This window comes from Dryas octopetala, chromosome 2, assembly GCF_963921425.1.
Source record: "Dryas octopetala chromosome 2, drDryOcto1.1, whole genome shotgun sequence".
NCBI lineage: Eukaryota > Viridiplantae > Streptophyta > Magnoliopsida > Rosales > Rosaceae > Dryas > Dryas octopetala.
The window spans coordinates 18,417,966-18,480,345 of record NC_141367.1 but is presented as its reverse complement, the minus strand read 5'-3'; the positions used below and the strand labels follow the sequence as shown (position 1 = coordinate 18,480,345).

The 62,380-nt window shown below is 35.7% G+C and overlaps 7 protein-coding genes and 1 pseudogene across 8 annotated transcripts in view; 6 read left to right on the top strand and 2 right to left on the bottom strand.

The window, feature by feature from the left end:
- LOC147293690 (Serinc-domain containing serine and sphingolipid biosynthesis protein) overlaps window positions 1-693 on the top strand; it is a 4,945-nt gene extending 4,252 nt beyond the window's left edge. The window contains exons 11-12 of the mRNA XM_086233120.1: window positions 1-72; window positions 602-693. The exon at window positions 1-72 is cut by the window's left edge and continues 2 nt beyond it. Coding sequence (XP_086089246.1) covers window positions 1-72; window positions 602-693 — 164 coding nt within the window. The remainder of the gene's footprint in view (window positions 73-601) is intronic.
- A 954-nt stretch (window positions 694-1,647) lies between these two features.
- On the top strand, window positions 1,648-2,400 carry LOC147293689 (dirigent protein 18-like). The gene has a single exon (XM_086234094.1). It carries the CDS (start codon window positions 1,648-1,650, stop codon window positions 2,398-2,400), a length of 753 nt encoding a protein of 250 aa, XP_086090220.1.
- Window positions 2,401-4,955: 2,555 nt separating this feature from the next.
- On the top strand, window positions 4,956-6,324 carry LOC147293688 (dirigent protein 18 pseudogene; annotated as a pseudogene).
- A 595-nt stretch (window positions 6,325-6,919) lies between these two features.
- LOC147293687 (hydroxyethylthiazole kinase family protein) lies at window positions 6,920-8,773 on the bottom strand. Its single transcript, XM_086231801.1, has 2 exons — window positions 8,239-8,773; window positions 6,920-7,785 (listed from the first exon to the last, which is right to left on the bottom strand). The coding sequence occupies exons 1-2, from the start codon at window positions 8,701-8,703 to the stop codon at window positions 7,393-7,395; spliced, it is 858 nt and encodes a 285-aa protein (XP_086087927.1). The 5' UTR covers window positions 8,704-8,773; the 3' UTR covers window positions 6,920-7,392.
- A 4,626-nt stretch (window positions 8,774-13,399) lies between these two features.
- On the top strand, window positions 13,400-17,117 carry LOC147293686 (Core-2/I-branching beta-1,6-N-acetylglucosaminyltransferase family protein). The gene is made up of 4 exons (XM_086231797.1): window positions 13,400-14,059; window positions 14,184-14,259; window positions 14,376-14,491; window positions 16,415-17,117. The coding sequence occupies exons 1-4, from the start codon at window positions 13,438-13,440 to the stop codon at window positions 16,969-16,971; spliced, it is 1,371 nt and encodes a 456-aa protein (XP_086087923.1). The 5' UTR covers window positions 13,400-13,437; the 3' UTR covers window positions 16,972-17,117.
- Window positions 17,118-17,526: 409 nt separating this feature from the next.
- On the bottom strand, window positions 17,527-24,555 carry LOC147293685 (protein PAM71-homolog, chloroplastic). 2 transcript variants are annotated; one of them, XM_086231799.1, is made up of 11 exons: window positions 24,242-24,555; window positions 23,386-23,539; window positions 22,480-22,663; window positions 21,519-21,566; window positions 19,884-19,980; window positions 19,029-19,192; window positions 18,742-18,807; window positions 18,311-18,361; window positions 18,113-18,217; window positions 17,939-18,022; window positions 17,530-17,902 (listed from the first exon to the last, which is right to left on the bottom strand). In XM_086231799.1, the coding sequence occupies exons 1-10, from the start codon at window positions 24,360-24,362 to the stop codon at window positions 17,957-17,959; spliced, it is 1,056 nt and encodes a 351-aa protein (XP_086087925.1). In that variant the 5' UTR covers window positions 24,363-24,555; the 3' UTR covers window positions 17,530-17,902; window positions 17,939-17,956. The 2 variants fall into 2 exon arrangements, with proteins under 2 accessions (XP_086087924.1, XP_086087925.1); XM_086231798.1 differs by having other exon boundaries at window positions 17,527-18,022.
- A 4,396-nt stretch (window positions 24,556-28,951) lies between these two features.
- GATA1 (GATA transcription factor 1) lies at window positions 28,952-31,291 on the top strand. The gene is made up of 3 exons (XM_086232631.1): window positions 28,952-29,292; window positions 29,971-30,514; window positions 31,067-31,291. The coding sequence occupies exons 1-3, from the start codon at window positions 29,194-29,196 to the stop codon at window positions 31,093-31,095; spliced, it is 672 nt and encodes a 223-aa protein (XP_086088757.1). The 5' UTR covers window positions 28,952-29,193; the 3' UTR covers window positions 31,096-31,291.
- An 8,293-nt stretch (window positions 31,292-39,584) lies between these two features.
- LOC147293683 (Leucine-rich repeat receptor-like protein kinase family protein) lies at window positions 39,585-45,085 on the top strand. Its single transcript, XM_086233079.1, has 3 exons — window positions 39,585-40,197; window positions 40,727-43,716; window positions 44,428-45,085. The coding sequence occupies exons 2-3, from the start codon at window positions 40,779-40,781 to the stop codon at window positions 44,829-44,831; spliced, it is 3,342 nt and encodes a 1,113-aa protein (XP_086089205.1). The 5' UTR covers window positions 39,585-40,197; window positions 40,727-40,778; the 3' UTR covers window positions 44,832-45,085.
- The last annotated feature ends 17,295 nt before the right edge of the window (window positions 45,086-62,380 follow it).

Here is a 62,380-nt window from a genome sequence, read left to right as displayed (position 1 = left end):
GGAGTATTGATGTTGGCTGGACTAGTACCTGGGTAAAAATTGTCAATGAGTGGTTTGCTGCTACAATATATTGTAAGTAAATAAATCTATGTATATGAATTCCTCCTTGGATTGCTTATATAAATGGATTGTTTTAATTGTAGGCTTTCATATGTTGAGGTTTATGTCTCTACAGGATGCATTATATTATGCTTGAAGCAGAGGAAAAGAATAAGTCCCATCAGCATATAATCATTTTTATTTTCTAATAAAAAATGCACTACCAACCGTGCTCAAAATTTGGCTGATCTACCAGGCTGAAATCTTAAAGAAGCTTTTTCAGATGTCTTGAAATATGGTGATATGATTTATATATAAAAGAATATTGTGTAAAGTAGCATTACCCGATAAATGAGCCATAAAGTCTACTTAAATTTTGGACTTTGGATCTTTTACTTGGAAAGAGATCTGATTTATATGGAAATGGGAGAAAGGATCACTTGCACCAAGTTGGTGCAGAGAGAAACAAAATTTCAGTAAGAAAACCTTGTGAAATGGTACTTATAACAACTTTGTTTTTTTTTTTTTTTTTTCTTGGCTTTTCTTCCAATCTATTATGCAGTATGGACACTGATTTCCCCGATTGTGAGGCAGTCGAAAGTCATGGATCATGAAGAGCCTGTTCAGGAGATTGATAACTCAGCTGTGCCGTAATTGATTATTGAAAATGTTGCATACCTCCATTGTTACATGGTCATTATTCTGTGTATCAATTATTCTTCAAGCCAGTCACCATAGAAACAGAGAAAAATAAGTATTTAATGTATTCCATTGTTGAGAAATCAAGAATAAAATGCCTGCATTTGAGTATTCCCACATTTTTCATCGATGACGTTCTAATAACTTACTCATGCACTTTGATATAATGGCTAAATAATTTTACTTATAGAAAAAACAATGCACTTTATTGTTACTATATTAACCCTCATTTACACATGAACACATGTGTCATCACATAAACTATAATGTCCTGGGTTGAAAATTAATGAGAAAATTAGGATGTACTCCTTGCGGAAAAACAATTAATGGGTGTGCAAGTTTATGAAACGCCACGTTTGAAGCACACTATAAATTAGTAGGGTATAGTTTTATGCTGTTGAATAAGGTGGATGTTGATATATAATTGATGAAAACAAATTTAATCAATTGGTTGTCAAGCAAATTGGTGCCTAAAAGATATGCCATCACTCATCAGGTGGTCAAGTGGATATAAAAAAAATCAGCACTTTCCGAGTCAATTTTTCTTTCATTAGTCTATGATGGTTGGTTACTTGGTTTGGTTGTACCCATTGCACTCTGGTGGCATGACCATCTCCTACTGCTATGATGCTATTTACCAAGAACGAAACTTTTTTTTTTTTTCCTGTTCTTTTTTATAATTTCCAGTCAAACCCATATACATCACCTCCCAAGCACTGATCATTGCATGCTTTTTAGCTTAAACAATTACTTTCATCAGTCATCACCTTCTAATGTTTAGAACAACTCCATCTCATTGATATTTCTACTATCTATATAAAAGCGAGAGCCATTGTCCAATTAATCAACACTCACTTAAAACACTTCCATTCTTTAAAATCCTCAAACCCCATCAAGAGATACTTCAAGATGTTCAAGCAATCATCATCAGCTTCCATTTTCCTTGCCATGCTAATTGCCTCAGTGCATGTAGTGGTGGTCAAGGCAGCAGTTGACCCTGTCAGGGCCAGTGGACATGAACCAGTTCTTGAGATGTACATGCATGACATTCTAGGGGGCAGCAACCCCACAGCTAGGCCCATCACTGGCTTGCTAGGCAACATCTATGGAGGCCAAGTGCCCTTTGCGAGGCCAATTGGGTTTCTTCCCCCGCAAGGTGGGGTTGCCATTCCCAATGCCAATGGTGCCATTCCAACTGTCAATGGCATCAATGGCATCCCACTGGGAACTGGCTTGTCTGGCACTACATTTTCAGGGAAACCCAATAATGGTCAGGCCCAGACCCAGTTGGGCCCTGATGGGCTGGGCCTGGGCTTTGGGACCATCACTGTCATTGATGACATTCTGACCACAGCACCTGAGTTGGGGTCCCAGACAATTGGGAAGGCACAAGGGGTTTATGTGGCAAGTTCAGCAGATGGGACTACACAGATGATGGCATTCACAGCCATGATTGAAGGAGGTGAATATGGGGATACCCTTAACTTTTATGGCATATTCAAGATTGGAAGCCCCATGTCACATTTGTCAGTGACAGGAGGGACTGGAAAATTCAAGAGTGCAAGTGGGTTTGCAGAGGTTAGATCACTCATACCTCCTGGTCAACATGTCACAGATGGTGCAGAGACATTGCTGAGGATCATTGTCCATTTGAGCTACTGACATGATGTGGAAATTTAACATAAAAAGTTTGATTTGTTTGCATGATATCCAAAGAATGTGGATGCAGTTTTCCTGTCAATTGCTGCAGTTTTTCAAATTCCAATTTGTTCCTCAGTTCTAATTTTGTCATAATATATAATGGTATTCTCTGTTTTTTCTAGTTGGATTTGGTAATGGCATACAAGATACTTTACTGCTTCCAAAGATGATGCAATCCTCATGGCTTCATCACTTCATGTAGTTTGTGTAGGCTTTCACATAACAACCACATTCAACTTGACAGTCTTGACTACACTCTCATTACATTTGACAAAAGTTTTGGATAGAAATATGAAAATTGAGACACATACCTGATACCTATGTTAACAATCACATCCTTTGTTTGTTGCAATATCTGACTAAGAAACTAGATAATCAATATTGTCTCGTGTTTGGTGTATGATGGAACAATCCTATTATTATTTCTACAATTTCAATAATAAAAAATCTTAATTATGGAAAAAAATTTATGTCATTTTGATGCTTAAAATAATTAATTTAAAGGTTAAAAAATGAATTCAAATTCTATAAATTAGTTTTCCAACGAGTTCGAATTGGCTTCTTCTTTTGTTTTTGGGGACTGGGTCTTGATTTGTCTTTGTAAGGTCCTTGTAGAAGGACAAAATGATGAGGCATTGAATTGGTAAATAAATAAAAGGCTTATTTAGTTATTTGTGCAAATACCCTGAAACTAACTTTCATTCTCATTTTATCCTAAACTTTCTGACATTGTGTAGATGGTCACTCGCTGGCCTGTTTGATACAATACAAAAAATTGAGAAGCTATTCTTAATTTGCTATATCTTATCAAACAGGTTGGAGAATGAGCATCTAAACAATGGCAGCGAGTTCAGGGAAGTGAAGACAGTTCCTCTACTATTCCGTGAGACAGATTCTGATGGAGAACGACAACCATTAAATCAGAGCCAATATCCATATTCTACTGACAAGGAAAACAGAGACAGACAACCATTAAAATGCATTAGCTCCCAGATTCCTAATGTTTGTTTTCACAAGAATAAGATTCTCTCAAAGAAAATTAAATTGTAGATTTTGAGCTTTGAGCTTTGAGCTTTGAGCTTTTGTATTTTCATGCTGATTTGATTTTCTTATTGGATCCCACAAGTGAAGAATTGTACATTCAAAAATGAAAAGCATTTTTCTTTTACGTTATATGAGGAACCAAACGAGACAACTGAAAATAAAGAGAACCCAGAAGGGATAAAAGGGATAAGATTGCAGAAGGAAGGTGGTGGAAAGTATGGAGCCTTGAAGCGATCGAGAGGGTTGAAACAAAGCTGTGCATACTGAGATTGCAGAGTAAGTGAGGGATGGTAGTGGGGCAGAGTAAGTGTTCAGTTTCTTTTAAATTTGAGAGGAACATGTCAAGTGATCAGTTATTACTTCATGTCTACTTTCCACTGGCCGAAAGCTCACATGAGTCACCTGAAAATCCAAAGTGAGCATTGAGCAAAACCCATTTCTAGCAAAAACGTACATAACTCTAAAGTAAAAAGCTCATTGAAATTTACATACAACCACCTATAAATCCCAATTGGGTTTGGTAGACAGCTAGAGCTAGAAGTACTGCCACTTCGAGTCTTCCTCTACTTTAATAATAACATAAGAATATTGAGGTGCCTTGCCTTGGTGGAGGGTGAATGCTTTTTTGGGCATAATACTTTTTCTTTACGTTTCGTCTCTCTTCTCTTGTTTGTTGGAGCTGGAACAGTTGGCGCCACCTTGTTTTGTTTGGTAAAGGAATAGACAATTAAGGTGATCTCTCCTAATTCCTATACTCCTAGTCAGTGACTCAGCAGGTGTGGTTCATGTTCAATGTCTTGTTTCATCTTTATCCAATGTTTGGCTATCTGCTAAAACATGCTTACTCGGAGACTAGTAGACTTATATTAATAGGGAGTGACCCAGTCTTGGCCTTGGTATACCATTAGTGGCTTTAAAAAGTGTGTTTGATACATTAGGTTTGGGTTGTTATAGAGGGTTTGTTGTATAGTTCTTTTAAATTTTTAATTAATATTTTTTTAAAAAAAAAAGGAAGGTAAAGATACAAGATTTGAGATGATTGCTGGTGCATACATGTTTGATATACTCATATACGCAATGGTAACTAAATTTCAGGAAAAAAAAAAAAAACATTCAACATTATATCATAAGCACAAAACTACTGCTGATATTAACCAAAAAGTAATTCAGCTGCATGCAGTCATCTGCTATGACGATCAGTTCATTTGATTACAGAAAATGTCTTGTGGAACCAATGATACAACAAACCCACTTCTGTATGATCTGTGATCAATAGCTAATTCACCTAAAACAAATTAAACTTCCTTTCAAATAATATAAATCCAACAACTTCACCTCCTGAGTTTTGAGTCCACCTAACCACTCCATGAGGCCATCTCCTCTATATTAAGAGCAGCATCAATTAACAACAGCGTACTTCAGCAAGAAAACTTCAGCATTCAATTCTTAAGCCTTGGATACCAAATTTCAGGATGTTCAAGCAGACATTTCCATCTATTTTCATTGTGCTGCTAATTGCAAGTATGCACACAGCAACAGTTGTGGCTGCAGTTGGTCCTGCAGCAGCTGGCGAAGAACCGGTTCTTGAAATATACATGCATGACATTCTTGGAGGCAGTAGCCCTACAGCTAGGCCAATCACTGGCTTGCTAGGTAACATCTACAACAGTCAAGTACCCTTTGCAAAGCCGATAGGGTTCCTTCCTCCAAGTGGTGGGGTGGCTGTCCCTAATGCCAATGGTGTCATCCCAACTGTAAATGGCGCCACCGGTCTCCCACTAGGAACTGGCTTATCTGGTACTGCTTTTGCAGGAAATCCTAATGGTCAAAATAATGGCAATACTGCGACCCAACTAGCAGCAGATGGATTGGGACTAGGCTTTGGGACAATCACTGTCATTGATGATATACTGACCTCTAGTCCTGATTTGGGGTCACAAAATATTGGGAAAGCTCAAGGAGTTTATGTGGCAAGCTCCGCAGATGGAACAAGTCAGCTGATGGCATTCACTGCTATGATTGAAGGAGGGGAGTACAATGATAACCTCAACTTCTTTGGAGTGTACAAGATTAAGAGTACCAAATCACAATTGTCAGTGACTGGTGGGACAGGAAAGTTTAAGAATGCCAAAGGAATTGCAGAGGTGCGACCACTGATTCCTCCAGGTCAACAAGCAACAGATGGTGCAGAAACATTGCTGAGGATTACAGTCCACTTAAAGTACTAAGAATGTCTGGTCCGTTTGTGTGAATGTCAATGTGATTTTTACAGCGTCTGACACTGTATTAGCTACAGTTCTGGAGTATCTCTCAGTTGTAATCCTGTCTTGTGTATTAAAAGTGTGTTTTGCTAAAATAAGGTAATGCCTAATGAAAGGGATATCTTGTCAACTGATCTCCCCACCACTAAAAGGGAAGGAACAAATTCAAATCAAATACTCCTAATCATAATCATAACAAATGTTATAGTACACCATTACTATATCAAGCAAGATGTATTACTACTAATCACAGCCACCATACTAGTAAAAATTGCACGAGAAGTCCTTTTTTTTTTTTTGCATGAAATGTCTCACATTAATTTAAACCTGTGATTTTTTCCCTATCATTAATTAGGTATAATCTTCCTACCAGGGTGTTTTAATGACTTCATACTCATGAGTTAATCTTAGGTTACATAACAGGCTGCAGTCACAACCTCAACTCTAGACTAAACTTTGGGCTTGGAAACACACCTTATTGTCCTCAGGGGTGATTGCAGAGAGATATGATGACACTGGTATGAAGAAACTGTATGATATAGGCAATTAGGCATCTGACCCCTTATTGTTCTACATTGACAAAAATGAGATTGATATTCAAACGAAGACCTAAGAAAGCTTGGCAAAAGTTATCCTCTCAATATTGATCTTACAAAACAAGAAAGGCACAACCCAATTCTGTACAGCCTAATAGACCAGACCATCTGTACAACCTAATGGACCAGACCAGGTTGCTAGAGTATTAAAGATATAAAAGAACAAGTTCTCTGCTCACATATGAGATAGGATATAAACAAATGTAAGAGCTACTTTTATTGCTGATGACCAGTAACTTATTAGTGAATAACAAAAACTATTTTCACCCAAAAAAAAAAAAACTATGCCAATGTGATATTTAAACAACAATGTTTTCTCTATAGCAACAAACTCATAAGAGTATTTAATGTAAGACAACGCAAGGTGGGTGGTACCTATGATTATGATACTGTATGAGTCAGAATTTTAGTAATCAAAACAACTCTAGAGAAGAGAAGAAGAAGGATTAGAGTTGCAGTAATTGCAGAGAAATTAGAAAGATCGAGAAAAATGATAAAAAGAAGAAACATGAGAAGTATTGATGGAAATATCAAAGCGTCCTTCAAGGCAGCAAGCTTTTCAACAACACTTACTTTCATTCATCAAAATCTGATTTGTATTTATTTACAAGCTTCAAACAGAATCCCAAAGGACTCGTTAAATAATAGAAGATTCATAAACATAAAAGGCACATTAGATCTTTCTAAGACTCATTCCAAATGGCTCACAACTTGAATGCATTACCAGATTTTTGCTTCCAAACTATCATTGAATATGTGGAGACTGTTTCTTTATATTACAAAGGAAAAGTTTAAAATGCAGGGGATAAAAAGTCACAAGCAAAACAAAGTTAAGTTTAAAATACTATACAAGGAAATGCTTCCCATTACTATTGTATTTTCCAGTAAACGATTCAGGGACTCTGCTTCCAAGAAAAAAGTACAGTATATGCTATTCATCATGCATGTAATTGCTCAATATATGAGAACTCTACACAAAAAGAGGTCCAATTGTAACTAACATACCACATATACATGGCCAAAAAAAACATACCACACATACACCTCATCTTTCACGACAAGCCGGTGATTTTAACATGAGAAAGCACACCTGCTTCATCAAGCCCATGGAGTGAATCTATCAAGTGCATCCGCAATGAAGCTGGACCATTTGCCATTTTCATTCCCATCTCGCCGGCAACCCCAAATATGGATAATGCCGAAGCTGTAGCTTCCAGTACATGGGATTGATCAACAGCAACAAAGGCAGCAATGAGGGCAGTGACTGAACATCCAGTTGCTGTAATCTTTGTCATCATGGCAACCCCATTATGAGCACCAACTACTCTCTTCCCATCTGTAACAATGTCAACAGCTCCAGAAACTGCAACTATGGCACCACTGGCTTGAGCCAATGTCTTTGCTGACTCCACTGCATCTCTTGATTCATGGGAACTGTCTACACCCTTAAAACCAAAATTAATTTATGAAATTAAAAACTCATGTATGATTACTTTGGTCTGCAAAAAGGACAAAACATTAAAATAAATAAAAAAACAAAGTCACCTTTTTGGATATTCAATGAAAATGAAACCATTATCTATGCCAACAATATAAAGCCAAAAGCTTGGCTTAAATTAACATTTGAAATACCTGATTTCATACCAATGAAACTTTTTAATATACCTAAAAACCTGACTCATTCAGTCTTTTTTTTAATTTAATTAATGGGTTATTTATTTTTTCTGCTTTTAATTGTAAGGCAACAAAAATAAATCGAATAATTTTAGAACAAAAAACAAAACTTTCTGCTTGCAAAACATAGTTCCATTAAAAAACAAACGTTCAGAGAACAGAACAACATCTTCATATCATGAAATCAAAAGCATACAATTTTGTAAGAATGCAAAGAGCTTTACCTTAGTGGGTCCCACAGAAGCATTGGCGAGCGCAATAATCTCAGACCCATTTCCCCTAATAACAGTCGGCTTAAGCTCCACAAGCTCCAAACAAGCCTTCAACCGGAAACCGGAAGCGCCTGCGGCAACTGGGTCGAGAACCCAAGGCTTACCGGACTTGCACGCCAGTTGGGCGGCGAGCTTCATAGCCGGTAGCCAGTCGGCGGAGAGTGTGCCGACGTTGATGCAGAGCGCGTGGACCTGGGGGGTGAAGTGCGGGAGTTCTTCTAAGGTGTGTAGCATGGCGGGTGATGCACCCGCGGCCAAGAGAGTGTTGGCCATCAGATCCATTGACACAAAGTTCGTGATGCATTGGATGAGTGGTGATTGGGCTCGGAGGGTGGATAGTAGGGCCCATGATCTCCGGCCCCACGTGGCTGCCTCTGCTTCTTCTTCTTCTTCATTGTAGTTGGACTTGGTTTCCATGCTCTCTTTGACTGACGAGTGCCGAGCGCTGGTTTGGATGTTAGGTATGGACGATGGAGAAAGAAATAAACTTTCTTATTCTTAATTAATAAACTTTCTGACCAAAAAAAAAAAAAAAACTTTCTTATTCTTAATCAATTTTGATCAATAAACTGACTTACTGAGTAAGACTGAGTAAGTGAGTATAAAACTAAAGAGCGGAAAATATAAGAAAGTTTAATTTTGAGCAAAATACGCTTAGGTACCTCAAGTTTACACTATATTTTAAATTGGTATCTAAAGTTTAAAAAGTTGCAAGTTGGTATCTCAACTTTCATTCTGTGACAACCACATACTTCCGTTAGTTTTTTCGTCTGAGAGCCCGTTAACCGCCTACGTGGCACTCTAACGTGACTTTAAAAAATGTCATGTAAATAAAAAATGAAATAAACTTTTAAAAATGAAATAATTGAAAAAAAACAAAAAAAAATTCTGCAAGTTCACCCCCAACCTGCAGCCCACCTCCCTCCCCACCATCTCCACCCTCACCTGCAAATAAAAAAACCAAACCCAGATTCAGCCCCAACCCACAACCCTCCCCTCCCTCCTAGCCACCCACCCCGCCGCCGAACCCACCACCGACGGCAACCCCTCACCTGCAAAAAAAAAAAAATCAACACAAATCAATAGTAAACCACCATTCCGCTGTCGAACTATACCCCAAAACCACCAGTCACCACCCGAGATCCACCCCAGACTGAGATCAACCCCAACATCACATGCATTATCGGACCCAATCTAAGCCCATCCCCCTTACGCCCCCCAGCCACCCATATTCCCTCCCTCAACCTCATTTTCTCATCTCCAATGGCATCGGATCTCCCAGCGCTGCGAGATGGGGAATGAGGAGGAGATGATGGAGCTGTCGCGATCTTGACAGAGCTGTTGGAGTCGATGGGGAAGGAGGAGAAGATGATGGACTGGGTCGTTGAGGTCGCTATGAGATTGGATCTCGGCAGAGGGGTGGGTGGCTGGGAGGGAGTGGAAGGTTGTGGGTTGGGGTGGCTGCGGAAGTCGGAGCTTCTCCGACGACTTCTTCGAGAAGATCAGACGACGATGAAGGGGAGCTGTTAGGCTGCTGGGTGGGGAGGAAGGGGTTGCTCGGGTTGGGGGGGCTGCGGGTTGCGGGCTTCAGGCTACGGGCTGCGGAAGGAAGGCTGTGTTGGATTTTTGTTTGTTTTTTTATTTTTTAATCTTTTTTGTTTTGTTTTTTCATTTTTAAAAGTTTATTGATTTTTTTATTATTTTTTTATTTACGTGGCATTTTTTAAAGCCACGTCAGCGTGCCACGTAGGCGGTTCACGGGCTCTCAGATGGAAAAACTAACGGAGGTATGTGGTTGTCACGAAATGAAAGTTGAGGTACCAAGTTGAAATATAGGGTAAACTTGAGGTATCTACGTGTAATTTGTTCTTTGATTTTAAGCATAAATTCAATTTAGACACATAACTATATATGCTCTTTCAACGGGGTCCACGAACTTTCAAATATTTCAAATATACACATGATTTATTATGTAAATTGAAAAATGAAATTCCGTCCATCAATTTATTGAGATCAGTTAAATGTCAGCTTGACTTTTGCTAACGGGGATTAATTGGCGACGTGGCACCAACTCAGCATACATTTCCCGCCAAATTAGCAACACATGTCCACTTGACACGGGCCCACACACCCATCACCTCTTTCTCGTTCGTCGAACGCTCTCCTGACCATTTAGTCTCCAAAAAACATCATGTTTTCCCCCAAATTCGAATATAAATCCCTCACTTGTGTTCAATGAGCAAAAAAGAGATGATGAGTTTGTGGCCGTATTAGGGGTTAGGTGGACTTGTGTCGCTCATTTGGCGGGCAATGAGCGACACGGGTCCACCTAACCCCTGACACGGGCCCACAAACTCTCTCTCTCTCTCTCTCTATTATTATTAAATTGTGAGCCTGTGTCGCTCATTTGGCAGGAAATATTTGCTGAGATAGCGCCACGTCGCCAAGTAATCTCGGTCAGCAAAAATCAAGCTGTCATTTAACTGATCTCTCAACGAATCAATGGACATAAATTCATTTTTCAATTTAGATAATAGATCAGGTGTATATTTGAAATATTTTAAAGTTCATGGACCCCGTTGAAATAGCTTATATAGTTATATGTCTAAATTGAATTTATGCCTTAATTTTAATGACAACCAATATGTGTGTAAAAGGAAAGTTTCATCATCTAATAAAAAATAAAAGGAATCTTCATCATTGTTCATATTATAAAAATATTTGGCTACTTATATAACAATGTAAACCAATACAAATCTTTACATTTATAGAAACATTACTATGGATTGTTGAGCAAGCAAATCTATTTTTATTTTCTCTTATAATTAGTTTCCTTTTACACTATATTCAATTTTGTACATTTTATTTCGGTTTGTATAATTTGCACATTGTATTTAGGTTGGACCTTGTACTTTTTTTCCTTCTTAATTTTAATGACAACCAATATGTGTGTAAAAGAAAATCTTCATCATATTAATTACCCAAAAAACTTGGCTACTTATCAGTAGTGCTAGATATACCACATTTTTATACCATAATTTCATACCACCTTATGTGGCAACTTACATGGCATTCATACATTGGATATTAAAAAATAAAAATAAAAACCCAAAAAGAAAAAGAAAAACTTTGTCCAATAAAGTAATGACACGTGAGATGGTATAAGAATGTGGTATAAGAAATGTGGTAAGAATATCAGTATTCGCTACTTATATGGCAATGTACACCATACAAATCTTTTATATTTTTAAAAATATTACTATGGAATGTTGAGCAAGCAAATCTATTCTTCATTTTCTCTTATAATTAACTTCCTTTTATTCCAAGAAAATTGTTATAACGCTCCACGAACCTCATTATTAGCCCATTGGAAACTTAGTATATAAGAGAACATGATGCACTCTAATGTTGTCCCACCTACCCTAGTGTTCTCATACCAAGGGAAACTTCAAACAAGAAATATGATTTTGTTCATTAGAAATGTACTATACTTCTATTGGTGCTGGTATTGTTTCTAACTATGTCTGATGCAGGAATTGTTCCACAGAAAGCGCATGTTAAAATCATTAATGATTTGGGTGCAAAACTTACACTTCATTGTAAATCTAAAGACGATGATCTCGGTGTCCAAGTGATCTCCATGTATCAATCCTTTGACTTTAAATTTCGACCTAACATTTGGAAGACTACACAATACTATTGCAGTTTCGGTTGAGGAGGTACATCTCACTATTTCGATATATACGTAGCAAAAAGAGACCAAAACAAGTGTAATGAGTGTTTTTGGAGTATAGCACCGAATGGTCCATGCACGTTCAACTCTGATACTAATAGATACGATATTTGCTATGAATGGAACAAAGAATAGTGTAATCACACACTTTTCAGTTTAAATTTCTTTATTATTATGTGAAATGAAAATGAAATCATATTATCGAATAAAAACAAGAATTTGATTTTACTTGATAGTGCATAATAAATTGATTGTCAGAACTAACTTTTTTTGTAATTTTAATATTGAGAATACATGCTCTATTCATCAAATCATATCTTCTTTTTTTAGTGAGTAATCAAGTTAAATTTCTAGGTTTGATAAATCATATCTCCAATTTATCTCCAATGTATGTGAAAATGGAATTTAAACTCATATCATGTTTTTGTTGTGGAATAAACAAGAGTTTTGGTGGTACTGGCAGACCATGATAAATTGGTTTTTTTTTTTTTCCTTCAGATTTCTACTGTATAAAAAATAAAATGAGTGGCAACGTGTTTGAATTCCCCTTTTTCCAGTTTCCATCCTCTTTGATCCCTTTTATAATTAAAGAAAAAAAATGGTCTTGTGTTACTCATGCGATCACTTTTGCTAAAATGTCTCACATAGATTAACTAACTCACTAGAGTTCTTAACTTTCTAAGGGTAAACATGGTTTGGAATTGTTCAATTTTTGTCAAACCCTCAAATCAAACCAATGTAATCGACTTGGATTTTTCTCAAATCAAAACTGACCAAATCATTTATTAGGTTGCAAAAACTAATTCTTTCATTTTCGGTTTGAGCAGATTGGGAAGAATGGGCAAAGAAAGATGATATGAAGAAACTAAAGAAGAAGATAGATAGAAGTTGGAAAGAGATAAAAGGAGAGGGATGCATTAACTAAAGGGAGATTGAGATTGAAAAGGAATAACGATGGGAGGATTAAGAGGAAAAGAACATGCAATGAGTACGGTGATACTAAAATGAACTTATTTGATTTAATTCGATTTAGACGGTTTACACATAGTTTAAATTGTTCATGAAACTACAAATAGTGGCTATAATTGGCGAATTTAGTTAGAAGGGTCGTAGAGTTTATTCCTTTGTATTTAAATTTGATTCTCATTCCTTTAAATCTAAAAAAATAAGAAAGAATATACAAATAACAGTTTGATTTGGATTTTGGACTAATAAATTCGCGTAAAAACTGAACCAAACCAATGATTTGATCAGTTAATGGGTGGAAAGATATTCTAAGTTTCTAACTCAAACGACAAGCAAAGCTTGACGTAGAAGAAAAACCAAACCCCAACGTCATCAAACCATCAACTACCACACTCACACCCACACACACACACACACGCTGAGTCACAGACTCACAGTCCAAGAAAGAAGCAATGCAAAACTCAAACCAGCCACCACCATCACCACCTTCATTTCTCTCCACACCCACCACCACTACCAGCAGAGACCCCAAGACCGTCCTCTCACTCATCCTCGTCTCTTCCCTTTTTGCCCTCATCCTCTTCCTCACCCTCTTCTCCTCCTCCTCCTCCTCCTCCTCCTCATCATTCTCCCCTTCCTCTCTCCATTTCCCACCCGACCCATATCTCTTCCCGACCCGCCAAACCCACCGCATCATCTACCACGACAACAACTCCTCAGATCCCACCCCTCCCTCCATAGCCTACCTCTTGTCCGGGTCAAAAGGCGACCTGGGTCGGATCCTCCGGCTCCTCTACGCCACTTACCACCCCAGAAACCACTACCTTCTCCACCTTGACCGCTTCGCTTCTCAGCATGACCGTGACCAGCTGGCCCTCACAGTCCAATCAGTGCCCATTTTCAGAGCTGCCCAGAACGTCCATGTCATTGGTAAGGCCGATTTTGTGTACCCAAAAGGGTCTTCTGCTATCTCCTTCACGCTTCATGGAGCTTCGATTCTGCTCCGGTTGTCGCAGAATTGGGACTGGTTCATTAGCCTCAGTGTTGATGATTACCCACTTTTGACACAAGATGGTATGGATGTTGTTGCATTTCAATTTGAATAATTGTTACTGATTTGTATTTTGTGTGTAATTTTGCGTTTATGATCGTTTTTTCATATGGTTTTTTTTTTTTTTTCTTTTTCTGGGTTCTGTAGATCTTCTTCACATTTTCTCATTCCTGCCCAAAGATCTAAACTTTGTGAACCATTCAAGTTATATTGGTTGGAGAGAGTACGGTCATTTGCTTTTCTGATTTATTGGTTTCAAGTTTATGTTATTGGTATTTGAATTTTGTGGTTGATGCTGTAAATGATTTTTTTAAGGTTTGAATGTGTTTGCTGCTACAGGTCTAAGAGACTGAGACCATTAATTGTTGATCCGGGGCTTTATCTTTCTGAGAAAAGTGAGATGTTCTATGTTACACAGAAAAGGGTCTTGCCTAATGCTTACCGGTTGTTCACAGGTGCAGTTTTGTGTTTTGTTTGTTGGTTAGTTTTGCTTAGTTTCAGTTCTTTATTTCAATTACGAAAGCGGAAATTGTACTATAAAAATTTGATTGCCTGTGAGTTAGTTTAAGCTACAACTGCTTATGTCACATTATAGTCATCTATCATACTTCCATTAATTAGTAGTATAATTCGGTCAATTTAAAGCACATCTAAATTTGGAATCCAAACGGTGTTACAAATGAAAAAACTGTAAAGTGGTGTGAGCTTGTTGAATTGTATGATTAGGCTAGAGCAGCAGTCGCACTGCTGGATCTTTATGTATCATTGATGTAGTGAGACATAAAAAGGACCCAAGAGCTTCGTGGCATATAATGTTGGTTGACTTAAGTACTTAACTACTGGTTCAAGAATACTTTCAATTTGGCCATGGGGCACTTCATGCGGCGATTGGATTGAAGTAATCTTTACCCTTGAGCTTCCGATGTGGTTATCAAACTGGTGCTTGCATTGCAAGAGCTGGAGACCAAGAAAAGAAAAGAAAACAATGTTTCCTTTTGCCTTTTTGTTGCACTTTGTTTTTGGAGCCAATAATGTTGAGGGGAGTTTGTTTGGTAGTTTAGGATCAAAAGTAATCTTGGTAACGAAAGAACCCAATTATGGAACACCGACCAAGTGGCCGTTTGTGATTGCTTAATGGTGGTGGATAATCTGGAGATGCTTTAAGGACCTAGTGTTTGTATAAACCTCTGCAATTTCCTGTCCAACTAAGTGATTTTGCCAACTCAAAGTTAGATAACTTGCTCGTTTAACTTTGAGTTCAGAACGAAAATTTGGATTTACTGATTACAACTTTCCCATCCATAGCGTCAGGGGCAGAGGATGCTAGGGATTATTCAGTTTGGCTGTTTAGTTGCCAACAAGTAGTGCACTATAAGGACAATGAGAATTCAAAACATTGAGTTGGTGATTCTCCTGCCTTCCCGATCAAATGCTCTACTATTCCTCTCCAATTAGAGACACCATGCATGCAGAGGCACAATCCAACCTGTATAAAATCACTCATATACACATATGCTTGTTTGCATTTACTACTTTTGCTAAGCCCTTTAAGTTTCATTCATTTATTATAAATTAAATTTCAAATTCATTGATCTAGATGTTCAAATTAGCATTAAGAGGTTCTAGATATTGTTAATTTTTCTTCTTTTTTTAGGTTGGAGGGGATATAAGGCATTGTCATTTTGCAATAAAGAGCATTGCTTGGCACCTTATGTCATTATGGGTGAAGTGCCTTTTAGCACATGTCTCTAACTATGGAGATGATTGGGAATTAGTATGACAAAATTACTCATTATGGGAATGATTTTCACAAACACACACACACACATGACTAACTTTATTTGTGCATCACAATAAAGAAGAATAGAGTGACCTAATTTTGGACCCTGATGAAGTTTTGAAGTGAACAACACCACACATGCAATATAACCAATGTGGTTGATGCAATATTTTCAAACTTAAATTTATAGTGCTGTCACAAGAGCTATATAAGTTACATATCAGTTTTTCACCTAATTTAGACTTGGATAGATTCGGAATTACTTGCCTATACTGCAATGGCTACAATGATTGCCATTTATTGACTAGTAACTCTGATAGCCTTTGGGACTGATACCATGGACTAATCGATATGTACCAGTTGTGGCTACCATGATGCCCTTAAACTATCCTGAAATTTACATGACTATTTTGTTGATAGAAACTGTAATGATAGCGCATGCCTAACTGTTGGTTGGTCATTGTTATGCAAAACTTGCTCAAATTTTGTCGTTTTCCTTATGTAATAAGCTTCATTTCAGAAACTTTTAGTAGTAGCACTGTCTTGGGACAAATCCAAAAATTGTCAAACTAACTTCCTATTATCATTTTTTGTGCAGGTTCTTCTTTTATGATTCTAAGTCGTAATTTTATTGAGTTTTGTGTTGTTGGTATTGACAACCTTCCAAGGACTCTATTGATGTATTTCTCAAACACACCTTCATCCCTTTCCAACTACTTCCCTACCGTTCTTTGCAACTCCCGTCAGTTCAATAAAACTGTCATAAACCACAACTTACTATATGCTAAAGTTGACACACCCCCTAAAGAGAAGCCCCAGCCACTCAGTTCCGATGATTTTGATGTTATGATTCAGCATGGAGCTGCCTTTGCCACAGGATTCCCAATAAATGATCCAATGCTTAACCGCATAGATGGAGAAATTTTAAAGCGTGGTAAGGGAGAAGTTGCGCCTGGTGGCTGGTGTTTAGGTGAGTTTGGAAATGGCACATGCTCAGTTTGGGGAGATGCTGATATTTTGAGGCCTAGTCCAAGAGCTAGAGGACTTGAGAAACTTATAGTTGGGTTGCTCAAAAATGGTACATTTAGGTCTCATCAATGTAGATATGAGTGGTCTGGATCCTCAGTCCAACAAGAGATTGAGAGAAAAGGATAATGTAAGTTTCCCTTTTACCATTGGAAAATTTTGGGAAAACATTACCTGCAATGGGCTGATTTTTTTAGCGACACTAGATTTGTTTAGCTCCATCAAATTGAGATTGTTGTAAAATGTTTTAGATATCATTGTTCTATTAGAGTTGACCAACGTGTGTACAAGTGATGTTTGCCAATTTAACCCCAAACCCCCCCCCCCCCCCCCCCAAAAAAGAAAAATGGTTACTTTTTTCTTCCATGATTACATTGTGTAATTTGTGTTAGTTGGGAAATCCATATTTTTTGAAGGTGCTTTGAATTTGTCTTGTACATGTCAAACTTGAAATGAATGCCATGCACCTTAAATGAATGCCATGCACCTTTTGAATTCAAACTTGAGCTCTGAGCATACAGGCTTGTTGGTGAAAATGGAAATGGCATATATCCTGAACCATTGTTTCATTTTTTTTTTTTATTATCCAAAAATTTGTATTTTGAACCATTGTTTTACCAGGGATTGTTCCAACAGATATCCTTGCATGTTAAATTGCATCCATAACGCCACTAACATTGGGACAACAGCTACAACTATTATAAGTGACACTGTTACGTCCAGACGGTTGATATTTGTCATTCCATTTCTAAGAATGGCGTTCATTGAAATTGGAGGAAGATCATAGTACAAAACATATACCACGGCCTGTGTCAAATACTTATACACTTAGACTACCTGTGAATATGAATAAGTGTCTTACAAACAATGCTCCACCGGCACATCCCAAGCTCTTCTCTATCTCTCCATTAACCATTTCCTCAGCAATCTCTATGTGCAGCAATGTTTTCTCATTATTGCACCCAGTTTGCACTTTTTCATCTTCTTCTCTGTAGTCTTGTTCTTCGGTTTGATGCACTGCGTCCCAACACTAATACACATATCTCTCTCTCTCTCTCTCTCTCTCTCTCTCTCTCTCTCTCTCTCTCTCTCTCTCATGAGGTTGCTATAATTTTCAGAAAACTCCAAGAAATGTGGCTACTGCAAAAACTAGGAACAAAGCACCGCCAACATAGCCAACCTGAGTGATACAGAGAGTTTGCAATATTATAATATCAAAAAGAAAGTTTCCAATATTAATAGTATCAAAGAAAAGTTGTGGTACTCTTACCAGTTTTTCAGAAATGTAGTTGGCAAGTAATGCACCCCCAAGAACAGCAAGAGATGTTGCAAGTAGGTGTCCGGCAATGGCTCCACTTGCCACACCCCATGGAGACTGGTCAGGAAATATTAGAGGAAACTATCACCAAGATATAGTGAAACATGGAAGAAAGATTTATGCTCTGACTGAAACTAAACAAGGTTGCACCTGTGCAGCACCAAGAGCGATTGTGGCAAGCATTGAGCGATCTCCCCATTCCTAGAAGCAAAGAGAATGTGGTAAAATTGAAATCTGTCCTTAAGGACATGATAATCCTTCACCTATCCAAATGAACTGCTGATAATAATTATTAAACACTTTCTATGAAAATAGAAAGCTGGGCATGCAACAATTGTTAGTTCAGCAATGGGTTTTCTACAATTTTAGGTGTACACTATAGAAGCCATGAGCTCCCTCCATCTTAATATGGTACAAAGGGATTGCTGCCTTTTTTATTGCAAATGAAGGCACTGATATGAGGTTAGAGGTCAGTAATCAAACTAATGTAGGAGAGCAAAGAAAATTTTCCTTGATGCCAAACATGACTGAATAAATATGCATGTCAAAATGTTGCTGCAGATAAGGACATATATGCTTACGGCAACGAATACAAGGCTGAATGATTTCCAGATAATTTCAAGTGGATTGGAGAGCCGCTTTGACACCTGAAAAAATATAAAATAAATAAGAATGCATAAGAACAGAATCCTCCATAATGCATTTTGGAAAATCTGCAACTGCACATGCAGACACACACACACACAAATGGAGCTGTCTTCCAAACCACTGAGAGAAACAACGCACATGCATTAAAAAATTGCAAAAAGACAGAATGTTGTATATGCACAAAGCCTGAGTAATGTAACCTTGTGAATTATTACACTACCTTCTCTTTCACAAGCTCCTCGGCTTCAGCATATTCATCAAGCTCAGGGCTGCTCTTATCCCCACTCTTAACAACATTTGATGGAAGGTCCCACGCATCTTTTATTGATTTGAGACCGAAGAATAATAGAAGAGTTACTGCTGCATATTCTCCAATGGGCAAGGCTGTTCACATGACCACAAATTGACAAAAAAGATCAGGGGAATGAAGTATGGAAGGCAATTTTTCATCAGGCAAACATAATCATTTTTGCACTTTCACGGGGTTTTGGATTTTCTAAACTCATTTGAACACATGCAATCCTGTCCCACGCATACCACGTAATACTGGGAAAAATACCCCTGGGAGAGGCCCCAAGAGATTGTGTTATTTAAGTCAAGACCATTGCTAAGTAAACCAAAAATTGAGTTGAGGCTAGCATATTCAGGAATATAATGTCTTTGTTTAAGATTATTTAGACATTATCTAGTAACATGATCCACTAAGCTGCCTGAGTAGAGAACAAGACAGTTTGCATGCAACATCAACAAACCAGCTTAAGGATGATATTCGAAAATAATCATAAAGATGAGAAAGGCCATTAATAACAATGATTAGGGACCTTAGGGCTGGGGGGAGGAGGAATTTATTTAGGCTAACCCTTTTTCGTTATAAAAAGATTTGTTGACTGGCAAGCTGATTAGAGTTAAAAGACTCTTTACTATTATCTAACTGATCTGCTGGATAGCAGCACATTAGCATGCTTTCACTGGCATACATTAAAGATAAATTTCCTATATTACTAATATTGGTCACCCTGTTTCCTAAACACATAAAATATAGTCAGGATGAGAAATGACAGGAACTAAAACTTACTTGTCTGGAATTGAGCAGGCACTGAATTAAATATTCGCCCAATAATGACAGACAGGACTGTCATAAGTGAAAGAGCACCGACCGATCCCAACAGGACCTGTTCAATTTGAGCAAGTAACACAGGTATTCTTCAATTAATACAGAATCCTTTTCAGTCTCGCATAGTGAAATAACATTTGCAATTTAATCAACATCATTCAACCAAGTAGTTGTTCCCGAAATGATACTTCCATTGTTTTGTATTAAGGGAGGGTGAAGATCCTCAACACAGATTTTATTCACCAATGACACTCCAAACTCATCAATATACAAGAAATCGACATGTCATTAAAAATTGAAAAGTAACAGAAGGATGTTGCAATAATTTTTCAAGTTTTGTTTTTGTTTCCTAACAATGTAGAGTAAATCATGATGCATGAGCCTCTTTGTATATCTACTTAAATAGGTTTTGGAATTACTTTCTTACTAGTTTATAAAGTTACATACTCTAGTCTCTTTTTGTAATATATAAATGGGGACAACTGTACACTTAATGTACTTAAGAAATTCAATATTTCAGGCTTCTTAAGATCCTAAGCTATGTGTAAACCCATAAGAGGACAAAAATACCATTGGCTTGACTAGAAACAAACTATAATGAAGAGAGACTTTACCCTTTGCAACACAAAGTCAAACTAATAAGGAAACTTTGTTTGTCTCCACTCCAAAGTAAAGGCTGAACCAAGTTGAAAACAGTTTAGATATGGATAGACGATTTCAAAGCTGGGCATCAATATTTAACTTGACCACATTTGACCAAGGTAATTATACAACCAATTCTATTACAAGACAATTGAAATTAACTCCTTGATAATGTTACCATATAACAAGGCACTCCTCCAATAAATCTTTTGGAAATTCGGGAAGATAAGAAACTTCAATTAATAATTAGGGATATATTATCACAAAAACCAACTAATCAAGTATCTTGTTTCTTAGTTTTTCTTTCTTCAAAAAAAAAAAGTGTGATTCTTCATCTTCAAATGATTTATCACAAATAATTCTTTCATAAACTTCACTAAGGGTTACCTGTTTTTTGGTTTTATGATGTCCCTCTTATGGTTCCTTATATATATATATATATATATATCCAATAACAGTGTTCTCTCTCTGTATCAGTTCATACATCAGGAGAAGAAAAGCAGAAAATAATAGATCTTTTGGTACTACTTGCTAGTAGAAATAGAAACCACAGTTTCTTTCTTTCTTTCTTTCTTTTTGGCCATAGAAGAAATCAAAAGTTTATTCATATATAAATATAAATTTACTAGTTATTACACATAAATTCATTCAATAATAATAAAATATATATATATATATACATGTATGTAAGGGTGTCTAGTAAGATGGGCAAAAAATAACTCAACAAAGAGAGAATAACATATGCCCAATGTGTCTATCTCTCTCATCACATGACTTGCCACACAATGAGAGAGATAGACACATAAACATATAGGGACCGTTCCATGAAAGTTTTTCTCCAACAAAGAACAGAATCAATCTTAACATGTTTATGTTCATATAACACAAGCATAAGCACATGTGCAGACAAGCACATGCAGAGAGAGAGAGAGGGAAGGTTAGAAGAATTCATACCAGTCCTTTCTGATATTGCATGGCCAAGAGTGCAGCAATGAAGAATGTCTGGTCAATAGACAGAAAATTGTAACTTTAGGTCCACTTTGAATTCTAGAAGCATACATATGATAAGAAGAAATCATGGAGAGTTTCATGTCTGGGAAACTAGCTTTATGACATAGTTTTCAGGCCCATAGTTTAAATGTGTAATCCATCATGATAGCTCACAGCAGTTATACGCAATCCCAGTCAATGTAATGACCAAAACTTATTGGCAGCCAACAATTAGTGAGACGTAAAGATGTACTTAACATTCCAAAAAGTGAAATCTTCAAAGTAGCAAAGTAGAAAATTATGATTATCTTAGCCCCAGAACCCAACTCGAGAAAAATTGTCATGTCTACTAGGTTTAGTTACATGGATCTTTTGCACCATACCACATTAGTTAAGGTCACCATTCTGCACTACTCAAGAAAAAATTGTCATCTCTTCTCTTTCTCCCTCTTCTGTTTCTCTGTATTGGTTCTGAATCAAGTTTCTTCTTATCTTCCTTTTAATGGTCCTAAAATTCTCTAAAACCTTAATGCATGCATTAATTTCTTTGTCAGGATAATAGCCAATAGATGATCCATCACCCCACATATATATGTCCCATTTCAGTACAATAGATTATTTGAACATCGAACATCTAATTCTAGTAACACTTTTCAAACCGTACGACAGACCCCTAAAAAGAATGGGTCAACAATTCAGTATTCTGAACTAGCCAATGACATTATTGAGATGGATAAACAATTGAATCAAGGGCACAAACAAATGTATTAGTTATGTTTGCATAAAAAGAAATGTATTAGTTGAATACAACAAGTCTACCACATAAAAGGAGAAAAGAATGCCACACAGCCTAACATAGAACTAGTTCCCAAATGACATGAATATGGAAAGAAAGAGAAGACAAACTTGTATAACATCTATTTACCTTGTCGCCAATTTCAGAAACAAATATTAAAGAGAATGCAGCTGTGAACCCTGATTTTGCAATTGCTGCTACAACTGTTGAAGGTCCTCCTTTTACAAAGGCAATCAGAGAAAACACTATGGCACACCCTAGTAGCACAAGAGCTACAGAGAGAGGATAAGGGATTCGAATTGGAGGCTTCTCACTGCCAGATCATGAAATTATTATACATGAGTACAGTTAAGGTAGATTGTTATGGATTATTAGCAGTTTTACATACGACAAGTCAAAGGAATCAAATTGATGATAAATAATAACACTCAACCAGATAGTAGCACTCCTACCAATAAGGATAATGAATATCAAAGCATCTTCTATGTTTCTATATGGTTGGGGAATCAAACACATAAAAGAGAAGAGGTATATGTTTGATTGTACTAATTAGGTTGACCTAGCTATCCCATTTAAGTATAGGTTTCTTAGCCATTATAGTTTTCAGAAAGATATAAATAGCTAGACCTTACGGAATAAAAAAAATTTTATACTGGAAAATAAAGAAACCAAAAATAAGAAAATAGAGAAACAGGAACAAGAAAACTCTTGGATCCTTTCTTTTAATTAAGAGTTAAAATATTGCATTTAGGTTAATCCTTATATGAGTTCTAGGATTCTCTAAACTTGTCTGACATCATAAGGGGCAACTATCATACATCAATGACAGATTCATAACTAGAAGTTCATTTTCTACTATACTAACCATTTCTGTGAACCTTTAAAAATTAAAGTAACATCCATGACGGTAACTATTTACATCAAGCACTGTTTCACTACCAAATTTCACTTTTCTGTCAAGTTATATTACATAATAACAGTAGCAGAAATGGCATCTCAAACTTTAAAACCACCATCTTCTTTCATATAACTCACCTTTCAGATGAAATGTCACTGGGTGCATCATTGGTAAAGATTTTCTGGTTCTTGTTTTCCTCCCTGCCTTCATAGCCTCCAGATCCAATACTAACATTAGATGCTTGGACTCGGACTTTGCTGCCCGCAAACCTTGATATCTCTCTATAACTTACTATAAATAAGTTAGGCAGTGTATTACTCAGAACATGCCATAAACACAAAAAAAAAAAAAAAAATAGTATAGCCTTTAAAAGTGCTACAAGAATTTGCACCTTGGAAACTAGAAAGACTGATTTCAAACAAGTCAACAATGTATTGCTTCAACCATTTGGAACTAGTCACAACAATTAAGTATACAATATTTTGTTACTGGGTATGCATCCGGACTGACTATTGTCATGCAAATGCAGCAACTTTAAAAGAACTATATGTGCCTGCCGTTTCATCTAAATTATAATTTATATATATTGCACCACAAACAATTCATGTCAACTAACGCCACCACTTAACTGAAGCAGCCAGCACCCTAAACTGAATTCGCAATCTCTAATTGTACAAAAGCAGTTAGATTTACTATAATTCCCCCAACCCAGATGGCACAATTTTCACAAAATCAATCAACATGTTCAAACCAATAATTGGTGTCTTATTGGGTACCTGGCTCTGAATTATCAAAAACATGGTAGCTCAACCTCCAACAAAAGTAACTAGCACCAAAATTGTATAGAGAGTCACAAAACAATGTAAATCCTAAAACTAACCAATATGCAAGACAGCAAGAACTCCCTCTTTGAATTACAGTTAGACTGTCAAAATTTCAACTTTAAAGTCAAAGTGATTTCAAGAAAAAAGAAACAATTGGTTAAGAACTTACATGAAGGTGAGATGGGGGTTCTAGAAACAGTGGCACAGCATGGTAGAGTGTCCACCAAAGCTAACAATGGAAGCTTCTTCCTTGAAATGAATGGTGTATGAAGAAGCACCAAGCCCTGCATTCTTTCTTTCGTTGATGACCCTGTTTACAGTTTTCTCATCTCCTATCACTGCGAAACCAAAAGCCTCGTTTTTTATATGTTGGGTTTTGGGTTTTGGCAAAGCAGAACTTGGGATTGAGCTGATAAACCGTTGCCCAGTTGAGCAAAACTCTGTTTTTAAAGTTTTCAGATGTTGAGTTTTGAGGGTGGGGATTTTGTAAGCTGCCACGTGTGTTATGGGAGAGATAAAATGGCCGGGAAGCTTTGCAATGGCCAATGGGACTATCAAACGACGATAGCTGGCTTGATCTTCTATCCAATTACGGCGTCGTTTATAACTTTACAGGATCATGGATCCTTAGAGGTAAGAATGAATTTAGATTTTAGAGGTCAAAATTTGAATAAATTAGCGTAGGCATGCATCCTAATTAACCTTTAGTATATTTATTGTTAAAATATAATAATAAGATAACATTTGTAATCTTTAACTCACTTAACTTATTTAGTTTAATTTCTCTAAATTTTTTGGCACAATAGCATTACTCGATCTCAATATCAATTTATAATGACTAACTCGTTATTGGTCTAATAGTATTTCATCTCCGATGTTAAAAGAATGTCATAAATTTAAATATTTTTCTTCAATTCTTTTAGAACTTAATGGATATGTTCTTTAGCCGAACAATTTCTAACTTTATTTTTCAACTTTGATTGGCAACTAACTCTGTATACGGTGCAACTAACTCTCTAGTACACATAGCATCGTAGATAGTCGTACCATATACATGTAGGCAATAAAGAAAAGTAACGAGTTAGTTAGACTTAAATAAGTGATCAAAGAAAAGTAATGACTATCTACGGTGCTATGTGTACTATTTACTTCAAAAAAATTGTAAAATTTGCTTGAAATAAATACACATGACAATATTTCATTGAAGGTTGCATCATACACGTGGCATGCCATGCTTCACTTTTTTTGTCTGGTAATAAAATATGAGCTACTCATGAGCTTTACCAGTTAGACATACCAAAGCTCAAGTTTAGCTTGATTTGTTTATTTTACGAAATGAGGTTAAATGAACCAAACTCAAACCAAATTTAATACAAACTCGAGATGTATCAGGTGGATTTATGGCCGTAATTTCTAGGGTGCTTTAATTAGAAACCCAAAATGAGAAATAAATTTAACTCAAACTCTAACTGGCCCAATACATCTGCATAATTTGAAAAGCTACATTTGCAACTTAAAATATACATCTACAACCTAGAACATGTTATCTGCAACCTAAAAAGATGCATGTGTAACCTAAAAAAGGCATCTACAACATAAAAATGAGAGCAAACTATCGAGCGCTCGGTAGTGTATTTTTTCAACTTCGCGCGCACTTACACGGACGGATTAGGCTGTAACTTAATTTCTAGGGTGTTTTAATTAGAAACCCAGAATGAGAAAGAAATTTAAGCCAAACCTCTACCTAAGGAGTAAAATTTCAGTTTTGAGGAAATTTTCGTGGAAATTTCGATTTCGACAAAATTAGATAAAAATGACGGAATTGCTATTAAAATACGAAAATTTTGAATGAAACTTGACCATATGCTTATTTAACATATTATCTACTATATTGATAAAAAACATTGAAGAAACCAAATTATATAGTAGGTTTTATGTGATATAAGATGAATATAATGTGCGCTGGTGGTAAATACTGTTAAAAAAATGGGTTACTAATTAATAATTATATAAATAACACCTCAAATTTATTTATATTACAATTTTAAATCATGAATTAAATAAGTATTCAATACCACATAGAGTTCCTAGCATGTTCAAAATTTTCGCTGTCTTCAGTATCATCATGTTCAGAGTAGGTGAATTGCGAAGAATAATCACCCCAAGATACATCTCCAGCATAACTTTGCATATAATTCCCAGCATAACTTTGCATATAATTCCCAACATGCCAACCGTATGGATTAGGAGATGGTATTTTTGGTGGGATTTGCCTATAGCCATACTCATTTGAAGAGCTACTGCCAGATTCACCTAAGTAATAAAATATGAGCTACTCATGAGCTTTACCAGTTAGACATACCAAAGCTCAAGTTTAGCTTGATTTGTTTATTTTACGAAATGAGCTTAAATGAACCAAACTCAAACCAAATTTAATACAAACTCAAGATGTATCAGGTGGATTTATAGCCGTAATTTCTAGGGTGCTTTAATTAGAAATCCAAAATGAGAAATAAATTTAACTCAAACTCTAACCGGCCCAATATATCTGCGTAATTTGAAAAGCTACATTTGCAACTTAAAATATACATATACAACCTAGAACATGTTATCTGCAACCTAAAAAGATGCATGTATAACTTAAAAAAGGCATCTACAACATAAAAATGCGAGCAAGCTATCGAGCGCTCGGTAGTGTATTTTTTTCAACTTCGCGCGCACTTACATGGACAGATTAGGCTGTAACTTAATTTCTAGGGTGCTTTAATTAGAAACCCAAAATGAGAAAGAAATTTAAGCCAAACCTTTACCAGCTCAAAAATTATGTAGAAACTCAAATTGTCCATCGATCGTTCGGCAATTCCTACCGAGCGCTCGGTTAGATTTGTCAAGCGCTTGACAGATGTATATGCATGGAACTACAATCTAAAATATGTATTTACAACCTAAAACAAGTCATCTGCAACTTTAAAAAATGCATCTGCAACTTAAAAAAGTCACCTGCAAACAAAAAAAAAAATTTGCAAGTTAAAAAAGATGCATCTGCAACCTAAAAAATGTGTAGATTCATCTGCATCCACTGAGCGCTCGACATGCCGAGCCTTTGGTACCCTGCTGAGCGCTCGATAGTGTATTATTTCATCCCCGGGCACGCATACACAGATATATTGGGCTAAAATTTACTTTTTTTAATTGGCTAGATTTGTAGTTAAAAATCTTTCAAAAACAGGATTTATGAATAATTTATTAAATTTTTTTATTTAGCTGTGTTTAGGATTAAAAATCTTTAAAAAATAAAACTTGGGAATAATTTATACTAATTTCTATTTATAAATTTATGGGAAAAATTTACAAACAAGACATATACTTTGATGGCTATTTCATTTCAGGACATTAATTTTGATTCGTGTTAATAAAGGACACATACTTTTATTTTGTGTCAATTAAGGACCCTGTTTTATCTCAACTTTGGCTCGACATTAGACCCATCAAAACTCTACCAAATTTAGCAAACTTATACTTGGTTTAAAGCTATGCATCTACTCTTTACAACTGTATAAAGATCACTTAAATTGAACATCTACAACTCCAGATAATTGGCCCAAAAGTAGGGTACCCGAAACTGTCCAATCGAACCTCTGGAAAAAAAATTTGGAAAATCAAACAATTTCGGGTACCTTACTTTTAGAGCCGATTATCTGGAGTTGTAGAGATCCGATTTGGGTAATCTTTATATGGTTGTAAAGAGGAGATGCATATCTTTAAACCCAGTATAATTTTTTTGAATTTGGTGGAGTTTTGATGAGTCCAACGTCGGGTCAAAGTTGAGATAAAAACTGAAAAAAACATGGTCCTTAATTAACACAAAATGAAAGTATGTGTCATTCATTAACACAAAGCAAAATTAATGTCCTGAAATAAAACAACCATCAAAGTATGTATCCTGTTTATAAATTTTTTCCTAAATTTATTTACAAAGTGTAGCCATTGTCCCACTACCCCAATCTGACATGTCACTGGCCAGCGGTAATGGGCCCACGCATTTCAAATGAGTGCTAACTACAAAACGGAGAGCCAAGTATCTACAAGATGGCCGCAGCCACGTAGTTGTGAGGAGTGGGTCAAACTGTCAAAGATATATCAAAATTAAAAAATAGAAAAAAAAAAACTGAAAATTCAACTATTCCACGTGTTCTATTCCCATTGGTTAAATGACGTGTCATTTGGATGGGAGCGATGGCCTTTGCAGCCCACACCCCTAAAATTCAATTTTTCTCCCCATAATGCCCTTGCCCATTCCCACTATTTACACAATTACATCTAATCATTTATCCATGTGTAGATTATTTTAGAGAATTTCTTTTTGATAAATGAGAAATAATAAATTTTTAAGTTTATCAAAATTGGTTTGTAAACTAACATGATAATTATTAGTGAAAAGAAAAAATGTAAGTTAACAAAGCTAGTGTAATTTCAAACAATTTTCTTTTCTAAGTCCAGTTAATCCAAATAGTAACAAAGAACGAAATGATATGCTAGAATTAAAATATAAAGTCAAAAGTTTGATTCTCTTTGATATAATAAAAAAAAAATGTTATTATAAGACACAAATTCCTTCCAATATGTATCTATTCCTCATGTGCTCATTACTTTAGTGTGCTTATTTGAAATCCATTATAAACACTAACATGTGATATGACTATACGAGTTATAATTCGAAGCATGTACAATTTTGTATATAATAGGCATATATCTTTATTTTTAATCTCACAATAAATATATTATGTACATAAATAATATGTAGAGAAAAAGTGTATACACCTGATTCCAAGCCAATTTTGGTCGGAGAGTATCATAAACGTACCACTAATTAGGCTAGCTTCCTTTTTTCCTCAATACGTTACCCAAAAATAAGAGATTGAATATTAAAAAGTTAGAGAGAGAAAATTTAACAACCCCTCATTCCCACCTAAAAACGCTCATCAAACTTCAAAGCCATCGTGAGATATGATGATATAGTTTTTGTATAAACCAAGAGACCAGAAAACCATTTTGCTCTCTCTCTCTCTCTCTCTCTCTCTTCAAAACCCAACCAAAAACCCTTTGTTTCTCTCTCTAGAAATGGACTCACTCGACGACCTCCTCAACTTCTCGTCCGACGTTGACGACCTCTCTGGGGTTTCAGACCCGGATGATCCTAGCCGTCCATTACCTGCGCCTGTAAGTTTGATATATATCAACGCTTCTGGTTTTTTATTTTGTTGTCGGGGAGAGGGGGGTTTAGAGTTCTGAGTCGGCCGAGTCTCGGCGTTTCTGGGTCCCTGCCACGTGTCCGCGCGGGCTGGTTTAGGGTCTGGGCCGAGTTGACCCGGGCGAGTTGGTTGGTCCAAGTTCGATATGGTTTAGATGGGGGCTTGGCTTCTGATTGGTGCAGGCATGGGAGGGAACTGGTTTTAGTGCGATGACGATTTTGCCCCTTGAAACTGTACTGGGGTGGTTGGGTGATATGGAATTTTGGAATTAGGTGGAGGACATTTATGATATTATGGGATTTGAGCTGGTGTTCACAAGATTAGGGTTGTCAGTTGTGTCCATATAGATTCCACTCAATTTCTAATTTCACTTTCAGCACACTGATTGATACTGCCACTCACGGCATGCTGTACAATGAAGTAATGAACCCAACCCCCACGTGAAAAGACAATATTATCCAATTTTAGGCATTCTTAACTTTGTTCAACAGGATCGCCACGTGGCAAAATTTTGTTTTTTTCTTGCCCTTTGTCCCCAAACACAGGGCAGTCTTTATTCGGGCGCTTACTCGACCGAGTTAATCCTGAAAACTCACCGAGTAACCGAGTCGACTCACTGGTTTCTCAATGTTTTCCATTTTTGCAGGAGGAAGAGCTCGAATGGCTGTCGAACAAAGACGCGTTCCCGCCTGTCGAAACAATCGCGGACATTCTCTCGGAGCAACCAGGTGGCATTGGCATTGGCCTTGCGAAGCAGCAGAGCCCTGTCTCGGTGCTCGACAGCACCACCCTCAAACCCCCCCACAAAGCGAGAAGCAAGCGCCGCCGCCGCAGGCGTGCCTGTGCTGGCTTCCCCGACATTCCGGCGCAGCCGCTGATTTGGAACCAAGCCAACAATCCCACCAAGAATGGCAGCGCCAAAGCAGAGCCAATGGCGACAACAATGGGGAGAAAGTGTCAGCATTGCGGGGCTGAAAAGACCCCGCAATGGCGGGCGGGGCCACTAGGCCCCAAAACCCTATGCAATGCTTGCGGGGTAAGGTACAAGTCTGGGAGGCTTGTCCCGGAGTACCGCCCTGCAAGCAGCCCAAGTTTCTCCAGTGAGTTGCATTCAAATTCGCACAGGAAGGTGATGGAGATGAGGAAGCAAAAGTATGGCATGGGGCCGGTGGTGAAGCTTGTGGATAAAGGTTAGGATAGTCATTTTCATTTTCCGTTTTTACCTTCTAATTTTAGTGTAGTTAGGAGCTTGTAGGATTGCTGCAGTGGGGGGGGGGGGGGGTGTTTACTTAGATGGTTATAGATGGCTAGGGGAAGTTCTTTGTTTTGATGAATAGGCCACAGTGATCTAGGGGAATTTTGAAATTAGTGTGTTTGATTATGCTCTTGAAAACAAGATAGTGTTCTTGGGTTCTCTCAATTTTAATTCTTTGCTCTGTTGCTTGAATTTGGTGGTTCTCTTTCTTCTTCTTTTTTTTTTTGGTTTGGAGAGAATTTTTTTACTATGCATGATCTTTCTTAACTTACTTAGTCCTGATGGATAGTGGTAGAAGTGGATTGAGTTGTAAGTATCACATTTCAGGTAGGATGTTGTGGTGAAAATCCTTTATGAACATATGAAATACAATGATGGGATATTGTAGAAATGTGCCATATTTGTTTTGTGATTCACAAAATTGGTTTTTGTTATCAATCTTGAATACACTGATGAGGGTTCACTAATGTGGTTCTTGCACGTATAGGTTGGAGGTTTTGGATAAGTTTTAAGTGATTAAAGGGTTCACTAGCTAAAGTGGTTCTTGCACTTAGAATGGTCTTTGTTGTCAAAAGAGAGAGTTATTGTAACCCATTTACCCTAAGCATGCTAAACTCAAAGACCTGTGAAAAGCTGATGCACCATTTCATCCTGATTAAACTGGGTCAGAACTCAGAAGCACTTGAGGGTGATGGATATTGATATTGTGAACAGGGGCCCTCATTGCTCTTTACCCCCTGTGCTATAAAATGACATGCAAACAAAAGTAGGTATGCTTCAGAAGATACAAAATGATTGTAAAATTGAAGTTTTGCCTTCGGTGTTTGCTGTTTGGCAATCCATGACTTGTCTTTAACAAAATTTGAAATGAGAACTGGTTATTATTCCATTTTAGGTTTGTGAGTTATTTGGTTTGGTTTAGTCACATGGGTGAGGTCTGTTACATGATGATCTCTGGTCATCACAAATACCCAATTGTCACAGAGAAGGTGATGGGTTGTAAAAGGTGGTATGTGAGTGCCCTTGTTCCATTAATGTCCACAGCACTTCAAAACCAAACCAAATTGCAATTACAACATGATCCCATTCTTCTGTAGCTATAACTGAGCAGTGGCCCTAACCAATCACATGGATTCTGAGACTTGGTGTCACAATTCACAAACCACTTCTCTTGGCTGAGGATTTATGTATGTGCTGCTATATGGTACTGCTCTTGTGATGGCAGAATGTACTATTTTGAATTTGTGAGGTTGATGGTTGACTTTTCCCAGTTAATTTTGGAAAAAAAATTGGTATCGATGAATAAATTTTGATTGAATAGTCATAGTACAAATAACTAGAGAAATGCTCTCCTGAGCGTAAGGGTGTAACTTGGATGGGGTGCAACTTGGATTGGGCGAACCCGAAAGCAATCAAACTCTTGCTCACCTGCATCTAGCGCTTATAGGTGCCGAAATGTGTTGCTTGGCTGGCACTCCTAAGAACTTATACCTAAATCTAAAGGACCTTATGAATTTGATACCATTTAATAAGTTGAATGTGTGAATTGTACAGCATATGCTCCATGAAGAGCTATTTAGTGCCCCAATTTGTTTTCTAGGGAACCAAAGACAACCATTGCAGAACTTGCAACCTTGGACTTCTCTTACATAAATTTAACCTAGGACAACCATTGAGAGGGCATATTTAATAATGAAAAAAGAACAGTTGGAGACTTGTAGCCACTTTGGCTGGTTAACATGGTAGTGAATGGAATCTTTTAACCAGCCAAAGTGGCTACAAGTCTCCAACTGTTCTTTTTTCATTATTAAACATGTTCTCTCAATGGTTGTCCACTTGTCCTAGCCATTTTAAAAGGGGATCCTATACCTTTATTGTTGTAGTAAACAGCTTATTCATTGGCCAGCTTTGCACAGTGACTCATATTATTGGCAACTTTGTGAGGTGACTAGTGTTCTATTCCAACTTGCCTAGATGATTGAAAAGTTGGGTCTTTTCAGACAGGGTGGCCTGTGCAATATTCAATCAGTGTCATGCATTCCACTTGCCCTTTATCCTTGTTGGATAATAAGTAGCCCAACAAACACAAGATTGGAGGCAAGTCTCCAAAAAATCAACTTTTGGGATATTGGCATGTCAAATTTGCACTGTGTTGTCCTTGTTGGGACTATAAACTAAAATTTTTTGATGCTGTATTACCAGTTGGCCTAGCTTCGGTATAATGCAGTCTAGATGCCATGTTCTTATTTGAAGAAATGTGACAACTTTGCTCTCAAATGTCCAAATCACTCCGGAGCAACATTGTCTTCTTTCTCAGTTTCTCTTATGAGCTTTATAGCTCAAATGGCATGGGATTAGTGAGATAGGGTAGAAATTCTAGAATTTAAACCTCTTATGTTTTTTTTTTTTTTTTTTTTTTAAATCACTGCCATCAGTCGGTTGAAATGTTGTGGGAAATGGAAAATTTTGGGCGGCAGAAGTCCTGGAGAAAATGTGGAGGGGAGTTATGTAGAAAATGTTAAATTCTAGTCGAGTGACTATTAATTGTAATATTCTTCAAGTATTTTGGAATGGATCGAAGTTTTTACATATCCTAATTCTAATTCATTTTTTCACATTTTCTTAATACTTGAGCTAACTCTAAGACCTTCAATAAAAAATTCTAAGAAAGATAGTAGACCTAAACGCTCCCGATCATGCATCAATGATAAAGGAGAAAGACAGAGAAAGGCAGCTTGCAATGGAAAGCATCATGGGAATACTAAAATCACGAGAGGAATGTTACAAGACAATTTTAAAATTAATGAGTTAGATGCAAGTACTTTTTGTTTGGTACATGAATTAGTGAGTACAGCTCTAACTCTTATTTGGGGTGAGAGATTCAATTTTGAACAATTTTAAACATTTTGAAGAGAAGTATTATTTGGACTAATAGTTAGTTTGTGGTATCATGAGATTAATTAAACATGTGAAAATTATATGGGCATGTTTGCTAGTATCAAAACTACTACATATATACTTGAATTTTCTTGGGGAGTTAATATAATAATATATACTATTCTCTTGATATGTACGTATTAATTTCAGAGGAAAATGGATTCCAATTAAAATAGTTTAAGAGTTCGATCATTCTCAATGTATTAAGAGTTTAAGGCAGCCCAGGTCAAAGAGACTTAATTGCTTATCTACTACGTGTTGTGCTCTTTGAAAGAAAATCCAAACGCGTTTTCAGACTAAAATAACAATTAATTGTTTGAAAACAGTTTCTTAGGAAACAAACGGCAAACCGGCCAAGTCTATCAACATCTGCATGCATGATCTTCAAGTGCATGCCACAGCGTTGGCCAATGATTCAGATGGTCAATTTCATTGCTGGAGGTCTTAACTCTTAAATAACATATATATAATTTGAAAATAAAAATAAATAGCAAATAATAATAATAATATATTGTAGATAAAATAATTGAAGAGGAGGTGGTCAAACCCAAAAATAAATGGTCTGAAGGGAAGCCCATACACCAAGATGTAAAAGATGGTGTCACAACTCGATCACAAGGTCGTGGCTCCAAGTATAGTCAATTGCATGACGTGTGTCACATTACATGGTGTTTATTATGGGGATGGGCTTGGGTTTCAAATCAATATAATTAATTAGCCTTGTGTATCCAGACGGACTCTTCGATGCATGGCATGGCTTATGCCTGCAAGATTAGTATATATACACCAGATGTTTAGTTGGTTATTATCTCTAAAATAATCTTTATTATTTAAAAAAATAAAATGAATATAGGTAAGAGAAACCTGGGAATCAGAATTGAAGAGTTTGCCCAACCCATGAGTAAATACTTCGTAATAATTTTATTAGATAGTACATCTTTCTTGGTATAATACTATAATAGGTAAGAGTATCAACCGAAAATTAAGTCTGAAAGATGTACCAAGAAAGATTCTCTTTTTGTTATAAAGCATACATAAAATGAGAATAAATTGAATAGGCTGAAATCCAATTTACTTACTATTCTCAATGGACTGTATACAGACTTTATACAAAATTACTAGGGTCCGATCCTATGCTTTTGCCTATAAATAAACTAATTCCTAGATCTATCATCTATGTACTACAAATATAGTAAGATTAAAACAACAATCAGTTGACTATATACATCATCCTAACCAGTAAGAATTACTGTTATCAAGTGGTTGACTTTCGTTATTTTGATCATAAAAGTCTCTTAAAAACAAAAAATATACATAAAATTCCGTTTAAGTTTAAAATTTGTTTTAAAGGAAAGAGAAAATTAATTCCATCAATAGAAGTTTTCAAATTTTGCAATAATTAATGTTGCATCTGAGTCTCTGACTACACGCATGCACTTTGCTCTTTAAGTGATGATGAAACAATGTTGCTCACGTTTTTCTCACAAGCAAATCCCAATTGGACAAGTTGCTTTGCTTTTTTCAAATTCACTTCAATTCACAGTTTTCACGGAGGAAAGATTTGAAGATGATGTCCCAATTTGCCTATATAGAGACAAGCTGTGGGATCCTGATGACATGCAAGGATATTTTATCATCTGTAACGTATATTATTTTTGCGGAATGTGCTATTGACCTTAATATGTAACTACATACTTTCCTGTTAAAGTGTAGATATCATATAAAGTGATAAGGTTAAAAATAAAAGTGTAGATATCATATAAAGTGATAAGGTTAAAAATAAAAGTCAAGTACTATTAATAGAATTTATATTATCTCCTAATATTTGCTTAACAATAAAAACATTATAATTCTAATAATACGTGAGCAAAATAGGAAATGAATTTATAATAGTTTTTTTTTTTGTGTGTGATATCATCACATTTATAAATTTATAATTCATGTGACTATCTTGAAAATTTGTTAAAATTGATTACATGCGTCTCATGTGACCACATTTTTAAAGGTATAAATGTCTATCTATATTAAAATAGTAATTTAAACGATCAGCTCATTTTAACACAAATCTAAATGAAACTAATGGAAATGACTAAAGTAGAAAAATGTAAAAATTTAAAGACCACTCGATTTAAAAAATTGAATTGGAGAACTAAAGTGAAAATCTAAAAATAGTTTAGAGAGTATTACTGATTTTACCTCCCTTGCTACTTGGTTTCAAAGGTTGATCTGGAAACTCGAATTCGGTTGTTTGTGTTTACAGCTAAACCTCTGAACCAACTCCTCCAACACGTACCTTAGAGTTATAGACTATTACTTTAATTAAATCTATTTGTAATACATGATCATGATCCAAATAAGTACAACAAAAATCCAACTTATTCATCCATTAATGATAACTAAATTTGTTCAACACAGTGTCATGATTCAATCAATCGCTATTATATGTGAGATAAAATGCTAGACCATTAAAAGGGTGACGAAAACATTTAATACACTATCAATATGCATGCATCAGCCATAGCCATTAAGCCAACACAAATTCAAAGGAAGATATTAAACAAAGAAATAAAAAGATCAATGATAAACTTCTTAAGGGTTTTCGACGGTGGAGTCAAGCTTGGCAGATCATCCTCCTAAGTCCTAAGTCCTAAGTCCTAAAGTCCTAAGTCCTAACTTAAGGGTCAATGCTATTAAACAATTAAAAAGAAGCTTTTTCTTCCTATTCAAATTTAGAGATGGCACTGAAACCCATAAAGCAAAGCACTGCTTCCAATCAAATCAAAGAGTGATCTTGTTTATGTTGTTAAAATTAAAAGGTTTCTTTTTTCCTTTGGCCATGTTAAAAAATCATGTTGATTAATTGCACCGTTCTTTATGGTGGACAAGTTTCCAAGTTAATGAAGTGAAAATCAGAAAATGTTTGCCATAGAAAAGGTGTATAAAGGAAGGTATCATTGTTAAGTTGTTAACAAAGATAAGGGTTCCTCACTGCAATAATAAATTATAGCTAGAGCATGTGCGTATTTGAAAAGAAAACTTATAAAAAAAGGACTAGACAAAATAAAAAAGTACATGGGACCTGAACATTATAAACTTTATTTCTTACATCTAAATCAGAATTCAGCAACTAATAACATGCTACATTAAAAAATGTTGTATGAAAATCGAGGGCCATAATTTGTTCAAAAAGGTTCTACATGCCATGTATAAATAATAATCATGCATGTGTGTGCTTTTGTTCTTGGAGACTTGAATGATTTTCCTCTTGCGCAGCACTTGGAATCTTAGCACTTTTGCTATTTTAGTGGCTGAGTGTGAGGTTCTAATCTGGCCCTCTCAAAAATATAAATCTGGTTTTTAAGTTGAAGGTGCATGATTCTAAGATTTTTATTACTGCATTAATGAAAGTAATTATTATGTAACAGATCAAAATGCCTATTTAAGACATCCGTTTGTGAATCTTCTCTTTCATATATACAGAAAAAAGGGCAATGCGATTCAGCTTCTTCAATCTACCTTCTCAACCGACCTTTTCCTTTGTTATTCTAATTTCGTAATATATTTTTATGATCGGAACCGTTTATTTTTTAGATCATTCTTTAAAAATCATTTCTGTAAAAAATCAATTAAATCGAAAATCTTGGTCATATAATTGTTATCCAATAAACAAGTGGTGAATCAAATCGTTACCAAAACCGTCTATTTATTTGATTACAATTACGTAACCAAACGATTTCGAATTTAGTTAATTTTTTGTATAGATGATCTTTATAAAATGACCAAAAAAAAGTTTCGATCATAAAAATACATTGCAGAATTAAAATAATAAAAGAAAAGGTCAATGAAGAAGGTAGATTGGAGAAGGTGTATAGCATTCTCCATAGAGAAGCTATATTAGATTGGAAATCATGATTTTACATTTAATGGTTCTAATTAAAAAAAAAAATTTATATAATTAACGGTTCTAATTAATGATAGTTGGAAAATATAACATGCTTATTTGCTTGACCGACAAGAGAAAATTCCCCTCTAATTGATATTAATTTGAAATATTATAAAGATGCTAATTAACTTGGGAGCTGATGTTTTGGTTGCCCTTGGCCTTATTTATTTAATGATTTAGGGAAAGGTTATTGAGTTTGGAACTTATTCCAAAAAGTGGAGAGAAGTACTATTTGGTCTCAAAACGATCTCTTGAGTAAAAAATGTATATCAAGTTAACTATACCCTTTTCTTATGTGACTCTATCATGCACATGAAGAGATAATAAACGTATACACAATATAGGCGCAATCTTACCTAGCTAATTAGCATGATTAGTAAATCAAGTGAGATGTGAGTGATAATAGTGGATGTATTGCACCCAAAACCTCATATAACTAGAACTTTAATATTATATTAAACAGTAGTGCTAGACATCCCACATTTTTATACTATAATTTTATACCATATTATGTGACAACTTACATGGCATTCATGCATTGGACACTAAAAAATAAAAGCAAAAATCCAAAAAGAAAAAGAAAAATTTTTGTCCAATAAAATAATGACACGTAAGATGGTATAAAAATATGGTACAAAAATGTGGTAAATATAGCATTATAAACAGTCACTAAACTCCAAATTTTTAAATTTTCAGAACATTTTGTAATTAATTTTGTCAGCAAAAAAGGAGGATAATATCCATTTCTCTTTCCATAAGGCCCTTATGAGTTATGATAAGGGGATGATAAGTATGGTCTGTAACAAATTTATATACAATAACACAAAATTCAAAATTTCAAAGTGTTTGCTTGGAAATTAACCAATAAATGAGAAACTGAATTATAATTGAAGCTACAAATGTTTGAACAAAGACCTTCGAGAATGTCAGAAAATTAAGTACACAGAATATGGGTCATTAACCAAAGACCAAAAACTCATTTTCCCCCCATCAGATTCTGAATATTTTACCTACTGAAATTGATATTGATGGGGGGTGGGGGGGGGGTTTAGTGGAGATGAGCCAACCCCAACATCCTCCAAGTCAAGCCTCAATGGCCTTATTTGTGCTCCAATAGTTATCAACAACATTCTCTTTCTTTCTTGTTGTCTCTGTTAACTTATATAATATGTTCTTGAATTTTCTTGTGGGGGTCTCTGATTTACCTTTCACAATTTGCATGATTAGTCGTCAGACTCATAACCCACAACTATTGACTGGTTTGATATGGACATAAAGCTAGTGCCTACTGGTTGGCGCAGCTTAGAGCTAGGGAGCTATCCATCTATCTCACCCTATTTCAATTTTCAAGGCCTAAATCCTCAAGATTTGTGGACCATAAATATATTCTTGCCTACTTGGTATGGAGCTCATATCTATGGCCTATGGGAAAGAAGCTTATTTTTTTGGTAGGTTCGTATTAGATGTTTAAATGTCTATAATTTAGATTTGTGAAACTTTAAAGTATAGTTATTTTATGTGGCGAGAGACAATAAGATTACGATTAGTTAAGAAATTAATTCTCTCTAATGCATAGTTTAGTTCAATATTTTGTATTAAAATGAGATTGAGCTAATTAATAATTGATGCACTAATTAAAAGGCAGACAAGATGTATTTGTCAATTGTGTAAAGAAGGAAAATAATTAACAAGCACTACCAATTCGTTGGATAATAATTTCCGAGACTCATATAGTCATATGCAATCAACAGATTTTTTGGAGTCCTTCCGATTAAAAAAAACGTTATTATAATTTTTCTTATTTTCTTACAGAAAAAATTGTTCTTTATTGTCACATTTTGGAAACAAGAGCTATTGTCTAACATGAGTTATTTAATGAGAAACGTGTCTGATCTCTAAAGACGGAGCACCATGTACTGTTTTAAGGATGTATTTGCAAATTTTGTTAGAAGATAACTTCTTTTAGATAAAATCTTAATAAATAATAAGGATTAATGTGATACAAAATAGAATATTATTTGTTTTTAGAGTTTAGTACCAACCTACCAACCCAATCAACAAAAAACCCAAAAACTTTTCTGAAAAGAAAAAAATAAAAATTCAAACTTTTTTGGTTGCCTAAAAAGTTCACAGTTCCCCTCCTACCTTTTCGAAGCACTAAATAAGAGAGAAACGAGTCCCCACAACCTTCTTCTTCTCTAGAGATAGAGAGTCTCAGCAGCATTCAGAGTGAGAGAGAGAGAGAGAGATGTGAAAATAATGAAAGCATGCTTTGTCGGCCATTAAAGCTTCAACCAAGAGCTCTGGTCCCTTATCTATTCCAAAAGATCATTCACACCCACCATTCCATTCACGACATTGAGCCATAAACTCTAGCACAGGGACTTGGCTTTGGCTCTTTTTGTGTTGCTTTCCTAGTTTGATGGGCTATTGGTGTTTCTGTAATATAATATTCTCAACAAGATCTTTCTATGATTCTATGCACTTTGAGCTCTGAGCTTCTTGGTGCCAAAGCCGCAATAAAAGGGTGGGCTTTGAGATATTTGTGCACACATCTTGGCCTGTAGAATGGAGATCCCCACCATTTGTTGGAAAAGACGAACTGGGTTTGTCTCACTTTTGGCTTTTAATTCATAGTTCCATGGTTTTCAGTTTGTCATTTCAGGGAGTCAGTGCCAAGTGGTGGACTTGCTGCTTACATTATCTCTTTTTTTATGAGTGATCATGGACTTTGAGAGGTATGCTAAAGCTATGATCTTTGCTCTTATTGGTTAAATTCTTTTGGATTTTTTGGACTTTCGTGACTGATTTGTCTTTCTTTCTCTTGTACTGGTTAATTTGTAGCTTTTAGTTTGTGTTCTTGTTGGAAACAGTTTTTTGGTTTGCTAAATTCATCAGTTTTGTGTTGTAGGGTTGTCTCAAATGATTGGATTGTCACTGCTTTTCTTTCGGTTTTGTAGGTGTCTGAATTGAATTACTTTTTCTTTTGATAATGTCTGAATTGAATTTCTAGATTAGCCATTTGGGTTGCGAATTATCTGAACATTGAGTCTTGTTCTTTCAAATAATTGATTCATTAAACTCTCGATATACTTGGATTTTGTGTTGTGAGATTGGCCTGTCAAAGGCAGGTTCTTGATGAATTATCAAATTCCTTTTGTCATTTCTATTAACCTTGCGATTATAAATCTGATAGTATTTTACTTGCTGCTAAGGAGTTGATTTAGTTCTACTACATTGCAATCTGAAGTAGCTATGCATTTGCAGGTGTTAAATTATCTGATTATGTTGTAGCTGTGATCGTTTGAGGGTTACTAAAATGTCCAGAAAGTTTGAATTAAGGAGGGCTTTGGAAGTGGAGTTTGCAGCAATTTTACTTGCCTTAAATCTGCTTTTTTGCACTTCAGAGGGGTTGAATACTGAAGGGCTGTACCTTTTAGAGCTGAAGAATAGTATTCAGGATGAATTTGGTTTTTTGGGAAATTGGAACTCCACTGATCAAACACCATGCACATGGATGGGTGTAAAATGCACTTCTGGTTATGATCCTGTGGTCCAAGGTCTTAATTTAAGTTCCCTGAATCTTACAGGAACCCTGAGCCCTAGCATTGGTGGTTTAGTTCACCTAACTTCACTTGATCTTGCATACAACAGTTTCTTGGGAGGTATACCCAAGGAGATCGGAAACTGTTTGAGTTTGGAGACACTTTATCTGAACAATAACAAGTTTACTGGCCAAATACCTGTGGAATTGGGTAAGCTGTCTAATTTAAGAAGTTTGAATCTTTGTAACAACAAGATCACTGGTACAATCCCGGAGGAGCTTGGGAACTTATCTTCACTGGTCGAGTTTGTGGTATACACCAACAATATTACTGGTTCAATACCTCATTCTTTTGGGAATCTCAAGAATCTGGTAACTTTTAGAGCTGGGCAGAATGCTATTTCTGGTAGCATACCGGCTGAAATAGGTGGGTGTGAGAGGTTGGAACTGCTTGGTCTTGCCCAAAATGTTATAGGAGGGGAATTACCTAAGGAGCTTGGGATGCTTGGGAGTTTGACAGATCTGATCCTGTGGGATAACCAGGTATCAGGGTTTTTCCCTAAGGAGCTCGGAAATTGCACTAGGCTTGAGACAATTGCATTGTATCAGAACAATCTTGTGGGGCCTATACCTCCAGAAATTGGGAACCTCAAGTCATTGAAGAAGTTGTACCTGTACAGGAATGGCTTGAATGGAACCATACCAAGGGAAATTGGAAATCTTTCTTTTGCATCTGAGATTGATTTCTCGGAAAACTATTTGATGGGTGAGATCCCAACTGAGTTAAGTAACATAAGAGGTCTAAGCTTACTGTACCTTTTCCAGAACCAGCTTACAGGTGTGATTCCAAATGAACTTAGTAGCTTGAGGAACTTGACGAAGCTTGACCTTTCAATTAATTCCCTCAAAGGTATTATTCCTTATGGGTTTCAACATTTGACTGAATTATACCAGTTACAGCTGTTCGACAACTCTCTAAGTGGTAGCATACCTCAGGGCCTTGGACTTTATAGCCGACTTTGGGTAGTTGATCTTTCAGATAACTTTCTGACAGGAAGAATACCTCCATATCTTTGTCGACGTTCCAATCTAATTTTGTTGAACCTGGAGTCTAACAATCTTAGTGAAAGTATTCCGACTGGAGTCTTGAACTGCAAATCATTGGTGCAACTTTATCTTGTTGGAAACAGGCTTACTGGGAGCTTTCCATCGAAGTTATGCAATTTGGTGAACCTTTCTACAATTGAGTTGGACCAGAATAAGTTCACTGGTCCAATTCCCCCAGAGATTAGAAACTGCCGAAAGTTGCAAAGGCTTCATATTTCAGACAATTACTTTACATCTGAGTTGCCTAAGGAAATAGGATACCTGTCTCAATTGGTGACTTTCAACATATCATCCAATTTGCTCACTGGGAGGATTCCGCCTGAAATTGTTAACTGCAAGATGCTTCAACGACTTGATCTCAGTCAGAATAGATTTGTAGGTGCTTTGCCAAATGAGCTGGGAACCCTTTTGGAGTTGGAGCTTCTCAGGCTTTCTGAAAATAATTTCACGGGAAACATACCAGCAGCATTAGGAAATCTCTCCCATTTAACAGAGTTGCAGATGGGTGGCAACTTGTTTTTTGGTGAATTACCACCAGAATTGGGTTCTCTTTCAAGCTTGCAGATTGCGATGAATCTCAGTTTTAATAATCTCACTGGGAAAATACCACCAGCACTTGGAAATTTAAATTTACTTGAATTCCTCCTGCTCAATAACAATCATTTGACTGGTGAAATTCCCAGCACATTTGAAAATCTGTCGAGCTTAATGGGGTGCAACTTCTCATACAATGACCTTACTGGGCCTTTACCTTCCATCCCCCTATTTCAGAACATGGCGATTAGCAGCTTTGTCGGGAACAAAGGGCTTTGTGGTGGGCCTCTTGGCAGTTGCAGTGTGAATTCATCTCCTGAGTCTGTTCCATCTCTGAATAATGTTAGTACTCATCGCGGCAAAATCATTACAGTAATTGCATCTGCTGTGGGTGGTGTTTCTCTTATTCTAATTGCTATTATCTTATATTTCATGAGACATCCTGCTGAGGCAGTTCCTCCTTTGCAAGATAAGGATATGTCATATCCTGATTATGATATATACCTTCCTCCAAAGGACGGGTTCATGTTGGAAGATCTGGTTGAGGCGACAAATAACTTCCATGAGAGCTATGTAATTGGAAGGGGAGCTTGTGGAACAGTTTATAAGGCAGTAATGCAGTCTGGGAAGACCATTGCCGTTAAGAAGCTATCATCTAACCGGGAGGGTAACAGCATTGAGAACAGTTTCCAGGCTGAGATTTTGACTTTAGGAAATATAAGGCATCGCAATATTGTGAAGCTATATGGATTTTGTTATCACCAGGGTTCCAATCTACTTCTATATGAGTACATGGAAAAGGGTAGCTTGGGTGAAGTGCTTCATGGTTCCTCTTGTAGCTTGGAGTGGCCAACTCGTTTCATGATTGCTCTTGGAGCTGCTGAAGGTCTTTCTTATTTACATCATGACTGTAAACCCAGGATTGTTCACCGTGATATAAAGTCCAATAATATTCTGCTAGATGGGAACTTCGAAGCTCATGTTGGTGATTTTGGTTTGGCAAAAGTGATTGATATGCCTCATTCTAAATCAATGTCAGCAGTTGCAGGATCATATGGATATATTGCTCCTGGTAAGCTTCCCTTTTGGTCCTTAATGATTTACTTACTTAAACAATTATTGAGATCACTGTTTTCCATGAGAATACTGCTGAAGTTAAAGTAATCTTTCAGGCAGAAAGAACCAATTTCTAGTCTCTCTAAGATTCATCATTTTTTAAATTCTTTGCTGTTCAGAACATTTTTCTTTACCCCCTCATTAAGTTTTGTCATGGAAACCTTGAATAAGAGTGTAGTTGAGGTATTCAATTTTGAAAACTAAAACAGCAGAAATAATTAGGTTTGGGGTCCTTTATTCTTTGCCTGGTATAGTCTTTTTCATAAGACGCCAAGGAGTGATGGGGGCCATCACCCAAGTACAAAAGCTGTGTACAAAAGTTTGAAAATGTAAATACAAAGAAAATTCCAACAAAGAATTAAGGGATAAGGGAGGAACCTTCTTTGTCCACTAGGAAACTTAGTCATGGTTTGGCTTGACAGGTGCATATTGTTGTATGTGATTTTTTCAATGTATTGAGAAACACAGATTCTTTTGAAAGACAAATGCATACACATTTATCTACTAAGTGCGTGCCCTGGTGGCTAGCTGACTTTTGCTAAATGCATACATTTTGAAGTTTCATTTATTTACTAACCTCTTTCTCTGCAGTTGCTTAGTTCATCCTTGTTTTCATTTCTAGAATCAAGAATTTATCAAATGATTGATATTATTATTGATATGGCAGAGTATGCATACACCATGAAGGTTACAGAAAAATGTGACATCTACAGCTATGGGGTTGTTCTTTTGGAGTTACTAACCGGAAGAACTCCTGTACAATCACTAGATCAAGGAGGTGATCTTGCCACCTGGGTGAGATGCTATATTCGAGAGCATTCATTGACATCTGAGATACTTGATAGTCGGTTGAATCTTGAAGACAAAAGTATGGTTGATCACATGCTTACTGTCTTAAAAATTGCTTTAATGTGCACGAGTATGTCCCCTTTTGACCGTCCATCAATTCGAGAAGTTGTGTTGATGCTTATTGAGTCTAATGAGCAAGAGGGGGACTCTATTCCGTCTCCAACTTATGATCTTCCTTTGAAAGATGATACAGTTCTTCCTTTGAAAGATGATACCGGATGAAAGTATATGACACATACCTAGATTTTATTAACTCAGGTGATTTTTTTGGGTGCTGATTCTTCATCGTATTATTTGCAACAGGGAAATGATAATATCTTGTACATTTTTTCACCAGAAATATGATTAATGGAATTTTATAAAGTTGTTCCCAAATTCTGTATTTTCTTCCGTACGCTATACAGTATAGAAATTAGTGTGCAGTTAGCAGCATGATGCTATGTGATTCTAAAATGTCATTATGTTTATTGTCCAAATTCATTGTGTTTATTATTTAAAGCACTCACGAAGGGAGTGCATGATGACAAACTGGGAGTGTGAATACCATGACCCTTCTTAAATCTTAATGCATTGAGTAATTGTATCACTGCAAGCGTTCAATATTATCAACACCCACTGACCTTTATGTTTTACATAACCTAATTCAGTACTGTTTTGAAGAAACAAAATAGATTTAGTAAATTTATAACATTTGGGAAAAAAGATTAATTCTCTACTTTGTTTATGTGATTATCAGGTTATGTATGACAGTGAATGAGGACAATGTGTGCCATGGATTATTTTGTTTTGAACTTTTGATAGTGAGCAATGTATATCAATTGTTTTAATCTATAAGGTCAACACACAACTCAAGGGCAAGGCAGAAAGTATACTTAACTGTAAGATAAGAATGGGGTATTGATTTCTTAGGGTCCAATATTTGATAAAGAGAAGGAAGATGGAGATGAGATAAATAAAAGACACGAGTGAGGTGAAGGAAAGCCACATCCAACAGTAAAGGCCAACTTATGCACAGGCATGCAACTCTGTAAATTCAATTTGCTGGGCTCTAATTGTGGTCTGCGCAGTACTTAGACTCTTCTTTGAGTTCTTTCCATCCTTAACAACCCAAAACCCCAATACAAGTTATACAACCAACCAACCTTCTGCATACAATCTCTTATAACAGAGTTCTCATCAGTAATGTAATGTTCACCAAGGCACCCCATTATCACATTTTCAGATGGGGTTGGTCTTGATTTCTTGCATATCATATGGATCATTCTATATATCATCTCTCTCTACTTTCAAGCAGCTAATTACTTGACCAAGCCAAAGTTCACATCACAGTTATGAAATTCAAAAGTTCTTGAATGAATCCTCTGAGCTTGGGTATGATAATTGATACAATATACAGTTTATATATTGTCTTCACTCCTAGCTGCACTTTGACTGAGATGTATCCTCATGTTGGACTACATTAGAAAATTAAAGAGTTAAAACTCCATGCATCCATTGGTTAGAGCTAGCAGAGTATGGAGATCAGGTTAGACAAAGCAGAGCTTCTCCAAATGCAGCCCCTCCTTTGTCATGATTCATGATATGTTTCCTCCATATATAACCTGTGAATACCATAGGTCGATCTTAACATTTATGCATGCATAGAAATTAAAGTCACATTAAGACATAATAATCTACATAACTTTGCGACCCACACTACATAATAAATTACAGTGCACTGATCAAACTCAAACTAACTAATGTTGAAAAAGGAATAAAAGAAACTCAGAAGCTAACTAATATTGGTTCAGACATCCCTAATAGTATGTTGATTTCAGCAACCCCCAAAACTCAGAAGCTAACTCAGGAGCTGTGGAATTTTTTATCTGATAGGATGTTTGTTGATTTCACACATTACCTCCAAAATATGCTGTAGGGGGTTCTTGGTCAGTAGTACAGTTGATGAAAAACATCATGTCCCAAATAACAATTTTCATTAACCCAAATGGGCATGGAATTGTTAGATCATTATAAATGACTTAAAAAACTGTGTTCTAATATGGTGCACTGCACACATCTTATGTGACGCCCCAAACCCCCGGGCTGGAAGATTCGGGTGCGTTACAGCGCCACACTGACCATTCAGCCCTAGATGAAATTACCAAGCTCGGCAACTCACATCTAGAACCGAACAATCAATGTAAGACTGAGTTTAAAAACAAAATACCGAGTTGGATCAGAATGCAAACTACGCAGCGGAATAAATAAATCAAATACTTTGATTAAAAACCAACCCCCAAGATTACATAAATAAATAGTAACCTTGTACAACTGTTTCGAATATTAATGAGCTGAAGTAAATACAAACTCTTTACAAAATAAAAGAGAAAACTACTTTTGGATTACCAATTGCCACATCTCCTCCACGATGCTTCCTCAGTCTTACTTAATCTGCAAAACCAATCACTGTACCGTTGAATGGTGCACCGGGTTAAAGAACAAACTCAGTAAGATTTCGCAAGCTCGTATGGGTGAAACGACTCACACCCAACCACAAATAAACAGTGACTACAAGTCACTCACAAACATACATCTCCAAGTATTCCTGAACCAAACGTGGTACCAAAAATTACCACAAACTCAGCTAGGGTACGAACTAAGCTAAAAACAAACATCTCCAACAATCACGCTTACTAAAGCGTTCATGTGCTTAACAAAGCACTAACCACCAAATCAACACAATGGCCGATCCAAATTGGCCAATCACCAATATCAACAATCTCACGACCGATCCAACGTAGAAATGAAGTGGTAGAGAGAGTGACCATCTCTGATTGTAAACCTGACCATTTGCTACACATACCTCATGCACATTGTACGATCTGACAACAACCACATACAATGGCCCACAGTTATGTCTGAGTTACCTGCCACATCATACAATCACACTGGTATCTCAACTTATCCAATTCACTAGTTACTCTCAGGTCATGTCAAACTACAATATCTTGACCAACCGGTACATTAACTCAAATCCGGTCAACACGGTCATCACAGATATCCTCAAATCACAATTAGCCTATCTGGCCCAACAATTTATCCTCGAATCACAGGATAATCCAATAACATCAATAAATCTATCTGGCAATTTAAATGCCTAATCACAACTATTAACCTCAATAGTTCGTAATATAAAAACCAATTAATCATATAGATTCAAAATCATCCTCGAATCACAAACATAATTTCAATCCTAGAATTATACCAAATTATAGCACATAAGCAATTAACTGAAAATAAAGCAGTTAAATAACCCAAAATAAATACACAGTTCTACCCACTAAATAAATATACTGTTCACCCACATGGATGCTGTGCATCCTAAACCACCACGTGTACTTCACCACCTCACCACCTCCTCGGGCGAAGAAAAAACTCAAAAACCAAAATTACTCTCAAAGAAGAGAGAAAACATAGAGAAAGTGAGAGAGAGCTGTGGAATGAGAGAAATGAGAGTTGGGGGGTATTTATAGAAAAACTCGCCGAGCCCTCACCGGCTTGCCGAGCGCTCGGCAAGGCACACCGATTGCTCGGTGGCTTCATTGAGCCCTCAGTGGTGCTTTCTACAAAGTTTCACTGAGTTCTCCCTTCTTCGCGTGGCTTCCTCCTTTGCCACCACCTGCTGCCACTTGTCACCATCTTGGCCATTTGATCAAAATAGATCAACGGCCAAGATCTTCCTACTCAACAAACTTTAAAAATTAACCAAAAATACTTCGGGACTTAGAAAAATATCTAGAAAAATACTACGTACTCGTAAAAACGAATACAGAGTTCCTATTGGTTCACAACCAACCTTTTGATCTCCAAACCTTTGGAAATCAAACACCAAAATTGTCCAGAGCCTCACATCATAAAAGCTCACAGGTAGCATATATGCTTGATTCTATACTCATAATAGAGAAAAGCATGCACATTTAATTTAAATTTCAAAAAGTTCAAATGTTTAATTGATTGCAGTGTTGATCAATGATCTAAGGCTATATATGATCAATGGTCATATGGTGGGTACAAAAGAGTGGTTAGCTTCGTATTAACTTGCTAATCCGTTAACTTTAGAGCGCTCCTCTATATATATTCAAATTGATCAATAATATAAGTGTATATATCTAAACAAAAGCCACTCAGGACATCCGTTTTTTAACTAAAGGACAAACTCATATGTTTTATGATTTTTTTTTTCAGGACTTAATTATTTAGGGTATAAATCATCAATTGAGACCTATTATTTGGTTTTAACTCTCATGGTTTTGAGTTTCTGTTCCTCGGTTAGAATTTAGGTTTTAACTCTCAAGTTTTGGGCTAATGTCCAAAACTCAATAGTTAAAACCTAAAATAAATCCTCGAACAAGAATTATATACCCTAAAATATAGAACCATATATTCTCACATGTTGAATTCTGTAAAAAAACTGCCTAAAAATGACAAAATGTCATATAATTAAAGAATAGATGTCCTACAAATAGAATTTGTGTATATATAGGTATAGACCGTCTTTGTATAAAAAATAAAAAAAACCAAAGTGAAAAGACACACACACCTCTCTCTCTCTCTCTCTCTCTCTCTCTCTCTCTCTCTCTCTCCTTCCCTCTCTCCTCGCCCCCTTTCTGCCTTTCTCTGCAAACACACCTTCCTCCCCCTCCTTCCCCTTCCCTGCGCCCTCCCAGACCCACCAAGCCCTCCCTGTTATAGGATGCTTAGTGTAATGAAAACATATGACATATAACAATTAATCTTCAAAAAGACCACAAACATTCCAAAACACACAATTTATACTAATTGTAAAAAACCAGATACAGCTCCAATGAGCTGAAAATTAACCAACATTCTTGGACATTCATGGCCTACAAAATGGCGGTGGCCTAAGGGTTAAACTGGTGGCCTGAGCCGGCCGTGGGCCATTGATAACACTTCTGATCATGAAAGCAAAGGCCAACAAAATAAACAGTCCAATAACATTTGCTACAATCATCCCTATCTGCTCTGTAGATATCATAATAATGAAATTCTCCTGATGACCATCTGAAGCTGCAAAAAAATAGTGTGCTTCCCAAAATGTTTGGCTTAAACTCAAACTCAAATCTATCCCCAAAATGAAGTATGTGATTGCCAAGGTCATCGACCTTGGATTTGCAATGGACTGTGAGGTCTGTGTTGGCTCCCAAGGCGTTGGTGATTCGAACAGTTTTTTTAGGAAGGATATTGCCAACCTCAGCTGATGATATGGGAACAAGTAGTAGCAGCAGCATCAGTAGAAGAACATTTGTTGAAGTACTCATTGTTCTCTTCATATGGGACAAAGTTCAAGATGTGATGAGGCTCATCTAACCTTGATTGAGTAAATCATTTCTCCAATCTATATATGCTACTTGCTAGATTTCGATCATCTTTTCCATATATATATATGTGGAAAATGATTTGGTCCTAGAATTCGAATAAGCTATAACAATAAAGCCCACCAACTTAATTAATTGTGAAAGATAAACCATGTGTTTTGAATTTTTCTAAATTTTTGGGTATATACATGGTTATATTTCTAGTTGCATACCACAGTATTTCATTGGAAAGAAATTATGAAATAATTTGAAGAGATTGGTATACATCCTTTTCTTTTCTTACCTCATTCATGAATGAGAAATTAACACTCCATTATAACGATTAATTAGTGCAGTTATATTCACGTAATTATAGGTACAATGAATGTAAGAAATAAAATAGGTAATTAAGTTACTATTATATATGTACGTTTTTTTTTTAGTTTTTTGACAAATTAAGTTACATATGGGTCTTTGACGGGAAGACCAAAGGTCTGATGGTGATTTAGGGCTCGTTTGACACTGCTTTTAAAATTGTCAAAAGCGCTTTCAAATTAGTAAAAGCACTTTTGATAGCGTTTGGCAAAAATAATTAGAAGTGCTTTTGAGTTATAAAAGCACTTCTAAGAGGTTTTTTGAGAAGCACCTGACAGGTGCTTTCTCAAGAAGGCTAGAAGCACTTTCAAGTGCTTTTGCATAAATAATTTAGAAGTTTTATAAAAATTTATATGTGCTTCTTAACATAAGCGCTTCTGATAAAAACGCTACTAAATAAAAGTGCTTCTAAGAAGCAGTGCCAAACGGGCCCTTAGTCAACTTTTCATGGATACGTTAAGTTCATTAGTTAACTTGTCTCACCAATGGGGGTTATGCATGTGCAACCATATTAAACTTCTACTTGGATTGTAATTAAATTCAAGAAACACAGGGTCTAATGTGAAAACACAATAAACTCTGAATAGGTGTTTGTGTAACGAATCTGCCATAATAATAGGCTAGGTCAATTTGATATATGATCGAGGAGGGACTGAGAAAATAAAATTAGAATTGAAATAGCTCATAATCGAGTTCGATTCCATCCAATTAATCTACCAGCAAAAATTAACAATGACAACAGTAATAGAAAATTTATCAAGCAATTGATCTAAAGAGATAATTCCTTATTCATGGAGAACCAGAATAACATAGTATGACCATATAGAAACACCCCAAAACCTAGAGATGTTTGGAAATAAATCCCCTCAATTACTTGCTCGATCTATGCCACAGAAAGCATTGAGTACCATACAAACAAGGGCCGAGTTTTTTTACCGTCCAATAACATTTGCTACAATAATCCCTTTCTTCATTGAAGATATCAAAATAGTGAAATTCTCCTGACCATCGAAAGCTGCAAAAGAATAGTGTAGTCAGCTTCCAAAAATTTGGTTTAAATGTAAATTCATAATAGCCCCCAGGATGGAGTATGTGCTCGCCAAGGTCATCGTTTTTGGATTTACAATGGATCGTCAGGTCTACATTGGCTTCTAGAGTATTGTTGATTCGAACTGTTGTTTTTTTAGGAATGATACCCCATCCAACTATGGTTGTTATATGAACAACTAGCAGCAGCAACATCAACAGAGGAACATAGGTAGAAAATGAACTCATTTTTGCAGCTTGGGCGAAGTTTTTTGTTTTTTATGAAATTGAGGTGGAGCAAAGTTCAAGAGGGGGTTTATCACTATTTTATAAAACCCAATTTGGAAAAGGATAATTTTGATGAAAATTATATTATAGGGTACAAATGTACAATAAATCATTTTCCAACCAGGTTGTCCTGGCCTAGAATTCGAATAAGGTATAACAATAAAGCCATTGACCAACCTATTGAAACAAAAAACCTAGTGTTTGAATTTTCGATACTATGTGGTCTATGCATGTTAATTGGTTATATTTATAAATGTATTACTATATATATACTATATTATGAGGTCTATGCATCATTATATTTATATAATAAAAAAGAATAGTTTTTGAATTTTAAAATTTATCTTCGGGTCCGAATGGCTGAGATTCAGCTTAAATCCAATGATCAGTTATTTATTTTTCAAATTTACTTTTCCTCCCATGAGAATTGGTTTGCCACATTTCTCTCCTTAATTAATTTTTCCTTAATTCTCTCTCCTTAGTTAATTTCCCCTTAATTTCACATATTCAAATTTTTTTTTTTGGGTCTTTCATTTGAGTTGAACAACTAGGTTTGATTGTATTTGTGATTTAAAATTAGAAATAGGAGAAACCTATTAAATGGATTATGCTTGCCAAACTACTGGTATTTGCGCAATAGAAAGAGCTGCCTGGAGAGGCTAGTTTATAAATAAGGTATAACAATAAAGCCCGTGGGCCACCCGAGACAGTGAAAGAGGCCAGAGATCTTGCCTCTATATTGGCTGGGTTCGATGCCACTGGCAATGTGAGGGACCGGCAGTGGGATGGGATCGGAGATGGTGCAAACCTCTTATCTAGCTTTCTCTTCTTTTCTTAGTTTTAGTTTAAAAATAATTTTATTTAAGGTAAAAATCAGTGTTTTCAGACGCAAAAGCATTACACTAGGTGTTTTTAGTCTCACAAAAAATTAATTATACAGGCGTTATGCAAAAACATTACGCTAGGTGTTTTTAGTCTCACAAAAAATTAATTATACAAGCGTTACACAAAAGCATTAATTAAGCCTTTTGGGACATTAATTATTATTATTAGAAAATTATAAATATGGTAAATATATAAGTATATATATGCAGGAGATAAATAGACGATTTTGCCAAAGCCTCTCCTCCAATGTATAAGATTTCTGCCCAAAAAATGAAGGAATATTGCAGCCAAAATTAATTGTATTGGATTGCATTCGAAATTGGGGTGAGTTTCCCTTTTGGAAACTGTTTAGTTGTTGAATTGGGTGAGAGGGTTTCAGACAAGGCTTAATTTCACCTTAAACCAGACCAAACGATGCTGCTCTGATGTTTTTTTTTTTTTTTTTTTTTTTTTTAAACAGGTTGCGTCGTTTTGCATCAATCTTTGTTTTTAAAAGACTCCAGGCCAAACGGGCATCGTTTTGGCCTGGTTTTATTTATTAAAAAAATAGGGATTCTCTTTAACAGGAGCAACGCCTTCGTCTCATTCGCGGCAAATCAAAGCAGAGGCATACGCCTTTCTAGAAAAGTTATCGCCTTATGTGACTTTGCATAACAAACCTTCGCCTGAGACAATTTTTTGCCTAGCACCGACCTGCGCCTTGAAAACGCCTTTAAGAACACAGGTAAAAATGAGAATATTTAGAAAAAAAATTTAAATAGTGGGTATAATGAGCAATGTATGACAATTTAACACTCAATTATAACAATTAATTAGTGCAATTATATTAGAGTAATGATCATAGGTACAATGAATGAAAAGGTAAGTTACATGTAGAATTTTTATTGACGAACGTTTTTCTTTTTGGTCATATTTATTGACAAAAGCGTGTTACATGTATCTAAAGAGTTACATGTAGAATTTAAATTACAGTTTTCGTCTCTTCGTTGAACATAGATAATTAACCATACTACGATAGAATAGTGTGGTCAGCCAAATGTTTGGTCGAAAACTAAATTCATAGGATCCAAGAGAGGAGATGACATGAACACCAAGTCATCATCCTTAGATTTACAGTGAACGGTTAGGCGCAAGTTGATTCCACCATAAGCCTCCTCCAAATGATTAGTTAGTGATGTTAACATGTACTTTAGCATCACACTTAGTTAGGAACAGCACAACCATGTATTAGCAACAATCCATGTTTGGTGGACAAGGCCATGATTATTTGAAGAGGTTATCTCCTTTTATATTTTATTTTGAATATTTTTCTTGTGGGAAAGCACTAGGGGTGCAGCATGCTTTTTTATATACTAGTAGATTGTATATGGTCTTAAATACATACATTTAACTTGTGAATTGGGGTTGGCCTAGTTGGCCGAGGACAAAAGCTCCCCTCCTGCACACCCGTATTCGAACTCTCCCCCTCCCCTGTAATAAAAAATACATACATTTAACCTAGGTGCACCATTATCATCTCATTCAAATTGTGTGATCTGTTATTCATGCAAACCATATATTTTGTATATATTTATTAATTTGTTTGAACCATATTTGATTGTTTTCCTTATTAATTAATTGGTGTAAGAAGCATTGAATGGTTTTCAAACTTTCTCTTAGAAAAAAAAAAGAATGCTTTTCCCAAGCGTGCTACCCATCTTGGATTCTTCCGCCCTTGCAAAAAAATAATATTTGTTGTTGTTTTGAAACACCACTTCCATTTTTGACATTTCCAAACATTAGAAGGAGATGTCAATGACCATTTGGTCTAGTGGATGATACCTAATCTTTTTTTTATCGGACTAAATCATGAGTTCAAATCTCATAAACGACAGTTGATAAAGAATTTTTGTTTTGTTTTTAGAATGAGATTATATCATATTGAATAAATTTTGAAAATAGTAAATAATTATAAAACCCAAATTCTTTGCAACGTTGAATAATGATTGCATTTAAGGCGTTTCTCAAAAGCATTTTATTACTTAATTCTCAGGTTTGAATTTTGAAAACCATTCAATGTTTTCGGATAAAACATAATTTATCAATATGATTTTTTCAAATTTCTTGATATTGTGGTCCAAATTCACAATGTTGTTGCATACTACCTAGCTAGTAAGAGAAAATTTCCATATTGTGTATGTTCAATGTATCAGGCACCAATTAATAAGGAAATTAATTAAGTACGTAATTATCCAACGTATTTTTTAAATTATAGTCCAGATTCACCGTCTGCCAGACTATCTAGTAAGATAACATTTATATAAATATAGCTAACTATATTAATTCTCAAATTCACTCACCCAAGAAAACTCACAAACATGAGCCTCCTCACTACTAGGCATGGCTTGCTGCAGCTGCTGGTCTTTCTCGTTTTCCTCTTCTTCACTACAAGTGCGGTCGATATTAAACAACCCAAGAAACGAGTACGCATCATCAATGATATAGGCCCCAACTTGGACCTTACAACCAAGTGTAAATCCAAGAATGATGACCTAGGCACCCATGTTATCCCCTTCCAACAAAATTGGGAGTTCGAATTTAGACCCAACTTTTGGGGGACTACCCAATACTGGTGTAGCATGCAGTGGAAAGACGCATTCCATTATTTTGATATTTTCATAGCAGGCAGAGATCAGAGATGCAAGCTTTGTATTTGGAGCATAAAAGCAGATCGTCCATGTATGCTCAATTCTGACACCAACAAGTTCGATATCTGCTATCCATGGAACAAACAGATTGACATTTGATTATAACTGATGTATTCATAGTGTATTTCTGAGATAAGAATTGGGGATGTATAAAACCGAAAAGTGGCAGTATTGAATAATAATATCCTTCAAATGTTCTCTTTTTAATTTTTATTTACTTATGAATTTTATATATTTGTTGTCACGCCCTAATCACGATTAAGAATCACTGAAATTTGAAAAAAACAAGAATTTCAAGAATTTAGAAGAGAATGAGGGATTTTAATAATAGAATATTAGAAGAGTGCAAGAATTGATTATTTAGTTCATCGATCAAGAGAAAAGATTGAAGGTTTAGAATTTAACAAGTAAAAGTTCAAGATTGCAGTTTGAAAAGTTGAGAAAATTGAAGAAAGAATGATGAAGAGAAGTTGAAGTAGTTGTTCACGATTGCCTTTTATTTGTTTGTTTCGTTTGCTGCCTTAAGGCTTAATTAATGAAGTATTTCCAGACAAAAAAAATGATGAAGAGAGAAAGATATAGACTGTAAGAGAGCAAAACATTAGAATTGGGGAAATCTCTGTTTATTCTCCACACTAGCATTTGTCTCACGGACAGCAAATGATAAAGTAAGGTAACAACTGATCGACCAAAGTATTCATCGTCAGAAGGGAATTTAACACTCAATTATAACGATTAATTACTGCAATTATATTCACCTAATGATCATAGGTACAATGAATGAAAATAATGAAAAGGTAAGTTACATGTAGATTTATTATTGATGAACGTTTTTTCTTTTAGGTCATATTCATTGACAAACTTAAGTTACATGTATCTAGAGGATTTTTTTATAGGAAGAACAAAGGTGATTCATGGTATTTTAGGCCTCGTTTGGTATCTAATTCAAAAAATATTTAAAAAAACTATGATTTATTTTGAAAATATGAATTTTGAGGAACAATTTTTATAATTTAAATATCTGTTTGGTAATGAAAAATTCTAATTAATCCTCAACCAAAACGAAGCAGAACAATGAGTTCTATATGTCTATGACTTTCTTGGCAACCAAACAGAAAAATTGCAAATGGAGCCTCAAGCACCATCAACCTCATCAGTGACAGAAACTCCTCGGGCTCATGGACTCGACCCGCTCCTACAAAACTTAATTCCACCTCATTTGGGTCACTGGTTTTGCTTGCCTCTGGATCTGATTTTAAAATCTAAATCACTCTCTCTCTCTCTCTCTCTATATATGGGAGTGTGGGTTTTTGCTGTGTATTCTGGCCAACTATAAAGGGAGATGAAGCAGAGTGTGGTGAGTAATGGCAGATCCAGAAACCTTATGTTATGGGGGCAAGATTAAGGAGTAGGCGCAAGCGCAGCGGCATTTGCGAATGACGGAGCAGGCGCAGCCGCGCAGTGGCAGTCGTGAATGACGGAGCGAGGTAGTGAGCAGGCCAGCAAGGGGTCGGCGTTGCGTCGAGGCGTCACGAGGGAGAAGCAGCCAGCAGGCGTCAGCGCGTTGTAAGGGAGCAGGGGCGACTGAGCGAGGGCGACATTGCTTTGTTCAAATGTTCAGGGTTCAGTTCACTTGTTTTCTGTCATTCTGTGTGGCTGTTTGGTATTCAGGCTTTGTTTTAATTAACTTGCCAAAATAACGTTGTTTTGGCAAGTTTAGAATTACAAAAAAAAAAACATATGCATTTCATGTGACCACCTTCCTCTTTCTCAGATATATGTTGATCTTCATTTCTCTCTTAGCCATTTTCACAAACACCATGCTTGCTTCTCTTGCCCCTGCGCCTGTCAGTAACACCCAATCTTCATGGGGTCAAAACTTTCTCTCAAGCCCAACATTTCTGGGTTCATGGGGTCAATTGACCCCATTGTAGATCCGCCCCTGGTGGTGAGGTGAGGCAGAGATAGACATGCGATAGGAAAAAAAAAACTTTGAAAAACAATATTTTATCATTTTTAGAAAAGGAGTTGTTTTTGAATTTTTTTTCAAATATTTATTTTTAAAAATAGTCTACCAAACACATTTTTTTAATTTAAAAACAATTTGGTGTTTTTAAATATATAAAACAATTTTTAAATATATAAAACAATTTTTAAATAGGGTACCAAACGGACTCTTAGTTTTTTCATAGATACACTAGCTAGGTCCATAAGTTGGCTTGTCTTATATAGAAGTAATGGAGATAAGTCCACGAAGTGAGTGAAGAAGTTTGGAAAAAATGTTAGAATTGTCATATATTATAATTTATAAGTTCGATCTTATCCAATGTAATAAATAAAATAACAACAATAATATAATTTTTATTCAGCAATTGAAGAATTATTCATCGTTCATGTTGAACAAGAATTACATATATAGGATGCTCATTGACCTTAAATTAAGCCTGCTTGGAGTACAGAGTACCAACCACAAAACCTAGTACTAATTAATCCTTGGTGGGTTATGCCACAGAAAGCAGTGAGAACCATACAAACAGGGGCCAACTTCTTTTACCGTCCAAAAACATTTGCTACAATCATCCCTGTCTTCTCTATAGATATCAAAGTAGTGAAATTCCTTTGACCATTGAAAGCTGCAAAAGAATAGTGTAGACGCTACAAAAAAGGTTGGTTTAAACTCAAATTCATAGTAGCGCCCAGGATGGATTGTGTGCTCACCAAGATCATTGTCCTTGGATTTACAGTGTACTGTAAGGTCCATTTTGACTTCCAGAGTATTGTTGATCCTAACAATCGTTTTTTTAGGAAGGATACCCGCCTCAACTATCGTTGTTATTTAAACAACTAGTAGCAACATCATCAACAAAAAAAAATGTGTAAAAGATGAACTCATTTTTGCAGGTAGAGAAAAGTTTTCTCCCTTTTGAAAATTGAGGTAGAGCAAAGTTCAAGAAGGTTTTGTCTCTATTTTATAATATGCTCATTTTCGAAAAGGATATACATGAGGCTCATATGAGCTGGAAGGAGTAAATGATTATTTCCTAATTCTTCATCTACCTGATATAGCTAGATTATTATCATGATTTCCATTTATGCATGCCATTAAAACAAAACAGGTTGGTCCTAGAATTCAAATAAGGCCGGTTTTGAATTTTTCAATATTATGTACGTGGTCTATGCATACTTGGACTTTTTTTTTTTTTGCCAAGGACTATGCATACTTGGACTTTAATTATATTAATGTATATATTGGGTGTATTCAATAGGGATTCTAATGGATTTTAAAAGAATTTAAAAATCTATAGAAATCTAGGTGTATTCAATTCAGAATTTTAAAGATTCTATATAAATCAAGGTGTATTCAATTCAGAATGTAAAGGATTCCATTAAAATCTAAGTGTATTTTCATAAATTTTAAAGGATTTCATTAAGTGGTGGATTTTGATGGATTTCAAACATAAAACAAAGGCTATGAGAATTCCAACCTTTCCTCCTTAGATTTTGAACACACCCCCTATCATTTTAATAGAAATTAAGATATAAACTACTTTATATAAAAAAAGAAAGGTATTAAGTATGAAATAATTTGAAATTAGTTCAGTGAATTTGAAGAGATCCATATATATCCTTTCCATATCTCATGCACCTTATCTATGTAAGAAAAATTTTAAAAAAATTCCATCCAAATTCTCCTACCCCTACTAGAACCTGAGGCTCTGCATGAGGTTCGGCCACATATGGCCGGGTTTCAAAAGGAGAAACTACCAGCACCTCCAATTCTTTTTTAATAAATAGGGCAAAACCAGTATTTAAATTGACAAAAATCAAACTCCTAACATCCAAATGTGAAATCTCTTGGGATGTAACTTAAAATTAATAGCAAATTCCATTTAAATTAACAAAACATTTTAATATTACATAACAATCACAGTTGGGTTTTTTTTTTTTTTTTTCCATAAAGATTAATGAGTTTTATAATTATATCTCACTTTAGTAAATAGGTCCAATTATGTTGGTGCATTGGAAAATACCAATTTGCCTATTCCTTTGTTTTCATTACTTATATGTGTAAAATTAATTAAGACGTTGCCCGTGATTTGGAAGACCACAAACATGGCACATCTTCAAATCCACACTTCAGAACCTTTTATCCCAATGTCATATTGCCATACAATGTTCACTTGAATTATATGTATTTGAATTACTCATAGCATGTACTGACGTATTTAACAAATATTGGAATTACTAATTTTTCCTCGCACAACAAAACAAAAGATACTTCATTTTTTTAAAAAAAGAAAAGAAAAACAAAAACAGAAGAGGTTATTAAGCAATTTAAGAGATTATTCATTATGCATGGCGAACCAAAATTACATAGTTTGATATCATATATCAATTTCAAAAAGCACTGCTAAGAGTAGGGGTACCAACCCCAAAACCTAATGATTAAGTAATGGAGGAAATTACAGATTTGGTCCACTTATTTTATACCTAGTTCAATTTTGGTCCACGATCTTTTTTAAGTTCTGTTTTGGTCCACTAATTGTTTCATTTGTTCAATAAAGGTCCAGATTTGTGACTTTAAATCTTTTGGATTGTGTTTTCTTCAATTATAATTGAAGTATAAGTTATATTTCATCATTTCTTAGTCATAAAAACAAATTTGGAGTATTATAATCCAAGAGAATTGAGATTTGGTGAAATTTGAAAAATTGGCAGTTTTGGGTACCCTACTTTAGGGTCAATTATCTTGAGTTTTAGAACTCCAATTTGAATGATCTTTATATGGTTGTAAAGAAGAAATGCATAGCTTTAAAACAAGTATATATTTGCTGAATTTGGGTGAGATTTGATAGGATAAAAAGCAGGCCAAATTTGAGAAAACAAATCTGGACCTTTATTGAACAAGTGAAACAATTAGTGGACTAAAACAGAACTTAAAAAAGATTGTGGACCAAAATTGAACTAGGTATAAAATAACTGGACTAAATCTGTAATTTCCTCTTAAGTAATGTTTAGAAATAAACCCTCTCAAGTACTTGTCTCATCACTCGCCACGCCACAGATAGCACTCATCATAAAAACAAGGGCCGGTTTCTTTTACATACCAAAAACATTTGATACAATCAGTAAGTTTTTGGTTGTAGACTTCGAAGTAGTGCAATTTCTGATCTCCCGGCCATTGAAAGCTGCAAAAGAATAGTGTAGACCGCACAAAAAAGGTTGGTTTAAACTTAAATTCATAGTAGCTCCCAGGGTGGACTGTGTGCTCGCCAAGATCATTGTCCTTGGATTTACAGTGAACTGTAAGGTCTGTTTTGTTTTCTAGAGTATTGCTGATCCGAACCGTTGTTTTCTTAGGAATAATACCCTCTGCAACTACGGTTGTTACATGAACAACTAGCAGCATCATCATCAGCAGAAGAACATGTTTAAAAGATGTACTCATTCTTGAAAATTGAAGATGGAGCAAAGTTCACAAAGGGTTTATCTCTATTTTATAATATGCTCAATTTGAAAAGGATATACACGAGGTTCATCAGACTTGAAAAAAGTAATGATTATTTCCTAATTCTTCATCTACCTAATATAGCTAGATTCTTATCAAACTTTCCATTTCTGCATTCCATGCAAACCAAACAGGTACATTGGTCCTAGATTCAAATAAGGCCGGTTTTCAATTTTTTCTATATTATGTGGTCTATGCATACTTGGACTTATAATTATATTACTGTCTAAATTATTTCAAAAGAAATTAAGATATTAATTTATATAAAAAAAGAAAGCTGTATTAAGTATGAAATAATTTGAAATTGGTTCAGTGAATTTGAAGAGATCCATATATATATATATATACATCCTTTTCATATCTCACCCTATCTATGTAAGCAAAATTTAAAGAACATTCCATCCAAATTCTCCTACCCCCACCAGAACCAGAGGTTCTACACAAGGTTCGGCCACATTTGGGTTTCAAAGGAGAAACTACCGGCACCCCCCATTTTTTTTTTTTTTTATTAATGGGGCAAAACCGGTACTTAAATTGACAAAAATCAAACGCCTAGCTAACGTCCAAATGTGAAATCTCTTGGGATGTAATATAAAAATAATAGAAAATTCCATTTAAATTAACAAAACATTTTAATATTACGTAACAATCACAGTGAAATTTTTTTTTTTTCCCATAAAGATTAATGGGTTTTAAAATTTTCTCACTTTAGTAAATAGGTCCAATTCACTTGCTAACATGTCATGCATTTTGGTGCATTGGAAAATACCAATTTGCCTATTCCTTTGTTTTCATTAGTTATAAGTGTAAAATTAAGATGTTGCCCTTGATTTGGAAGATTACAAATATGGTCCATCTTCAAATCCACATTTCAGAATCTTTTATCCCAATGTCATATTGACAGAAATGTTCAATTGAATTAATATGTATTTGAATTACTCATAGCATTGATGTATTTAACAAATATTGGAATTACTAATTTTCTTCGCACAACAAAACAAAAGATACTTCATTTAAAAGAAAAAACAAAAATAAAAACAAAAGAGGTTATTAAGAGATTTAAGAGATTATTCATTATTCATAGCTTACCAAAATTACATAGTTTGATATCATATATAATTTCAAAAAGAACTGCTAGGAGTAGGGGTACCAATCCCAAAACCTAATGATTAAGTAATGTTTAGAAATAAACCCTCTCAAGTACTTGTCTCATCACTCGCCACTCCACAGATAGCACTCATTGTAAAAACAAGGGCCAGTTTCTTTTATGTGATGCCTAAACCACGGCCTGGAAGATTTGGGCACGTGATAGTGCCACATTGATCATTCATTCCTAGAATGAATTATCAAGCTCTGGTAACCCACTTTTAGAACCAAACAATCAACGTAAGGCTTAGATTTAAAAACAAAATACTGGGTTGGATCAGAATATAAATTACACAACGAAATAAATAAATCAAATACTTTGATTTTAAACCAACCCCCAAGATTACATAATAAATAATAACCTTGTACAATTGTTTCAAATATTAATGAGTTGAAGTAAATACAAATCACTATTTACAAAATAAAAGAGAAAACCATTTATGGATTACCAATTGCCTCATTTCCTCCACGCTACTTCCTCAGTCTTACTTAACCTGCAAA

Bases quoted from the DNA above. Each gene is read 5' to 3' on its own strand.
- LOC147293689 (XM_086234094.1), top strand. From the start codon at position 1,648: ATGTTCAAGCAATCATCATCAGCTTCCATTTTCCTTGCCATGCTAATT.
- LOC147293687 (XM_086231801.1), bottom strand. From the start codon at position 8,703: ATGGAAACCAAGTCCAACTACAATGAAGAAGAAGAAGAAGCAGAGGCA. The intron at 7,786-8,238 runs GTAAAGCTCTTT...TTTGGTTTTAAG, and splicing joins CTTCTGTGGGACCCACTAAG to GGTGTAGACAGTTCCCATGA.
- LOC147293686 (XM_086231797.1), top strand. From the start codon at position 13,438: ATGCAAAACTCAAACCAGCCACCACCATCACCACCTTCATTTCTCTCC. The intron at 14,060-14,183 runs GTATGGATGTTG...TGGGTTCTGTAG, and splicing joins CCCACTTTTGACACAAGATG to ATCTTCTTCACATTTTCTCA. The intron at 14,260-14,375 runs GTACGGTCATTT...TTGCTGCTACAG, and splicing joins AGTTATATTGGTTGGAGAGA to GTCTAAGAGACTGAGACCAT.
- LOC147293685 (XM_086231798.1), bottom strand. From the start codon at position 24,362: ATGCAGGGCTTGGTGCTTCTTCATACACCATTCATTTCAAGGAAGAAG. The intron at 22,664-23,385 runs GTGAGTTATATG...ATGATCTGGCAG, and splicing joins AGTGACATTTCATCTGAAAG to TGAGAAGCCTCCAATTCGAA. The intron at 18,218-18,310 runs GTGCAACCTTGT...TTTCCTGACCAG, and splicing joins TCGCTCTTGGTGCTGCACAG to TCTCCATGGGGTGTGGCAAG.
- GATA1 (XM_086232631.1), top strand. From the start codon at position 29,194: ATGGACTCACTCGACGACCTCCTCAACTTCTCGTCCGACGTTGACGAC. The intron at 29,293-29,970 runs GTAAGTTTGATA...CCATTTTTGCAG, and splicing joins GCCGTCCATTACCTGCGCCT to GAGGAAGAGCTCGAATGGCT. The intron at 30,515-31,066 runs GTTAGGATAGTC...TTGCACGTATAG, and splicing joins GGTGAAGCTTGTGGATAAAG to GTTGGAGGTTTTGGATAAGT.
- LOC147293683 (XM_086233079.1), top strand. From the start codon at position 40,779: ATGTCCAGAAAGTTTGAATTAAGGAGGGCTTTGGAAGTGGAGTTTGCA. The intron at 43,717-44,427 runs GTAAGCTTCCCT...TTGATATGGCAG, and splicing joins ATATGGATATATTGCTCCTG to AGTATGCATACACCATGAAG.